The following is a 64,313-nucleotide window of genomic DNA, read 5'->3' on the forward strand; positions in this document are numbered from 1 at the left end:
TTTAAAATGTGCTTTTTAGACGCTAGAATATGGTTGAAGTACCTTATAAACGTGAAGTTTTTAAGCTCATGAAGTCATTTAACCTAACGATTTTCTTTGTCACACAGTGGCGTACCCTAAAATAATATATTTTAAACAAAATATAATAAGTATTTGTTAGCAATGTAAGTTCGTTAGCCATCCACTGAGCGGTTTTCTGGAAACAAACTATTCTGTCGCTCACCAGGAAAACTGTCCGTGCCCCGACGGTTCTTAAAAATGAACAAACAGTGCAGTGTTTCAAAATCGACTTTTTTGTGCCAAAATTAATTTTCAACAAAATATAATGAATGTGTATATATTATTGATCACTGTTTTTAGCTCAGTCCGAAAATATAACTTATATTCTGGTAACTGCCACCAGGGGGCCAAACGTTCCCCTTTGGGAATTTTGTGGAATTTCTTTAGTCAATGTGTGTAAAGGCTTCTGCTAAACGTAAATTTAAAATTCGGTGAAAATCGGTTGTACAGAAGTTCTGTAAAATGCGCTCAAAAGTTAAAATTTGATCAAAATATGGCATATTCAAACGGCCTTTTTCCAAAATGTTGCAAGTAGTTGCAGAAAAAATCATCATAATTTGGTAGAATAAGTTCCGCATTATAACTTGCAAAAAGTCTGAGTGTGAAGTTGCGCGAAGTTTTCAAGATATATACATTTTTATAACTCCGAAAAACATTTTTTGAAAACGCAATTTCGCCAGGTCTCTGTTCATCTTGTTTTCCTTCTTTCCACTACAAAATATTCTACGCCAGATCAACTTCTATTTCATCCTCCTGTTAGTAGGATGTTGCTGTGCGCATGCTCTCGCAGAAATTGATTTAGATTGTCTCACATGTCTTGTTCCTATGTAATTTCATACAATTTAAAATGTTAGATACAGTCGTTTCATGAAGGCAAAAAATAAATTAAATTAAACAAAACTAAATCATTTTAATTTTTGCTTTTCCTTTGTTTAGCAACTTTAGAACAGGAACCTACAATAAATTGAAAGTACCATTTGCCGATTATTATATAAAGAATCAATATAAATGAACAAACACACATTTATTATCTTGTATTGTGCATTTTGAACAATTTACGTTGAAATAAGTAATGAAATGAATACTTCATTTTTGAAAACAAAAAATACTCGTGTAACAACAAGTAAAATTAATAATAAATAAAATACACTTTCATTATTTGCACGAGTTAAGTTTTTAATTGATATAAGTAAAATTTAGTAAATATTATTTAAAAATGTTCCTCATTTTCCAAAATAAGACCAAGACCTTGCATATCCGCATGTAAATCAAATGAATCTTCCAAATCGATGTCGAACTCTTCACCAGCATTAGCGCATGGCGGTTGCAAAAATTCTACTTGATCACTTTCTTTCAACAAAAGAATAACAGCCAAAGGTAGTGGTTTGTTTTTATTTTTTCTCTTTCTTTCAACAAGCGAAAAATCTGAGATTACCGGGTCAGACGAATCTAGAGATCGGTTGAAGATGTCAAGTAGGTTATCTCTTCTGCTAGTTTTTCTAGCATGGAACTCTCTATACTGGCGATACATCTTGTTTTTTGATTCTGCAGCCTGTTCGCTGAGCAATCCCAATGGTAGAGTAGAAGACTTTATTATGTCTTTTCCATGAACCAGAAGCTTATGCACGCTTACAGGCATGTAGTACCAGCCGTAACTTTCAAGGTATGTGTAAAGTAAACCTCTACAATACTCTCCAAATTTATCTTCGTCTACTGGTAATTCGCATGATCTATTAGCCAGTGCTCCAATCCTAAAATGTCGGCAAATATTCGACGGTTCCTTTCGTTGAACGCTCTTCGTGCTGTGTTGCCATCATTGGAAGACCCACTTCCACCCGGTTTCGGAAAGTCAACCCTAAGTGCCAATTGGGACAACAGTTTCTCTTGAATTTCTCTTTTACGCTTCTGAAAGATTTGCTTTTTCTCGTCCCCGTCTACGCGCCAACATCTTAAACCGTCGCAGTTTCGATAGCCAAGGTGAAGGCAGAATTCTAGACATCTTATCCACGCGTGAAGTGGACTTATTCCGTATTTGAGGTTTTCAGGTTTAGGGGTGAACGTGTAGTTAGAAATGTTGTTGAATTGAGATGGGGTAGCTCCACAAATGGGACACGATTGTTGAGGTTTCGTTCCGGTGACGATGCTAATACCTTTCCATCAATGATAGTAAAGGCTAAATCATATTCGACCGATAACTTTTTATCTGTTTTAAAAAAAAATTCTAGTGGTGAAAGAGCCTTTATTTCTTCATCGACTCGGCGCTTTTCTTCTATAATTACATCCGCCGTCTCCTTGCAGAAACTAAGTCGTAAAGGTCGACAATATCGAACAGATTGGGGCGTTTGGTTATTCCATAAGACGTGACCATTTTCAGACTTAAACTGAAGTGGAATAACGGTGGTGGCGAACAATCCCTGGTCGTCGTTATTTGCGTTCTCATACGAAAACGACTGTTTGTACTGAGATTGCCCTGTACTCCCATCAAATCCCCAAGAAAGTGTAAGAGTGAATTTCTGCTAAACATATCGAAATACTGACTTAAAACTTCAGCTTGTAGGTGTACAATGCGCGTAACCGTATGGTTTAAAAGGAATTGCAATGAAATCACCGCTGATGTGTCGGATATTTGAACAGGTTCCATGGGTCTGGACTCTTTTTTTATTTCGAGCACTTCACGGTACGCTGGGTATAAATCGATACCATGGGATTTTGCACCTTCTCTCAAGCGGTTATAAGTCTTCACCGTTAAGCCCTCATCAATTATCAGAGCGAAAGCTTCTTGTGGGGTATATTTCCGAAACATATTAGGTTGTTTAATTTGACTAATAATTTTATGTGGTCGTGCAGGACTTTTTAGCACCTCTTTCAATAGAGTGGAAATGTCTTTTTCTCCATCTCGCTTAGCGGACAACTGTACAGCCTTCAAAACCTTTGTCAAAGGTTGATCAGACAAGGTATTTGATAATACTGAAATGTCCCTTTTTTGTGTGCGAGGACGCATCAGTGAAAAATCCTTAGTTAGCCTTCCAGTGGAACTAGTGCTTAGTTCGGTACAAATATCTTTGCTAACCGAGGTTTTTTCTAGTGTAATATTGGTGAACGTCTTACTTAACCAATCCGCATTCTTTGTCAGGAAATGGTTTTTGATGCGATGGCTGCTTTTGTACTTGTTTAGAAACTTTGTTTTTAAATTTTTTATTTTCTTAACTTGTAACTTTAATCCTGCTTCATCTAGTGTTAAATGTTCTGGATCCTTAATAAGTTCTAAACAAAGGCGTAATTCTTCTGCGAAATCATTTCCCTTCAGGAAAATCTCGACTAGATTCTTAACCACTTGTGATTCGCAAGTAGAAACACAAACCTCATTATTTCTTAATTCTGACATTCCAGCGTTCAATTTAATTTTAAAAATAATTTTTCAGAGCTTAGGAGGTGTTTAAAAACAAATTTATATTGGACAAACAAAAGAAAGTGGCGATTTCAAAAAAGTTAAATTCAATGGGTACATGGTGAACACAAAATTAACAGTTAAAACAAAACTAGTAACCACTGCACACATCACTTACTTGGTTTGCAATATATACACTGTTTAAAAGCACGATTTGCTTTAAGTATAGTTTCTACTAACTGTGAAACGCAAAGACTCGATTGTGTCAATAAGTTAAAAATAACAGACAGAAATAAACTAAAAAAAATTCCATTGTAATAATATTTTGTTGACATTAGATTTGTTCGTTTAATTTTTGCTTTCATGAAACTACTGTATCTCAAATTTTAAATTGTTGGAAATTACATGCGCAAGCGCACAGCAAAATCATACTAACAGGAGGATGAAATAGAAGTTGATCTGGCGTAGAATATTTTGTAGTGGAAAGAAGGAAAACAAGATGAACAGAGACCTGGCGAAATTGCGTTTTCAAAAAATGTTTTTCGGAGTTATAAAAATGTATATATCTTGAAAACTTCGCGCAACTTCGCACTCGGACTTTTTGCAAGTTATAATGCGGAACTTATTCTACCAAATTATGATGATTTTTTCTGCAACTACTTGCAACATTTTGGAAAAAGGCCGTTTGAATATGCCATATTTTGATCAAATTTTAACTTTTGAGCGCATTTTTCAGAACTTCTGTACAACCGATTTTCACCGAATTTTAAATTTACGTTTAGCAGAAGCCTTTACACACATTGACTAAAGAAATTCCACAAAAGTCCCAAAGGGGAACGTTTGGCCCCCTGGTGGCAGTTACCAGAATATAAGTTATATTTTCGGACTGAGCTAAAAACAGTGATCAATAATATATACACATTCATTATATTTTGTTGAAATTTAATTTTGGCACAAAAAGTCGATTTTGAAACACTGTGCAGTGTCGTTCAGGCCTATCTTTCTCAGCGCGCCTTTTGAGCTTGCTAAGACGATACTGAACCAATTACCCCGTCGCTGGGTGTAGAAAATCTGTCGGTTCTCTTTTCGAGCGAAGCGGGGATAAAACAGACGAAGAAAACTGTCTGTAATTCGCCAGTTATTATTTTACATTTTTGGTAGAGCTGGGTGCAATTTTAGTAATATTATTTAGTACAGGCATTCTAGCACAAAAAAGGGGTCAACCCGGAACAAATTAGAACGGTTACGAAAATTTCCATACTTACAGAATCAAATGCGCTCTTTACCGTGGTGTGGTCTCCCTTTTCGCCCATGTGGAGAGAATCCCTTTAAAGGGAATATCAAATGGGATGGCGGAGTAGTTAGCACTTTCGCCTCTCAGCAAAAGGAGCCGGTTTCGATCCCAGCTCATGGAACTAGGTGAAAATTCGGAACCACTTCTTCTGCGTAGAGTTTTCCCAAAGGTTAAATAGGTTTCCCATTCCATATATAAAAGTTGCTGAGGTTGACGGTAATATTAAGTGCAGGGAGGTTAACGGCAATAGAAAAAGCAAGGAGGTTCACGGTAATAGTAAGTGCAGGGAGCCGACGGCTAGCTCGTGTGACATAGGGGATAGAACCTCAGGTATTGGGTGTGAAACTAAAATACTTCTAATCTTGGCCGCTCTCTCCCAGGGCTTCATACCGCTAGTTTGTGAATTTATTCTGAAAGTCTTAAGCTTCTTTTCCACCAACGCGCGTAAGAGCGTGTTGTTAATTTTTTGTCACACGTAAAAACATTTGCACGTTTCAAAGTTGAGTGTCGCTTTTTGACGAGCGCTGCGCTGGTGGAAACCAAGCATTGGGCTTCTTTCATAAAGAACGCGGTCAGATTATAGGGTACGAGCTCCTAATTCCGGACGCTTCTAGTAAAAAGCTTATAGAAATAAATATTCAACATACACCTGGAAAATATAAGGCTTAACGTAAAGAAAAACTATAGTCTTAGTCGATAATTCAAAATAACGGTCAAAATTCCGCCGATCAGTTTAGTAAAATATTTTAGGCGGCTTAATCGTTGGCCATTTTCGGTGTGGAGATACGGGCCAGGAAGGCAGGCAAGGCTGCCAGATTTTGATAGACTGAAAACGGGCAACTCTTTCAAATGTTTTCGTTTTCAAAACGACAATTTCGCGGCGTAGCTATCGACTACGACTATTCTTAGAGAAGTAGACGAAAATTCCAACAACTCGCATGGAAATTGAATTTGTTAGAAGACGAACAATAAGGAGTCGTACATTCCTTCATAAAAATAAAAAAAAATAAATGGCATGGCACTACAGATGGTTTGGGGGATAAGCGTTAGTTAATATTTAATTCAATTTACAAATGAACTGGTATGCGGATAAGTAAGATTAGACAATTTACTATTAAAATAACATTTAAGTGGTATCATTAGTATAAATTTTCATCAATTAATGGAAGTACAAAAAACGGTATGCTGACCAGTAATTCGGGGCGCCCTCTAACACCGTGAAATAGTATCTTTTAATAAATTTTATGGTTTGTTGGATGAAAAGTTAGGGTAAAGACTAGGATTAGATACCCTTCTATGCTAACTTCTATTGTTTTAAGGAGTAATTTTAAAATTAAAGAATTGGGCGGTGTTTTATCCCCATAGAGGAACTTGTCCTGTAATCGATGTGCCCCGATTAATCTTACCTTGGTTTTTATTAAGTAATTGAGTTTATATACCGTTGTTGTTAGACTACTTAGCTAAATAAATTGTTAGTTTTCATTATAGATAGGTTAGTTTTGTCACTTCAAATCAAGGTGTAGTTTATGCTAGGGTAGAGATGTGTTACTTTAGTTAAGATTTGGATCATGAATTGAATTTTCATGTGAAAAAGGATTTATTAGTAAATTTTTATTAATAAGATGAGTTGAACCAGGCTCTAGAACATGCACATATCGCCCGTCACTCTAATTTTAATATTAGATAAGTCGTAACAAAGTAAGGGAACTTGCATCTAGAGGTTGGAGTAGAGCTTTAAAGCGATTTATTTACATTAAATAGTTCTTTGTATAACGGAGTGCTCTTATGAATATTTTTTAGTGTGAATATTAGGGGGAATTTGGTTGAATAAGCTAATTATTTTTTTTGCTTTATTACATTTTTTTGAAAAAGTTAGATAAGTGTGAACTGTGAAGGTGTTAAAAGATTTAGTTAAAAGTAGAATTTTTTGTACCTTTTGTCTCAGGGTAGGTTAAAATTTTAGATTATATTTTAGTTTCCCGAATTAGAATGAGTTAGGTACTTAAGTTTTAATTGTGACAAAATTAATGGAATAAGTATTTAGTAGTGAGATGCTATTCGAATTTTAGGTTATCTGGTTTCTTTAGAAATTAAAAAGGTAGGTGTTATTCAGATATAAAGAATAGCAAAAAGTTTGTTAGGGTTAAGCTTAGCATATGATTTTTATATTTTTTGTTAGGGGTAATTAGTGAGGCTTAATAGTGGCTTGTTGTTTAATAACATTTTTTTGTTAAGAATTGAAGGGTTATAAAGAGAAGATTTTAGTTTTAAAAAATTGTTCATAATGATTTAATTAGTAGAGATAAGAGCTGGTTATTTTTTGGTTAAGTTTTAGTTTAATTAGTTTGGATTTAAGTTTAATAGAAGAACTCGGCAATCATTTACCTTAACTGTTTATCAAAAACATTTCTTTAAGAATAGTTATTTAAAGTAAATTCTGCCCCCTGGTTGTACTAAAGGGCCGCAGTAGCCTGACTGTGTTAAGGTAGCATAATCATTTGGTTTTTAATTGAGATCTGGTATGAAGGGATAAATAGGGTGTGTCTATCTTTTTTAAATATTTTGAATTTAAATTTTTAGTAAAAATGCTAGAATTAGTCTATGGGACGATAAGACCCTATAAAGCTTAATTTTTTTAGTTTTAAAATTTTTTTCTAGTTTTACATCTAAGTAAATTATACTGGGGCGGTAGCTAATAAACTTAGTTTAGTTAAAATTAATGAAGATCCATTTTTGGTGAAATAAGACTAAGTTACTTTAGGGATAACAGGATAATATACTTTAGGAGCTCTAATCGAAGAGTATGTTTGTTACCTCGATGTTGAATTAATTAAACTTTAAGGTGAAGAAGCTTTACTAGTTAGTCTGTTCGACTATTAAAAAATTACATGATTTGAGTTCAAACCGGTTTAAGCCAGGTTGGTTTCTATCTATAATTTTTAAAAAGTTTCTTAGTACGAAAGGACCAGAATCTATGAATTATTTATATAATGCTAATTAGTAAAAATTTATTTGGTTAATATGGCAGATTAGTGCGTTGAATTTAAGCTTCATTTATAAGACAATGTCTTTTTTAACAATTTTGTTAATTTTAAGCTATACTTTGATATTAGTGTGTCTTCTCGTAAGTGTTGCTTTTTTTACTTTTTTGGAACGTAAGGTATTAGGTTATATTCAGGTTCGTAAAGGGCCTAATAAGGTGGGTTATATGGGTCTTTTACAGCCTTTTTCGGATGGCCTAAAGTTAATGACTAAAGAGCAGATTTGACCCTTATATAGTAATAAAATGATTTTTTACTTAAGACCGGTGCTAGGTTTATTTTTAGCCTTAGCTTATTGAGCTTTATGTAATTTAGGTGGTGCTGTTTTTTTTATCAGTATGGTTTAATTTATTTTTTAGTTTTATCGAGTTTAGGGGTCTATTCCCTTTTAGGGGCTGGTTGGAGCTCCAATTCTATTTATAGAATGTTGGGGTGTTATCGGGCTGTGGCTCAAACTATTTCTTACGAGGTAAGTTTGGCTTTAATTTTATTGAGTATTGTCCAGTTGGTGGGAAGTTTTAATTTGGGGGAGAGTTGGAGCTTTTCTTTAGTGAAGTTGGGACTCTTACTAGTTTTATTAGGAGTGTGGTTTTTATCTTGTCTTGCTGAGACTAACCGCAGTCCTTTGATTTTGCTGAGGGTGAGTTTGAATTAGTTTCAGGGTTTAATGTGGAGTATGGCTCTGGGGGTTTTGCTTTAATTTTTATTGCAGAATATGGCAATATTATTTTCATAAGTTTGTTTAGCTGTTACTTGTTTTTTAATATAGACTTTTTTTTAGCCTTGTTTGTGGTTATATTTTTCTTTTTGTGAGTGCGGGGTTCCTTTCCTCGTTACCGTTATGATAAGTTAATAATGTTAGCCTGGAGGGGTATTTTGCCTTTGGTTTTGGCGTATTTTGGGTTTTTATACGGGGTCTTAGTATAAGTTTTTAATTACTTTGTCAGATAGATTGAGTTAAATTTAGAATTTAAATAGGGCTTAGGTCAGGTAATAGTATTAATAAGAATGTTAATTATCCCTTTATCTCTTTTGCTTATGGGTGTTCTAAGATCTAGTTTTGAATTAAATAAATCATTAGGTTACCTATATTTTGCTTTCAAAGCAAATTGCTTTTATTTAGCTAAATGACTAGTTTAGTCTCTTATCTTGAATCATTATAGCTAGTCTTAATAAGAAGTAAGTGAAGTATCTAATTGTAAAAACTTGTCCTAAATTGAGGTAAGGTTCCTCGATGGGGGAGGCACCAATTCATGTTAATAGGATAATTAAGGTAAGAAAGCTTCAGAATATAATTTGATTTAACGGGTAGAATTGGAGCCCTTGAAAGTTTCTTTTATTTATGGGTAGTGTTAATAAGATTAAAGCTAGGACGCCTCCCAACTTGTTTGGGATTGAACGTAAAATAGCATATGCAAATAAGAAATATCACTCAGGTTGGATATGAGGTGATGTGACAAGAGGATTAGCTTGGTTAAAGTTTTCAGGGTCATTGAAGAAATTTGGGTTAATAAGGACAATTATTATAAAAATTGAAAGTGTGATTGTATACCCCAAAATATCTTTAATTGAAAAATAAGGGTGGAAAGGGATTTTATCTAAATTTCTATTTAACCCTAATGGGTTATTGGAGCCTTTTTGGTGGAGAAAAACAATATGGATAAAAATTAGTGCGGTTAGAATAAAGGGTAGTAAAAAATGTAAGGTGAAAAATCGTGTTAGTGTGGCGTTATCAATTGAAAATCCCCCTCAAATTCAGATTACTAGATTGGGCCCAATATAGGGAATTGCTGAGAATAGGTTTGTGATAACTGTTGCTCCCCAAAAAGATATCTGTCCTCATGGTCAGACATAACCAAGGAATGCTGTTGCTATTAGTAAAAGAAGAATTATAACTCCTGTTATTCATGTAGTTAAGTTTTTGTAAGAAGCATAGTAAATCCCTCGTGCAATATGGATATAAATACATACAAAAAATATTCTTGCACCGTTGGCGTGAGAAAAATGGAAAAGTCAGCCATAGTTAACATATCGTATAATATGGGAGATGGAGTTGAAAGCTATATTAGTATCAGGGGTGTAGTGTATTGCAAGGAAAATACCTGTGGTTACTTGAAGAGCTAAACAAAGGATAAGGAGTGATCCAAAATTTCATCAATAAGAAATGTTTGAAGGGGCTGGTAAATCGATTAATGCTGAATTTAAGATTTTTAGAATAGGCTGTGTTTTTCGTATAGGTGCTGTCTCTCAAATTAGTGAAGAATTTAGGATTATCAAAGCAGCCCTTTAAGTTTAAGGTACTTCTCTCTAACATTTTGTTTGGGGCTAATGATTCTTTAGAATGTTGAGCGAAGGGGGTCACTTGTTTGTGTTGTGATTTTTACGATGGTAATTAGAGTGATAAGAAGATAAGTTATGATAATTGTTATTCATGCAAGCTGTAATATTAGGGAGTTGATTTTAATAGTTGTGATTGTATTTAAAGGGAGATAATTATAGAATATTGAAACAGAGGGGGTTAGTAGGAGTGTTACTATTAATATATTTTTATTTTGAGTTGTTGAGATAGGTTCGTTTGGTGAAAGAGAGGCTATGTATAAAAATAAAATAATTAGCCCTCCCAATAGTACTAAGATGATAATGTAACTGATAAGACTTATTTTAGTTAAAAAAATGCCTTAATTGCTAAACTTACGGTAATAAGAATTAATGCCACAATTAGTGTAATAGGGTGGTTTGAAAATGTAATTAATAGTAGGGTAAAGGTGATAAGGAGGGTAATTAAAACCAGAAAATAGTTAATTTATAATATCAATTTTGGGGATTGAAGTAATTTTAGATTTTTCTGAGTTTAGCTAAAGGGTCAATTTCCTATTTTGGTTTACAATACCAGTGTTTTTAATAAACTACTAAAGCAGAATTATGGAAAATCTCAATTTTTTTGTCTACTTAGTTTTTTTTGGGGGTTTTATAAGCTTGGTCTTAAGCCGCTCCCACCTGTTATCCATAATTTTAAGATTAGAGTTTCTAATATTAAGTGGTTATCTCTTAGTTGTTAATAGAGTTGGTTACATATTGTTAGATAGTTTAGTCCTCTTTTTATATCTTTTTGTTGTTGTTTGTGAAGGTTGTTTGGGATTGGGTATTTTGATTAGCCTCGTAAAAGGGTTTGGGGGGGAGATATTTAGTATAATGAATTTGTTACAGTGTTAAGGGTTTTTTTATGTAGTTGGTTTTTGACCTTCTTTTTGGGTTTGTTAGAGTTTCCTATTATTGTAGCTTATCTTTTACTCTTAATGGTATGTATAGTCTCTGTGTATCCTTTGGGGGAATGGGGGTCTTTTAGAAGATTTTTTGGTTTAGATAGTTTAGGATATGTTCTCTTGTTTTTGACGGTTTCGATTATAGTAGTAAGTTTATTGAGCTCCTATTCTTTATTGTTGAGGGGTGGAAGTGGTGTGTTTCTTTCTTTAAGACTTGTCCTTATAAATTTCTTATTTTTAAGATTTAGTGTGAATAACTTAATGCTTTTCTATATTTTTTTTGAAGTGTCTTTGGTCCCTCTTTTAGTTATTATTGTTGGGCATGGGGCACAACCTGAGAGGGTTGGTGCTGGTCTTTATATGCTATTTTATACTATTTTTGGTTCTTTACCGTTATTGGTTGGGATTTTATTAATTGGGTTAAATGTGGGGAGTTTGGGCTATAGCTATTTGTATTATATTAATTGTGATTTTGATTTAATTATATTCCCTTTAATTTTCTTTGCTTTTTTGGTTAAGTTACCTGCGTATATGGTGCATTTGTGGCTTCCTAAAGCTCATGTGGAAGCACCTGTTTTTGGCTCTATAGTATTAGCTGGTGTAATATTGAAATTAGGGGCTTATGGTCTTATTCGATTTTTACCTTTTTTTGTGAATGCTCTTAAAAGTTGATTAGATTTAGTAGTAAGTTTTTCTGTTGTGGGTGGTGTTTTGGCCAGAGTTATTTGTTTATCACAGGGGGATTTAAAGTCACTTGTAGCATATTCTTCTGTTGGGCATATAATAATGTTTTTAGGTGGCGTTTTTAGCCTAAGAGTATATGGCTATAATGGGGGGTTATTATGATGATTGCCCATGGGTTTACATCTTCTGGATTATTTAGCTTAATTAATATGGTTTATGAGCGGTTACATTCACGTAGTCTCATACTAATTCGTGGGCTATTATTAGTTAACCCTTTTATGGGGTTATTTTGGTTTCTTTTAAGTGCAAGAAATATAGCTGCCCCTCCATTTTTGAATCTGGTGGGAGAGTTGATTTTATCTTTTGGGATTTTGGGTGTTGAAAGATTATACTCAGTTCCTTTAGGGATAATATTTTTTTTAGGGGCCGCATACTCCCTATATTTTTTTTCTTTGGTTCAACATGGCCTTTATTGTGTAGTTATAGATTCTTTAGCTGTCGTAATCTGCGAGAAAGTTTTATTATCTTAGCACATATTATTCCCCTTTTACTCTTTGTTTTGAAGTTAGATTTTTTTTAGCCTTAAATAGTTTAAGAAAAATATCAATTTGTGGTGTTGAAGATAATATGCAATTTTTAGGTAGTGAATATTTTTAAATTTTGATTTATGCTAATAAGAGTATGCTTTGTTGGGGTGTTGTTTTTTGGGTTAAATTTATTAGTAAGTGGCCAAAGTTTTGTTTTTGAGTATTCTCTTTATGAGGGGGGTGTTAGAATGAGTTTTATACTTTTGTTTGACTGACTAGGCTTATTTTTTCTTTCTGTAGTGTTGATTATTAGAAGATTTGTACTTTTTTATAGAAGAAGTTATATAAGAACTGACTAAAATTTTAGGCGATTTTCTTACTTGGTAGTCTTATTCGTTTTGAGTATGGGTTTATTTGTTTTAAGCCCTAATTTAGTATCTTTGTTACTAGGGTGGGATGGTCTTGGTTTAATTTCTTATTGTTTAGTACTTTTTTATCCTAATATTAAGGCTTATAACTCTGGTATAATCACTGTTTTAATGAATCGTGTTGGGGATGTGGGTATTTTATTAGGTATTTCTTTTTTGGCCTCAAACGGTAGATGAAATTTTATTTGGTTTCCTCTAGAGGATTTGGGTAGAAATTTAAATATAGTTGGGGCTTTAATTATTTTAGGAGCGATAACTAGGAGAGCACAGTTACCTTTTTCTTGTTGGCTGCCTGCTGCTATAGCTGCCCCTACCCCTGTTTCTGCCTTAGTGCACTCCTCTACTTTAGTGACTGCAGGTGTATTTTTACTTCTTCGTTCTGAGGGTCTTTTAGGTTTAGAGTTAAGGGGGGTTTTAATAGTGATTTCTTTATTAACTCTTATTATAGGCGGTATAGGTGCTTGTGTAGAAATAGATTTTAGGAAAGTCATTGCTTTATCTACTTTGAGTCAATTAGGGTTGATAGTGTTTACATTTTCTTTAGGCTTTTGAGAAATAGCCTATTTTCATCTTTTGACCCATGCTATTTTTAAGGCCTTATTATTTTTATGTGCTGGTTTTGTTATCCATAGTATATTTGGCTATCAGGATATTCGGTGTTTGGGGGGCCTAATAGAGAGTTCTCCTCTTGTAGGCCTTGGGCTCCTAGTAAGTTTTTTAAGATTGTGTGGGATTCCTTTTTCTTGCGGGTTTTACTCCAAAGATTTAATTATTGAGTTATATCTTATAGAGTCTAAAAATTTCTTTATTGCTTTTGGCTTTTTTTTTGGTGTTTTTATGACGATAATTTATAGATTTCGTTTAGTTTACTACTTATGTATAAGAGATTATCAGGGGGGATATTTACTAACTTACAAGGAGGATCGAACTATAAATTTTTCTATTGGAGGTATAAGACTTTTAGGGGTAATTTTTGGAGGGGTAGTTCAATGGCTTACTTTGGACTATGTTTCTGGTGTTTATTTATCTTTTTGGGGAAAAGTTTTTGAGAATAGAAGCAACCAGACCACGTCTACGAAATGTTGATGAATACTTAAAATTTTATATAACTGAAAAATTATTACAATTAAAAAAATAATTTTACTTTAAAAAAATGTGTGCGTTAGAAATTAATCTTTAAAGTTTGCAAAGTTATGAAACATGGGTAAAAACGTTCACTCAAAGTTAAAACTGGTTTAAACGAACAAAAGTGGCCAGTTTAAACCGGGAGTGGTCAAGTTGGTCAAAAATTATCATTTTGTAGTAAGAGTGGTCAAGATGGTCAAAATGGTCAGTTTGGGGTAGGCGTGGTCAAGAAGGTCCGAAATAGTCATTTACGTTGGGAGTGGTCAAAATGGTCAAAAATGGTCAGTTTACGGTAAAAGTGGTCAACACGGCCAAAAAATGGTCAGTTTGGGCTGGGAGTGGTCAAGATTAAAAAAATTGCAATTTAGACTAGGGGTGGTAAACATGGTACAAAACGATAAGTTGGTTAAGATGGTAAAAAAGGCCAGTTTGTGGATAATTTTTGATCATATGGACCACTCCTACCCCAAACTGAACGTTTTAGACCATTTTCACCACTACCATAGCAAACTGGCAATTTTTGACTATTTTCAAAACTACCATCGCAAACTGACACATTTTTGACCATGTTGACCACTACCATCGCAAATTCAGTTATTGACCATATTAAACACTACCATCGCAAGCTGGCCATTGTTGACCATGTCGACCCCGAGGGGTAAGACACTCTGCGAACTCGGTGTACACTGCCGTACCTTTGACGGTATTAAATGGAACTCGCGAACTCTTGAAAATCCGTACCTTTAACAGTGCTAAATGCAGGAACTTGGTGTACAGGTTGTATCTGAGACTGTCTAACCCCTCGGTCGACCCCTACCATCGCAAACTTACGCTTTTTGACCATTTTGACCAATCCCAACCCAAACTCTAGTAGCAAAAAATCACTGGCCCAACTGTGTTGGAAAATAAGTTGCCCTGGTACACTCTTTTTCCAAAGTCCTTGACCGTGGGCGATTTTGCAGTAAAAATCGATTATTTCAAAAACCGTTAATCGCACTGAAACTAAACTCGAGAATATCAATAAGGGTATAGTTGTCCATCATTTTGAGCTGTTTCCGTGACGTAATTTTCAGCACGTGCCAAAATACGCCCATTTTGCTAATATTGAACTTTCTAAAATATTGATTTTACAAGAAAATAAATGTGATTTTCAGAATCAGCAGGGTCGATTTATTTTAGAAAGTGTCACTGTATATGTCGTATCTTCATTATTTCACGAGAAATTCGCGCGTGAAACAATTTCAGATTTTAGGGATTGCCTACTTTGCTCACTATGAAACATTGCACCTAATATTAAAACATTCTACTATAGATTATTTAATTATGCCGCTAATTTTTTACTTGTGGTAACATGTTTTAGGCCACAGCGTTGAAACAAGCATATTCCTTAAAAATTTATTTTCTTATCAATAATGTGACGAATGTATAAAAACCAATGTAAAGTTCATAACAATAAAAAACAATAAAGCTTAAATAATAGTAATATTTTTACTATAAATGAACGCAAGTAATTGTGGAAAAAAAACGAATAATAAAGATGATACAGAATTTTACAGTCCGATTTTTTAATTAATGTTACGAGCGAAATAAAAGTTGGGAGGGGAGGAAGTTAAAACAAAGAAATTTTTTTTCCTATTTTTTTTTCGATGTTCTGTGGAGACGGTATCGCCATGTATCTACGATATAATACCAGAGACTTAAAAAAAGCCAAAAAAGGGCGCCCAAAATTTATGTGGTCGATCTCCAGTCGAGCATTCATTAAACCTTTAGCATACGAATGTATAGGGATTGTCACACTTTTGGTAATTATGTCACTTTTGTACAGAATAGTATACAACATGAGTAATGTCGGCTAACCGGGAAAGCAACCCAAAGGAATAAACCCACTGCGCAAGCGGACCAAATCTGTCGAACCAAAGCTTCTAATAGCGCGAGTAAGAGCGCGTCACATATGTCAGAACGTCAATTTTGCAATTGTCATATGACAATTGCAAAATTGACGTTCTGACTCGTATGTCGATACGATCTTGGTTCTGGATAAATAGTCATTTTGTTAAAGGGCCCCAACGGCGTTTGAATTTCATCAGTTTCATCCGCGAATTGCGGACGGAGGGAAACTTACGACACGTCGTCTGCTACGGGATTTTGTGGGTGCATTTTTCAAGCACCGGTTGGGCCCTTAAAATTCCGGTTGAAAAAATTTTCTTATTTTAAAATATTCGAAGTTCGCGCTATTTCTCAACAATCATTTTTCAAAAGCCAGTATCGTTGTCAAACAGAGCAACGCGGCTTCGGTGCTTAACTCTTTTCCTCCTGGTACCTCCTTCGAGAAGAGTCTTTTCGCTTAAAATTCCGTCACATTTTTATGATTCGTTTTTATTTCCTACAATTACTTGCTTTCGTCTATAATAAAAATATAACTATTGTTTAAGTTTTATTGTTGACGTTTTTTATTGTTATGAACTTTCCATTTGTTTCTATACATTCGTCACATTAATGATAACAAAATAATTTTTTAAGGAATATACGTGTTTCAACGTGAAAATATAACATGTTACCACAAATAAAAAAATAACGGCATTATTAAATAATCTATGGTATAATGTTTTAATATTCGGAGCAATTTTTCATAGTGAGCAAAGTAGGTAATCCCTAAAATCTGAAATTTCTTCACGCGCGAATTTCTCGTGAAATAATGAAGATACGACAAATACAGTGACACTTTCTAAATATAAATCGACCCCGCTGATTCTGAAAATCACATTTATTGTTTCCTAAAATCAATATTTTATAAAGTTCAATATTTGCAAAATGGGCGTATTTTGGCGCGTGCTAAAAATTACGTCACGGAAACAGCTCAACATGATGGACAACGATACCCTTATTGATTATCTCGAGTTTAGTTTCAGTGCGATTAACAGTTTTGGAAATATTGAGTTTTTACTGCAAAATCGCCCACGGCCAAAGACTTTTGAAAAAGAGTGTACAGTTGGGATACGAGTGATTTTATCGTCAAAATGTCCGACCGAGCCACCCGCAGGTAAATTATTCGGGTAAAAGCTTTAACCGCTTTATTGGAGTTCTAAATCCAATGTAGACAGCAAAGCTAAACTACACTAACAAACTAGTTACTAGACAAAAGTCCAAAGATAAAAATAGCAACGTATTTCTTAACTTAAATACCATATTGACAAATGACTAGTATATTTACAAATGAAACAATAGGGTGGAGGAACACCGAAGAGTGAAACTAATCAACGCGATACGCGGATATTTATACTAGGTTAAAAAATAGTAAATTAGGATAAGTGGAGCATTAAAAAGATATCTAATTAACATAAGTTACATTTTAATCGGATTAGGAAGTAACGATAAAGCCGATAACGTTTTTCATCTTCTACACGCTTACTTACTCATTCCATGATAAAATAAAACAAGTAAGAATTGAAAAAAAGCTAATCGGAAAATTTTTAATTATTACGACAAAAACATAATCAAATTAAACAAAAAAACTACTAAGTAAGAGGTTAGGCCTAAATCTAAATCATTATAAATAATCGCCATAAGAAATACTACAATTAGACAGTTTACTAATGTCTAATCACAGAAACAGTTGTCATGTACCCAGCTTTAGCCTCAAAATTCTTTTTTGATGTGTTATACAAAATTGGTTTGAAGAATAGTCAATATCAGCTGTGTAACGTTTTGTTCATTACATAGTAAAGTCGGACTCGCGAAGCTATATCAAAAATAGATAATACTAGCATGGGACACGTAACAATATGTTTTTCAATGGCAAAATCAGTTTCTTCGACGGTACCTAAGGGCAAAAATAATCACTTTTAATCAATGATCCATTACTTTACCTGAATGCCGAATAATTAAAACTCTTTATTGTTATCAATGTATCTATCTTATTTTAGATGTACGTCAATATCTGAATGTGTAAAATTAACACAATATCTCCACAAAATGAATAAATTAGATTTTTTATTTAACACATTGTAGAGCAAAACTAGCTAGATACGGGGCAAAATCGGAGAAATATTTTAGAATTGCAGAATTTTCCGAATTTTCTAAAAACTGAAAATCATTGATTTGGCCCGCAAATAATTAATTTAAGTTTCGTAATTAACACGGATGCAGAGCAAAATTAGAAAGATACGGAGCAAAATTGGAGCAATAATATGGTTTCTGTTTTAAGAAATTTTTTCTGCTTTTACATATCATTAAGTTAGCCCGCTAATAATTGCATTTACTTCATACTCAACGCTTAGTAAGCTGGGGAATTTTTTAAAATAATTTAGAGGCAAACCACAATAGAGCAAAATTTAAATCCTACGGAGCAAAATGGAGCAAAATTGGTGCAATATTTTAGAATTACTGATTTTTCAGAATTTTCTAAAATCTGAATATCATTCATTTGGCCCGAAAATACTTAATTTCAGTTTCGTAATTAACACGGATTCAGAGCAAAACTAGATAGATACGGAGCAAATTAGAGTAAAATCGAAGTAATTATATGTTGTTGTATTAAGAAAATTTAACTGGTTTTTTTATTTCATTAAGTTAGCCCCTTAATTAAATGTTTTTACTTCATTCTCCACGCTTGGTAAGCTAGGGAATTTCTGAAACCACTATAGAGCCAAATTTAAATCTTACGGAGCATAATGGAGCAAAATTAGAGCAATATTTTTGTTTGGATGTGCGTTTTCATTTTAGGTACGTATTATTATAATTAATTTGGCCCACACAGTTTCAAAACATTTTATACTCTCACCCGATATGGTGCAAAATTTTAATCTAATGGAGCAAAATGGCGCAAAATGAGAGCATTATTTTTGGAATGATGTACATTGATTTTTCATAAGTATTTAATTATAATTAGGTTAGCCCACAAAGTTTCAAAAACGTTTAGTTTTTTACCTAATGTGGTGCAAAATTTTAATTTATGGGAGCAAAATGGAGCAAAATGGGAGCAAATGTGTGGAGTTTTTATTGTAAATGTGAAATTTTAGGTTATCGTTAATTTAGCCCACCGCTTGAAAAATAAGTATCAAGGCTTAACCGAATTGGAGCAAATTCGGGTTTCGATGTAGCAAATTAGAGCAAAATTGGAGCAATATTTTGATATTATCCTATTTGGAAAATTTCCATTTCGGCGGGCTAGCATTAAGTTGGCCCTTAGAAATTAAAGTTAATTTTGTCAGTTAATTGATATGGAGCAATATTTAAAAACAATGGAGCAAATCGAAGCAATATTAGAGCATTTTTATGGGACACTTTTTTTTTCATTTATCTTTTACGCCCGGGCCAACTTAATCGAGCCCCCTTGGATGCTAGGATAGTGCTTCTTATTTTGGAAACCGCGCAAGTGTGAAATACGGTTGTCAAGAGAACGGAATGGTTGTTTTAGTGTTGAATAAGCGAATGCTGACAATTGCTTCCATTTAGTAATTATTTGATTTTTAATAGTGAAGTTATTTAAACCATAACCGATGAAATTATTGATTAAAGAATCGACGTGTTTACAAATGCAAATTTCTTCTTGACTTAAAACATTACAAAAATTGTTAAAAATGACAACTTCCGGCTTTTATACAGGCATGAGCTTATACTGTACAGTAATTAAACGAAAGATAGAATAGCCGTAATCCGTACCCACTCGAAAAATCACCGTTTTTTCGAATGATAACTTGATAAGATATAGTAAATGTTAAAGCTCATTGAGCTACTTCTAATTTTCCTAAATTTCTTATAAATTATGCTTTCAAACACTGAAACGAATTTAGAGGGTAAGACTGGAACATTAAAGAAATAATTTGTATAAGGACCACTTTATAATGAACTTTTCGTACTTAATGGTATTAGTTCTATCGCTTCACCGATAAAACCAACTTATTTAATACAAACAATTCCGCTCAACGAAGAATTTAGTTCATGACCGGTTTTTTGGAGTCCTTATCTCTGAAACGAAGATGTTAGGGATTCTTGTTCATCAGGCATTTTCTATCCAATAGACTCCATAGAAAATGCTTTTGAATTTTTGACAAACATATCCATAACACCCTGTATATACCGATTCTTTTTATTATATATTTAGCGTATTAAGAAGGAAATCTAGGGTTAGATATATCCCTGAAAAGCTACATATTAATTTTTTGATATTTTAAAATAGATTTAGATTGATTGGTATCCAATTGAAACCGGTGATTCTAAAGGAAACAGCAAAAAAATATAAAAATGATATATTTAATTTCCTTTTTTCAATGAAAATAAACATAAAAACTAATTTATTTTTCATATTTACCAGAGCTACAACTATAGCTTTACACTCAGACACCCAGACATTTCGGTGGGTGGGGATACGCATTCTTGGTTTTTTAATTGATATTTATTTTTCCTGAATAGTTAAAATTAGAGAAGATTGGCAAATATCAAATATTGAGACACTCATGTCTTTAGAGCCGACATACCTAAACAAGTACCAATGAATCGCAATAGAGTCCAGGCCCAGAGTGTTACATTTTAGTGTATATTTTGAACATGTATACTGAAATATAATTATTTAACGCTACGGGTCCAAAGGCTAAGCAGTTCCGAAAGGGTACCACAAAGAGTTTCAGTTTAAACAACAAATCGAAAGAAAAAATTATTTCTTGTGGTTTACAAACAAAAATTTTCGTGAAACGCACAGACTTAGATGATGTTTTTCTATTTGAAATAAGACTTTCCTGAATGTTGCCGTAGAGCTTAAAATTTCCCGCGTAATAGAAACGAAAATTAATGATTAAGTATTATTTACCCAGTATTTATTTTAAAAGAAGGGTTGTTTTTGACAATTGATGAATATAGCGCTCCGAGCTTTTTATACAGTGCCATATTATTCAAGTTGATCATGCCTAGGACCCCAAATAGATCAATTCCGAAAGTCAGCGAGATAAAACTATTTTGCCCTATATATTGTATAGATGAATACCCCTGACGTCAAAGCGTCGTCTGTTCCCAGTGGAGTGGAAGAGAAGGCGATCAAGCAGACGACGTATGACGAAGTAAAAGGTAAATTTCACCCACTAGCTTTGGAAATGACTTATTGCGCTTTACTTAAACACCTTATCGGTTATGTTTGAAAAACTTATTTATATCATTTATTATTTATTCATAAATTACTTAGGGCATAGTTTAATTATTTAGTTATGATATTTTCTTTAGTATAATAATGAAAATAAATGATTAAACTCTCAATTTACCTTAAGATTATTAAAAATATTTCTTGTGAATTTAACTTAAAAGATAAAACTTTTTAAACTTGATATTAAATTTGCAATGTGTCCCAGCTGACAATATCTCTTTAAGTTAAAAAACACTATTTCAACAGAATGAAATAAAGTTTTTATTCATATTTTTTTATTTCAGCGACTATAGTTTACAGGCTTACGTATAAAAAAACACAATTTTTGTTTTTTGAAAGCCATAATTTTAAAACCGCTGATATTCTTAAAAAGGGAATATTGAAAATAAATATAATATTTGATTTTTAAAAATATAACAATAGTTTCTTTAGGTAGATTTAGTTTCCGATTTTTCAAATACTTCGTCGTCTGCTGGAGTTTCCTCTGAACCCGACTCGTATTTAGATCCGGTACTTCGTCTTGTTTCTTCTTGAATTGTTGATTCTTCACCTTTCACTGAAACAAATGGTCATCATTTTTTTCATTCTGAACGGATGCACTTAAAACTGATATTTAACACCGCACAACGATCTTAGGCGTACGCGCAAATAAGGCTTGTACTGGGCCCGATCTGGAAATTATTCGTGTGTCTCAAATTTGAGGTAATTTGAGTGCAAAAAGTAATACGACTGGTCAGTCGATATTTTATTACAAGTGTATATTTTGAACTTTACTTTGAATTTGTGTAAGTTCAACTATTCAATTCCAGCCAGTCATGGCGACTAACTCGGGAAATGCGAAATCGTGGCGCCATCTCACGACTAATTGCTAAACTTTTAGTTAGCAAAGCTCTATGGATTCTAAAAAACCACGTGTGCTAAATGGTGATTAAGTAACGAATTTGGAGATGGAACTACTGTAATCACAAATATGGTATGTTATGACATAATAATCAGCTAGGCTAATACCCAAGGCACCACCTTAGGCCTAAGTCATCCAGCGACTTTGGGTGGAATCTAGTATATTTTAGTAAGATTAGCTTATTAGGGTAAAGAATTACGGTTGTAGAATTTTTAACAATTTCGTGTACACAATTATACAGTGAAACTCTGACCTAAATTACCTCTAGATAATTTTACATATCGACGCGCAGGAAAATTTATTTACCTATTTGCGTGAGTTTGTTGAAATGGGATCGAAAAAAAATTTAAACCGAAAAAGCCACACTTCTTAAAGTTTAAGTAAATTTTTGGAAGTGTAAACTGATTGGCCCTATATATAATCTAGATTATCTAGATTATCAATTAAAAATAGGAACCGCATAGTTTCCAATGTTTTTTAGGAATTACCATCACTGATCCTCAGACGGATTAAAATTGTACAGAGCTTCGGATTATATCATGTTTGAAAGTAGATGTAATAAGATCTTAATGGACTGCTTCGAAACGTCTGGTCAGATTACGTTTATCAATAACATCTAACATAATGAAATGGGTGATCTCACCGGTATAAGACTGCAAACGACCTTATGCTAATGATTTACTTACGGCATGTTGATCTAATCATTTGAGCATCGGCATCGTTTTTAAGAGACGATTTTTTACGCCGATGCCCGATAGACATGGCTTCCGAACCCCTTCGTTGGGAGTATTCTTCGTCCATGATTTCGGGTTTATCCTTAAAAACCACCGACGAATTTCTTTTTTTCCGCAAGTAAGTTTCAACTTGTACTCCGGAACATTCGACATTCTGGGCCGACGTCGTCGACGAGGTCTTCCTGGACACGCCACCTTCCGATTTGTACAAGTTGATGATAGCGTCCGCGTCCGGCCCATCTTTGTCACTGTCATCGTCTTTGATCTTTTTCGTCTCGAACAAGAACGTGTCGATGTGTTTCAAGGGAAAGATAAAAAAAAAGTACGCCAGAATAGATAAAAGAAGAGTCAGAAACAGAATGCCCAAGAATGTCAAAATCTGAAAAAAAGGATGAAACAAGTCATACGATTGATGTTTAAAGACAAAAAAAAAAACGTGGTGGGAAAAATGCTAAATTAAGTTTCTACTGAATTTCGGGCAGAAAGGGGAAAAATAAATACTTTGCAGAAATACTCTCAAACTGTTGATTTAATAAGCTTATATCGATTTCTTATTGATTAAATTGACACTATGATTAAATGTCTTTTAAAGACTCAGAAATTTACAATACATTGCGTTTGCGCTAACGTCGGAATTGGGTAAAATTTTAGTTGAAAATGCTTAGGCTAGTGTTTTGTGTGTATTACCTGTTGCAGGTCTGACCCCAACCCGGAATAGCAAATAAATTGATCATGTTTGTAATGCAAGCTTCTCTATCAATGATTATTTAGCTAAAACAATCTGCATGGAGGCCATACTGATGTACATACGTTCAATTCCAATTTCGGTGCAAAGCCTATTGTTAGAATTTCGCATAAAATTTGAATTAATATCTACAGCAACTGGCACCATAAGTGTTCCCAATAAATACTTTTTCAAAATCGATGGTAATTGGTAAACTAATCCTATGAAATTGGGTAAACAATTACGATTTTTTTTCAAACTGAGGTAGTGATTATAAACCTAATATTATCACCAGCGTCTAAGAAAGTTATATTCCAATTTTCTTTTATGTTCGCTGCCTTTCAATGTTTATGAACTTGTTGGTAATTATCCGTAACTGATATTGTGAGATTGAAGGGTAAGGAATGAACGTACGATCATAGGGTAAAACAAGCTAAGCTTCACTTTAAAGCCAGAAAACAGTTTTAAATGCTTCCAAATACGGTAATTTAAAGTCAGTCGTTTTCTTAATACGCATCTCCAGGAAAAAAATGAAACGTACCATTTCAGGATGTCCAAAGGTCAGCCTATCACGAGACCTTCCGGCGAAATAAAATAAGGGCACAGGGTGCAATAGGTAAATGTAAGTGGACAGTTGATCGAGTTTAACGAAAAACCTCCACGAAAGAATGTCGTTTACGACGCCTGTTAGTATAAAAGTAATCGTTAAAATGTATTATAGAAGCTTGTTTGTTAGCTGGTTAAAGACACTCTATGCAAAAATCACTTGATTTTAGGCCATACGAAAACGTTTCTATTAACTTCAAACGTATTGCCCTAAATAATCGAACTATGATTATCAGGGGTCGAAGCTGAAACTACCATTAGTTTGAATTTATTTTATTTATGAAACTGATATGGCTATTATAAATCATAAGGTACAATCAAAATTAAATATTTACTTTTGGTATAATTAATCTTCCCCAATTATTTGATTATGCGGAAATATTTAGGCTTTATTTTGAACCTATTTTACCCTAACAAAGCAAAACTTACCACCGAAACCAGTGGTGCAAATGACGCAGATCCAAGAGACACTTATTGCCCAGCCAATCCTATGCGCGGAGGAATACATGGCTGACAAGGTCGTGTAAAGATCTCCGAAATATGGAAATCTGTGTAGCCCATAAATAACGGCACTAAAGGTAAAAAAACACAAAAGCCAGCCAAAGAACAACACAACCTATAAAAAAAATACTCATAAGGATGGAATCTTAGGGCGCTTCGAATAACATTTAAAGTGTCTTTATAAATATCAAAATATCTACACGTAGTGTACGGCCAACTGATCAGGTCATAATTCTCAAATATCTGAAGATGATCATTTATCTTTTATATTCCACCCCGCAAAAATTTGTTTGCCAATTGCATCTGATACATTATCCCAAATAACCTACCTGAACCGATCTGCTATTAAATCTGACCAGATACAGCTAGGTGAACAGTTATCTGACTTCCAAGCCGTCTCCTCTCCCTTTGAGATTAAAATCTGAGAAGCTCTTTCAGCTACCCTGTTAGAGTTGGCCGTGCTTCGTGACTACGCTCTGGCTCATAATTCTTAGAACTGCACTTGGGAAGACCTACCTTGTGAAAGTTTATCTTCTGACGTTTCAAGATTATGTAACCTGCCAGTAATCCTACGCAGAAGGGTCCAATGTGTGTGTACGTTCGCAAGTGGTCTTTGTTCATTATTTTCTCGTAAAGACTGTAAATGGAAAAATCATCGGTGTATTCTAAATTGTAATGTAATTTCTTAATGACCACATATATATTAATAATCATCGAGGAATCGGCCATTATTTGAAAGACGTGATATTTTGAATTCAATTTATCTCGTCTTATGCAATAGGAGAGTAAACTGAAACCGCGATTTGGAACCATTCTATTCAATAACATGTAAAATTGAAAATTATATATATCCAGGGTGTTCTATATGAATATAGCCTGAAGACCTTTATTTTTATATCGTCTAATTAACTCAATAAATATTATTATTTTTGATTTTCAAAATACACAAAAACTTCGATTCTATAATACTAAAATGATACGCATAAATATTATCTAGAAAATACTTGACTGATATTTTTATCTACCAACGCGGCATAAAACGTTACATGTGGAAAATAAATTATAAATATAAAAGGTCAACCTGTTCAGGAACATTGCAATTAAAATTAATATTAATTTGAACTTGCCAGTTTAAATAAGGTTTTACTTTTTATATGACTCTGCTTTTCTTTTTAGCCTGACTCATTTGCCACAAAATTTACAGAACCATTCGAAGAGTGACCGAAATCAAAAAAATATTCACGTAATGCTTTCTAAAACTTATTTTTTCGCCTTCGTAGAGACGGGGAAGCAGTAGGTGCCACTGAGAACAGGTCATTTGCCATTTATATCGCAATTTAAACCACGAACTGGTTCACACTATAGGAAGCATCTAGAAAGACGGGGCTCTGCGTCTCTTTTAACGACGCGTATCCATTTGAAGTGTTTACACTATTAAAATACGTTCATAACTATATACAAAATAAAAAGAAAATGAATTACTCGATATCCAAGGCGGCAAGACTGAGGGTTGGTGGGAAATTATTTTGTAAATTTACGTAAGCGGTTCCAGAAGCCGTTCCGAGTATGATGACTATATTTATAAATATTCCAAAGCCTGGATTCCTTTAAATGTAAAAAAGAAACGTTTCAACTATTTTCATGGTAAAATTATAATAATATGAATATGCGTGTTATAAACTGCGAAGTAAGCTTTTTTAAAAGCTTTTCAGAAAGATTACTATATTCATTACGTCTGAGTCATCTGGTGGCAGGTGCAAGTACGTTTAAGCCTAAGCTCTATAATTAACAATTGGAGTGAAGGATCAGGTGAAGACGAAAGCACTTGTAGAAAATACAATCAATTAATCATCGTACTTCATTATTTAAATTCAAAGCAACATCACAAAATACTGTTGAGCTTGACCACTCAAAAACACAGCTCGATAGGGCATTTCGAACAAAGACACTAAAATGAAACGCTGGTAATTTCAACACCCGCCGTTAATCTTTGATCGAAAAAAATTTATTGTATTGCACAAAAGTGAATTAAATGGTTTTTTAATTTTTGATCATGTACATGGCTGTTCATAAACAATTTAAATGTTTATTCTAAAATGTGACCAAATTACAAAAATGCTAATTGTTTCAATTATTTTTCTTTCAAACATAATTTTTATTTGATATTAAGCTAGGTTTTGAAAAGCCCTTAATTGAAAGACGAAAAACGCGAGCTCGGGTTGATGTGTGCCGGAGGTGCGTTACACCGAGCTTTTTATACACAATCCCCAAGAGATTTGTGTGTGCTTATTTTACCTGGTACGGGGCCTATCTCCTTAACCCTGAGGATTGAAATATGTTACGTCAAATTACCCTACAACCCGCTTACGCGTTATTCTGATATTTGAATTGAGTACCAATTATTGAAGAATAAGAAACACGTGCCATCTTTTCTTCAAATATTTGGTCAGTGAGCTTGTAAACCTTAACGGAGTATAAGGGAAAATGATACATCAGTCTGTACGAGATATTAGGTCGGCGCTGTTTTTGGAATAATTTGGATTTTAGGGGCCCCATAATTTGGCAACTGACTGTCCCCCGGGCCGTAACCGATAGAAAAGAAAATGATACACAGGCCCGACAAGAGAAAGGGGTTCATATTACTGGAGGCCGTGTAGCCTCGGGGTCCGATTTGGAAGAAATTAGATATACTTTTCCTCTGAAATGTATAGCTATATCCAATAAATCTAAGTAATTGGCTACAACCTGTGCATAACGTACTAAACATTTTAGAAATCAAACCACTTTTACACAGTATAAACACATTTATTAATTAATTTGTTTATACTGTGTAAAAGTGGTTTGATTTCTAAAAAGTTTAGTATATCCAATAGTCACCGCTCTATTGGGATCCGAAATGAATATATTTCCAGCGCCCGGGTCCACTCTCGGCAGCCCTGATGATACATCGATTGATAGAGGAAATTGTACTCTTGCTGTCACTGTTCCTCTAACGGTTAAGGCGAAGGAAGTAAAATTATACATCAATAGATAGGGGACATCAAGCCCTTTAAGGCGCTATGCCAAGTTGGGAACTTGGAGTCCGACCACATGTTGGGTATTCAACCTGTTACTTATTTAAAAAATATTCTTAATTCTTTGCGGCATTGTATCTAAATTTCCCTGATCTCGTTTTTCGTTTTCAAATATCTTTAGTAACACGTGGACCAAATTCCATATTTTTTCTTTGTAATAGAAAAATACTTACTTATAGAGCATGGAAACCAGAAATATACTAAAAAAACTGTATTGTACAAGCAGTGATATGACCCAGGTGTGAAGCATGCACTGCGAAAAACGAAAATTTTAAATTAATTAACCACCCACGCTTTATTGAATTTTATGTTAATATTACTTAATATAATTAAAAATAATAATTGCAAAAAGAGATGTTTTTTTAATTTAGTAAATTGTGAATCTTAAATAAAATGAAACATACGTTTTCCCTAAAATTCCAAAAGTTTTGAATAAATAATAAGCTTCTCCACCAGGTGGTCCTACAGGCTCCGACGTGGCTGGACACTAATTCGTTCCACTGGGGTCCATCGCCGATAGATATCAGCATGACGAAAAACCATATCGTAAAGAGAACTGTAGGAAGATATCTACGATTGCGCCGGTTAGTTTTAAATTCTCTTATTTCTTCACGGAATAAAGACGTCTATGAAATCGACAACCTTTATTAACTCACCGTAAAAAGGTTCTTATGAACGATTTCCACAGTTTGAGTTCTCCACCTTCGAAAATGAAACGTTTTCCGGCCTCGTACGAAATCATAATTCCACTAAAAATTGAAATATACAAAAATTCATAGTTTGTGACATCAATAGTAATTTTTTTATATTTGAATAATAAAAATTAGTCACAAAAATTTAGGATAAGAAATATCAATTTTATTGGTTATTATCCATTATCAAAAATTATCGGAATTTAACTTATTTTTGAATATTAAATCATTTAATACCCGCGAATAATTTCCATAAATAAACATTTATCCGAAAATTGGCGATACATTTATCTGTGGCGCCGAGCTCTATGTAAAAGCCTGTTTAAGCTTAACACTATAAACCATATTTAACCAAATAATTGGAATTAATTTCCTTACTTCTTTAATTATTTATGTTAATCAAAATTCATCTAAATGATAATTAAACGTGTTACGTTTTTGTGGCAAAAATTAAATTTAATTACAAATCGGGGCGTTTCAAAATAAAATAAACATTTACCTTATACAGAACAAAGTATCCAGGGCTGGAGAAGGATTCGAGAGTATTCCCAACATGATATCATTCTGGTACATTGAAGAGCTCACATAATGCTCTAAATTATATAATATAAATCAATTATGCCTGGGAACAGATAATAAAAACTTTAAATTATTTGTTAAATGTAAAATATCTATTTAAACGCCTTACCAGAGGCTTTTACTTATATATAGAGGGGAATGGGATTAATATATAAACTCTTAGGATAGGACTAGTCAAACCCGAGTTCAGTCAATTACAACGTGACTTTATTAGTGCTTTAGAAATGATTTACAGAACCATATTAATAATAATAATAATAATAATCAGCTAGGCTAATACCCAAGGCACCCCTTAGGCCTAAGTCATCAAGCGACTTTTAAAGCCATTAACTTAGGTGGCCGGGTTACAATACGTATTATTGTGGTGGTAAGCCCTTCATGGCACGCGAGCCAACAGCTTCCTACACTTACTATTACCGTTAACCTTAACAAGTTTTTATGGAAGGGGAAACCGAAGAGCTCGGGAGAAACCCCTTAAACCAGCAGGGAGAGAACTTGCAAACTCTACGCGGATGGAGTTGTTCCGAGTTTTCACCCACTGCCACAAAATGGGAAAGAACCCGACTCCTCTTGTTGCGAGGCGAAAGTGATAACGACTTTGCCACCCCACTTATGTCTCCAAAACACAACCAATCCTATGTAGTCATAAATTTTATATAGTATTATTTCCACGGTGAAATTGTATGTTGAAAGTTTAATATACATGACGGATACAAGGTGGTTTAAAATATGCAGTTATATTTTTTAAATTGGCCTTTCTATAAATTCATCTACGCTTGCCGAACTTGTTTTTATGTTGCTCCTACGTCACGATGTCCTGGCTTTATTAGAAAAGTTTTGACACGCGCGGTTTGCACGCGCACGTGAAAATCCGAGGTTTCTCGCGCCTTAAGCGCGCGCTCTTAATATTACCGAAGTTAAAGCAGTGACGTAGTAGCTAAGTTAAAACAAGAAGGCCACGTTAATTTATAGAAACATCTATTCAGTCGTAGCGAACTTTCGAGCCGTGGCTCCTCATCAGGCTGCTTACACTATTTTAAATTTAAATTAAACTATCTTATAAACCACGTTATGAATATTTAACTTTCATCAATATAATGTAGTGTAACGCAAAAACCAAAAAAATAATTTAATATTTAGAATTAAAAATAATTTTCCTTTAGTGAATAATAATCCAAGCTTAAATTATGGTCTAAAATGATTCATATTGGGTATTTCGACCAATCAATTTAAAGGAACCCCCAAGAAACAAATTAAAAATTTAAAACAAAGAGCAATTACAGTGTTAAGAAAATATTAACATCCACCCTAGAAACTGCAGAGAGTATACGGTGTGGTCAAAAGGGACTTTATGCATAGTTTCTAAATTCAGCATTCGATTTGGACCGTAACGGTTTTATGTATAAATCTGAATATCAGAATTGCACGAATCAACCCTTATTATCTATGTAAATTTAAATCTTGGATGTCGTAAGTAAAAACCAATTTTCTTTATTCACGGGGAAAATCGTCTTTTGAATGAAGCGGTTTATTGGACACGGACTTGTTCTTAAGAATTTATATATATTTTAATATAGAATCATATATTTCATATTATATTTAACTTTTCATTATATGTAAATTTCAGTAAGGAAACTAATATTGCATATTCTTAAATCATCGATTCGTAAAAAGACTTAAGGGCCTTTTTTGTATTAGGTAGTTAACACATAAAATTCATCTTTTTTTCTCTCTTTATCTCGTATCAGAGAATGACAATTGAAAAATTCCTAGACCATAAAATAGGTAAGAAAAACTTTAGACCATTACATCAGTTATTAAAGCATCCTTAACATAATTTACAACTTTACTCAACTAATAAGAAAACGTTTCTATTATAATAAGTGAGGAAACCCGGTATTAAACAGTGATCGTTTTAATATGACCAAGAACATATCAAAGCAACTGAGAGTTCCAACCAACATGGCATTGCGATGCGTTGGCGTGATCTCACCTTACTTAATTCTCTGGTTCGTCCTACCAAACGGTTCATGGTGCCCTCTGCCTAAAATTTTAAAGGCCCTTTTAGAAAATTAAATATAGAAAAAGTACAAATTGTTTTCGAATAATACTATATACTAAAAGTATAAAAAATGAAAATACTCTTAATAAAAATATAAAAAATAAAAATTAATCTTAATAAATTCAACAAAATTCATATTGCTGTTTGTAAATTAATTTTTTTTAACCCAAAGATGGCGACTATGAAATATTGCACAATTAATCTCAGCATACAAAATTCGAAAAAAAAATGCCTCATTTAACTTTGAGATAAAAAAAATTGGTTATCGATTGCTTAAATCCCTTCTTTATATGATTTAAAGTTTTGTTTAAATTTTATTTAACCCCTTGAACCCTCCTGCTAGCCGCGTTACGGAATTTGAAAACTATAAAATGGCGATTTGTATACCTTTAGACCCGTAACATGGTTGAAGATAAGAAACGTTATCGGCTTTTTCCCGTTTCGTATTTTTTAACAGGTTAAAATGTTAAATGTAAATAAGATATTCTTTTTTAATTATTGCTAATCTTGTTTACTATTTTTTAACCTAATATATATATATCCGCTCAACAGCGTTTATTGTCGCATTATATTATGTCATTCCATCTTGTACAGTATTCACTCTTATTATGTTTTAATTAATAAACGTTTGTTAATTTAATTAATGTATTACGACTCGTTGCTAGTTTCGTCAGTTTAGTGTAGTGTAGGCTTTGCTGTTATCATTGGTGATTAAAAACTCCAATATGTTATGGGCCCAGCACGCTCCCACTAAGCCACTCTGCTGATAAACAAGTCTACTGCTTCCTGAATCCGGTATCCTGGTCCCAGTTACCATCACAGTAATCCGTATCCTGGTAAACAGTTCCCCAAAGCCACCATGGATAGTCTACTTCGCCAAGACGTTGAAAAGCTGTCTGGTCCGGAGAACTGAAGGAGTTGGAAACGACAAATAGTCGACATCCTCACCGACGAGACGTTTACGAGATATTGACTGGTGAAGGGGTTGAACCCGTGGGGCCGTTATTATCAGCAACAGCAGAAGAGAAGTCTGAATACACCTTAAACAAGAAAAAATACCGAGTGGCATTCAGTACAGTCCGGGGTATCATCTGGTCAGCCTTGTCCAAGAAGGTCCAAAACATGATTACCAATTGCGAGACACCAAAGGAGATGTGGGACAACTACTTGAAATTTTCGAACAGAAGTCGTCCAACCGTCTGCGTAAGCTTCTGGTGCAACTTATGCGAACTACGAAGTCACCAGACGTCGACATGGCCACCCACATTGCCCAGATGTGTTCTCTCTGGACAGACATCTTGTCAACGGCACAGACAGAGAAGAACGCTACATTCGACGACTTCATCCTCATTGCCTGCATCTTCGAGTCTCTACCTCAGGATGAGTATCGAGAATTCGGTATGCTCTGGAACACGCTGCCAACCGAAAAACAGACGGTCGCAGAGTTGGAACATTTATTGATTGGCCGTGCAACTCGAGAAGGTGACTCTTTCAGAGATTCCTCTGGTCTGATGGCGAAACGCAATGCCGCAAGTCATCGCGGTCACTCATCAAACGAGACGAAAGGCATGAGACGTAAGAACAAGAATCTGGAGTACAAGGTCACAGGAAATTCTTGCGGTCTCTATGAAGTTGTCGGAGGCAAAAGGAACCTTTGTGTACCTGGCAAGGTCGAGAATCTGTATCGTCTGGATATCAAAGTCGTGCAGCCATCATGCTCCGCTCACATCGCAGCAGATCCGAGAAATGACCGGAAAGCAGATCTCCAAGTCTGGCATGAACGCATGGGTCATCAGGATAAACGGCATGTAGCAGCGACGTTACGGAGACTCGGATACGAACTTCTAAACCAGACGTCTGACAAGCTCTGTGAAGGGTGCATCTACGGCAAGATGACTAGGCACAGTTTCGGCACTCGTTTGGAGAAGGCTACGAAACCAGGTGAAAGGATCCATTAACATCTCCGGGGACCATCACCGACACCGTCCATGAAGGGGAAGAAATTCTACCTCCTATTCAAAGACGAGTATTCCAGTGTTAGAGCCGTATTTTTCTTAACGAAGAAATCCGAAGTCGTCAACTGTTTCAAAGAATTCCTTGCCTTTTGCCGAACCCGCAATCACGCAGTACATGAGCTGGTAGGGGACCATGGAACTGAATGTGTCAATGACGAGTTCCGCCAATGGACGTCTCAAGAAGGGTTACATCACCGCAAGTCCATGTCATACACGCCCGAACAGAACGGGGTCGCTGAACGAGAAAATCGTACGATCATGGAGTCTGTAAGGGCCATGTTGCATTCCAGATCGGAACTCTGGGCTGAAGCGGTGAACACGGCCGTCTATATCCTGAACCGAACAGCACCTAAATGCATTGCTGGGAAGACGCCTTTTGAATTGTGGACAGGGAAGACAAACCCATCGATCCAGCATCTGCGAGTCTTTGGCACTGAGTGCTTTGTCCACATACCAAAAGAGAAGCGAAAGAAGCTGTCTCGGAAGGCGTATAACGGTTTCCTGGTTGGCTATGAAGACAATGCAGACGGATATCGAGTTTATGTTCCAGAGCTGGACGATTTACTAAGATCTCGAGATGTCAAATTCAATCCCGAGACGTGCGTTCCTGATTCCTGGATTCCTGTCTCTGGGGAGTCCTCCCGCCCGGGCAAGCAATTGACCGACGATTTCGTTTGCGAAAACCGGCCTACCAGAGCCACCAACTCATCAAAAGACGGACCAACCAGAGCCACTTATGTACCGTCGGGCATGCCAACCAGAGCTGCCGACTACTCAAACGACGAGACAACCAAATCCGTTGAAGCGTCGGAAGACGTGGCTACCGGACGCAATGAGGCAACAGTCTCTGACGAAATGTTAGACAACCGCTCTGAGAAGAGTGGTCCGGTACTCAGAGATCGTTGAACACTCAAGAGAGTTCAGCTATGCCATACCTGTCATCCAGGAAATAAAGCTTTCCTGATCTGTGATACTTTACCACAGACTGCAAGAGAAGCACATTCAAGCAGCGAATCCATAGAATGGCAGAAGGCAATGTCAGATGAGCTTTCAGCAATGAAGAAACACGATGTCTACGAGATGGTCGGAAAATCGTCGGAAATCGTTGGATTTTTCATACGAAGAATGATGAAGATGGTACTGTCATCAAATATATAAAGCCCAGCTCGTAGGAAAAAGCTACACGCAACGAGAAGGTATCGACTACGACGAGACTTTCGCACCAGTTGCTCGCTTTGAGACGTTACGAATGTTTCTCAGTCTGGTCGCCAAGAAAAATCTTTCTCTCAGACAATTTGACGTAAAGACCGCATTCCTTCATGGAAAACTTTTCGAAGAAATCTACCTGCGCCAACCCGAAGGTTTTGACGACGGTAGCGGACGAGTCTGGAAGTTACGGAAAAGTCTGTACGGTCTCAAGCAATCTCCACTATGCTGGAACGAGCGAATCGACAAGTTTCTACGTAACCATGGCTTCAAAAGCGCTGATGGAGATCGATGCCTATATATCCTGTCAACCAACGACGCTTTCTTGGTCCTTATCCTCTACGTTGATGATGGTCTAATCTCTGGAAGTACAATCGAAGCGGTAGACGAGTTCCTCCTAAAATTCAGTGACGAATTCGAAATCCTCACAGGAAGAGCGTCAACCTACCTTGGCCTGAAAATCGATACGTTGAAAGACGGATCCATATTTCAACACCAGAGCGCCTATGTCGAAAAAGTCTTAAAGAGGTTCAACATGCACGACTGCAAACCCGTAAAAACTCCCACCGGCAGTTCAGACACGACCGATCAGAGTCAAGAGAATTTCGAGTCAACAACCATGTATGCCTCAGCCATTGGAAGCCTCAGATACGCAGCCACAGGAACACGACCTGACATAGAATACGCTGTAAATCGAGCATCTCAAGCCATGGCCAATCCCACAGTCGCTGACTGGAACTGGGTTAAAAGAATCTTTCGATATCTCAGAGGAACCACAACACTTGGTCTCCTATTCGAGGCAGGCGACTCCATGACGACCAACCCTTACAGCGACGCTGACTATGCTGGCTGCGAAAAGACGGAGACGTTCAACTTCTGGAGTACTATGCCTAATTGGTACAACTCCAGTCATTTGGGCGAGCAGAAAGCAACAATCCGTTGCCCTATCAACCACAGAGGCCGAGCTGGTAGCTGCCACCGAAGCAGTGAAGGATGTCGTCTGGATTAAACGGGTTAAATCATTCCTGGGTGTCGTAGACGATAATGTCCCGACACTACGAGTCGACAACGCAGGAGCCATCAAACTCATAAGAAATCCAGAGTTTCATCACCGAACGAAACACATAAGTATTCGTCAATACTACGTTCGTGAACTGGTTGAAGAGGGCATTATCAACGTCATGTATGTCCCAAGAGAAGAACAACTAGTGCACATATTCACCAAGTCTCTGTCCGCAGAAGTCTTCATGCGTCTTCGTCAAAAACTCAACCTACGTTACCATGAAAAAGTCTTCATCGAGGGCGAGTGTTGAAGATAAGAAACGTTATCGGCTTTTTCCCGTTTCGTATTTTTTAACAGGTTAAAATGTTAAATGTAAATAAGATATTCTTTTTTAATTATTGCTAATCTTGTTTACTATTTTTTAACCTAATATATATATATCCGCTCAACAGCGTTTATTGTCGCATTTTATTCTGTCATTCCATCTTGTACAGTATTCACTCTTAATATGTTTTAATTAATAAACGTTTGTTATTTTAATTAATGTATTATGACTCGTTGCTAGTTTCGTCTGTTTAGTGTAGTGTAGGCTTTGCTGTTGTCATTGGTGATTAAAAACTCCAATAAACATACATACTACCTATAAGTCCTAAGTAATTACGGTTGAAGATAATAAAAGGCCATCTGGGTGAGGCAGTCGAGTTATATATTGGTAGCGTCTGGGGTGTGGTACCTCAGACAAATAGAGTTTTTGTCAAAGATGGTAGATTGATTTCAATTTACTTCATTGCATTTCGGGGTTTTATTGAGGGATTTAATTAATGTGACTTTATTGTATTATACCGTATAAAAAATAACAGTTTATAGATTGATTTTTTCCCCCTCAATGGTTTGGTCAGTTGGGAAAATAATGTCAGTAACTCCAGTTAGCAAAATAAATGTTTTGACGACCTTTATTTAAGAACCATTATCTTTTCGAGAACAAATCGAAAAAATCCGATATCAAAAATTAGATAAAGTTAACAAAATCAAGGACCCCCTCCCGACGAATGCAAACCATTTCGATGGTACGCCCTTGAGTCTATACACCTGGGAACATTGTAAAAAAATAACGATATGATATCCAATTATTAAGGTTTACCATGGTTTCGATAGAACACATTTTTAAAAATAACTTTAATTCATGACTGACTTAGGGTAATATATGAAAACCGGCTTACTTTTTGTATAAGTTAATAATTCAAATACTTACTCAATCTATAGAAAAAGCCAATATACGGGAAAAAGTAGCAATTCGATAAAACAATCCACAAAACAGTGAGAACCCTGATGCCTTTCATGCAAGAAAAAACGTCTTCCTTTTTCCGCGTGACATTACAAAGTATTGCTGCACTGGCCCTGACAGAAAATGATCGCCAGAAACGAATACAGTAATCTTAAAATGGACATAAGTATAAAACATGTAAGACGATCAAATGAAGATATATATTTATGGACAGTTACCATTTTGAAGTTGCGCTCTGGTTCCGAAATGTTTTTTTCTTCCAACCACCGCATCAACGATAGTTCCCACTGCGACCATTGAGAACAACACTCCAAAGATGGTGCTATAGAAATTTAATTTCCATTTAAGTGTAATTTTATAATATGATGGCCTAAAGAGTTGACCGAGCACTACCTGACTAAGGCTAGGTATTTTAATAAAATTTTATTATGTGTAAACATAACTAGGTTTTTAAACCCGCTACTTTTATACTGTTAATTAATTTTTATCAAATAAAAAATATCTGTAAAATTTATAATCAAATCAGAAAGATTTAATTTGATATAAAAAAAGATCTACAAGTAACAAGAAAGAAAAATAAAAATGTAAAATATTTCTTTAGGGTGACTTACAAAAAGCCAATGTGATCCGAGCCTATATACTTTGTAAATTGTGTTTCGCAGTTAATAACGTCCACGGCTATTTCAAGTCTCCTAAAAACTAAATCAAAATGAAATTAATAAATTTAAATCACCTGAACAAAGAATACATTATATAAAATAATTTTATTTTGAATAAACTTATTTATTTACAAGATAAAACAATAACACAGCTCACGCTGAATTTATAATATAGCGATAATCTAAGACCATATTTATGAAATTTTCTAGGATAATTATTTAAAAAAGCTATACTTACTCACATCTAGTCCCCTTTTTAAGTCATCCTTCGTGCACACAGAGGGAATACAAATTCCATTTCGAGTAGTCAAAGAATTTTTCCGCGCATTCACGTTAAATAGCTTCTTAAATATCTAAGATAAAAAGTAAACGCACCATGACGAAATGAAATTGAAGACCGACCAACGCAATACCACGTAAATCACGATATTAGGACTTAAAGAGGTAGCCAGAATATAAATTATGTTTATTCGTAAAAACGAGTCTATCGCCTACACCAAATGGGGAAGGGTCACCCGACCCATCTATGACGTATACCATAACATTGATTTTCGGTTATAAATGCCGTACATTACGGCACAGATCCTTCCGTGAAAGAGATGCTAAAGCCCATTATTTCGTAATAGGGGTTGTTTTAAAATGTTTACAATTTAAATCGATTTAAATATGTCAACATGGTTGTGTTTAATTTTCTACACGTGGTTTCAACTTCACTGCATCGTTCAAAGCAGCGTAATTTTAGTAGGGAAACTTTTAAGTACCTGCAACTGAAACACTAACCGCCTAATCGGCCCACAATAGAGTTCTTTACGGGGAGGGTAGAAACTCCTTTAGGATTTCTACTTACGAAACTCTTAATCAAATTCTGAATACTTGAGTGAAAGATTGAAAACATATTTCTAACCTCAAAATACAATTCAATCTTTGTGTTAAAGAGTTCAGTATTAAATGGTTAAAATTGGGCCTTAAGTTGGGAAATTATTTTGTCTGCTTATTGTTACGTGTCACATAAAAAGATTGAGCTGTAATAATGTTGAGCTTTAAAATCATTGGAAATAATTTTCATTTGCTTGAAAAATCGTTTTCATTGAAATATTTGAAATTGAACAATTCCTCAAAATGTTTGGATTATGTACTTGATGTATAGAAACGAAAGTCGAATATTGAAATGATGCAAAAATGATTTTCTATGGTAGTTTTGCTTACCGTATTAGTTTTACTGAGCGCCTCGTTAAGAGTAAAGTTCCAGTTGGAATCCTGGCGGTAGCCTTCGAATCGAAAGAGCGGAGGCGGGGAAAACTGCACCGTGCAATACTGGCCAGTGAACAGCTCTTGACTTTGCCCTTGCAAGTTATCTCTTTTCGCATCGACCGTGATGCACTGGTCGTAATCGCCGAAGTCGGAAGTTGTCCCATCGAATAAACCACTTTGGATTTGGGCTGATGCACCCACGACTGAATTCAAAATACAATGTATTTCAAATTTATATTAAAGCCTAAACAACAATATTCTTTACAGTGGTTCTTAGTTTAAAAAATGTTTCGATTGTAAAGTTTTTAAGATACAAATCATTTATCTAAACACTCAAGAACTGCTAAATATTTATCATATTTAAGATAACCAATTTCCCGTTCAGTTTCTCAACACTTTCTTTGTAAGTTTGGAATATGATATTGGTTGTTTAGATTTCAGATATGTTAATATATTATAATGCTTGGGTTTACAACGTAGAGTAATAGCATTTGTGTCATGATAATAATAATACAGTTAAATGCACTTAGTTACGGATCACAGAAGTGCTAAGGTATAAAAAGGTCAGAAACCAAACGAGCGCGTTACGCGATTGTTTGAATATAATTAGAGGTCGGCGTTTGGATAAAAATTAATTGTTTAGTTGGTTTTTTATCCATATCCTAAAATAGGCGAAAATAATCAGTTATTTTTGCTTTTTTTACGTATTAAATCGATTTTATCCATGGATAATATTTATAAATAAACGGTTAACCACATATTTTATGATTAATCGAAATTATGGCGGTTAATTTAATACAGGGAATAAAATATGATTTTTAAACATACAGGCAATGTGTTGTACAACGTTTATATCAAAATTGTTGTTGCCCACCCTAAAATACCAAGATTCAGATAAGCTCAATATTTTTTCAGATTTAGTAATATTTGAAAGCGCAAATGTTATTCAAGATTTCAGAAACGTGAGAATTTCTTCAGACACCTGAAGTTGTGAATAAAGTTTTAAAATATGCCCTCTTTTAAACATATTAAAAAAGTACGTTAACTATTAGTAGTGAAGTATTAAGAATAGAACATTTTTACGTAATGTTGTTTAATTTTTTTACAAACATTAACCATCGTAACTGTAATACATGAAATATTTTCTCTTTAGAATTTCTCGAAATGTTCACCCAAAGTAAAATAATCATAAAGAGTTGCGGCTGGGCCTTTTCAAGTAAGGAATATTAACATATATTTATTAGAGTTGAAAACAAAGTAAGGATATCATTTATAGTAAATATTCATCGATTAAACTTATTCCGTAAATGTGTCTCCTACTAAGGTCTTAGTAAGGTTATTTCATAATTTATTAAAAAAAATGTCAACTCAGTAAAAATCTACGATATACAGGAAGATTTTTCCCGGCACATAGAAATCAAATTGAGCAGAAAATATGTACTTACGATTAATGGCCCAATCTTCTAGCTGCCTTATTCCAATTATGACTTTATAAATAGCTTGGGTGCATTTGCTGCTTAATTTCGCTTCGTTACTAACTCGCAACGCCACGGGTACAAATTCCTTTAATCCCAATTCCAAAAACAATTTATATTTTTCAGTTAATTCTTCGAGTGTGGCGGACGGCCGAGGCGGTTTCGCATTTTGGAAGAATCCGTCGACGGCAAAGGCCAAAGGCCCACCAGAACCCACTTCATTTACGTGTCGCCGAGGCGACGCTGAATTTTCCAAACAAAACACAATATTTGTGATTACCAGGAAAACAACCGCGCGTAATCCATTTTGGGAAACCATTTTTCAAGCTCATTAAGAGCCTTCACTCCTTTTTTGCGATTCTATCACAATTGGCATAATAGCGCTATAGAATATTGAATACAATTTTGTCCTGACGAAAGAGCAGAAAAGACATACCCTGGAGAAAAGTAAACTGCCTTGAGGAAAATATTGAGATAAAATTTTTTTGACTTTACGTTCTTAATATTATGTAACCTAAATCCCAGCCGTAATAACTTACACGATTCCTATACAGAAGTGAAAGTGGTTTCGAAAATTCATTTATTAGGTTACGCGTGTTTTTTCTCTCTTATTTTTCGTGCTGCTGCCGATTAAAGTTGCCGGAAGGCTGCCAGAAAGTAGACGACACCGGTTTTCTTCCCTCGTTTACGAATTCATGCTCACAATTCGCCTCCGAGTGTTTTTACGTAAGTATTAGGTCATTTCCTCACGCGACCTTGGACTGAAGATAAAACGAAAGAAAAAGTGATTTTTGCAGGAAAAAAGAAAATAACGGATCAAACATTAGAAGTATGAGTTTCTTTCGGCCTTCAATAAATTCTGTTAAATTCACCCCTCGCCCCACAGAAACATTAAAATGCACATCATCTTCGAAAAGGTTCTCAAATATCGAGAATTAATTTTGAAAAATTGTTTGAAAACGAAATTTATCGCTTTAAGCTTTCTTAACCTCAGATTAATAGTAATTTCTTAAAGATTAAAGGAATATACTTTATATGTTTAGGAATTTATTTTATATGTTTATGAATATATTTTATATGTTTATGAATATATTTTATATGTTTAGGAGTATATATTATATGTTAAGAAATATATATTATATGTTAAGAAATATATTTTATATGTTTAGGAATATATTTTATAAGTTAAGAAATATTATTTTAGTTAAGAAATATATTTTATATTTTAAAAGTATATTTTATATTTTAAAAGTATATTTTATATTTTAAAAGTATATTTTATATTTTAAAAGTATATTTTATATTTTAAAAGTATATTTTATATTTTAAAAGTATATTTTATATTTTAAAAGTATATTTTATATTTTAAAAGTATATTTTATATTTTAAAAGTATATTTTATATTTTAAAAGTATATTTTATATTTTAAAAGTATATTTTATATTTTAAAAGTATATTTTATATTTTAAAAGTATATTTTATATTTTAAAAGTATATTTTATATTTTAAAAGTATATTTTATATTTTAAAAGTATATTTTATATTTTAAAAGTATATTTTATATTTTAAAAGTATATTTTATATTTTAAAAGTATATTTTATATTTTAAAAGTATATTTTATATTTTAAAAGTATATTTTATATTTTAAAAGTATATTTTATATTTTAAAAGTATATTTTATATTTTAAAAGTATATTTTATATTTTAAAAGTATATTTTATATTTTAAAAGTATATTTTATATTTTAAAAGTATATTTTATATTTTAAAAGTATATTTTATATTTTAAAAGTATATTTTATATTTTAAAAGTATATTTTATATTTTAAAAGTATATTTTATATTTTAAAAGTATATTTTATATTTTAAAAGTATATTTTATATTTTAAAAGTATATTTTATATTTTAAAAGTATATTTTATATTTTAAAAGTATATTTTATATTTTAAAAGTATATTTTATATTTTAAAAGTATATTTTATATTTTAAAAGTATATTTTATATTTTAAAAGTATATTTTATATTTTAAAAGTATATTTTATATTTTAAAAGTATATTTTATATTTTAAAAGTATATTTTATATTTTAAAAGTATATTTTATATTTTAAAAGTATATTTTATATTTGTAGGATATTGATTTAACGTTATTAATATTATGTTTATTTATATTTTGATAATATAGCAATAGTTTTTGAGAATAAAGATATCTTATATATACATAAAAATGTAAAATACGTAAAAAAAAATTAAAAATATGTAAAATATATGAAAAATATAACTATCTAGAATTTACCGAAATGTTAGGTGACGTAAAACTTAAACTGCACCATTAATAGTTATTTTTAAAGGGGAGATAGCCTCAAAGAATTCTTATCAATTTGAAGAAGAATTCACCAACTAGCTCCAGACATATCTAAAGCCATATAATGAAGCAGCCAACATTGGAAGTGTAGGTGTTCCACACTAAAAACCTGCGGTTGTATTCAGTTTAATGAGCTTATACGCATCAATCAAATTATAGGATATCTTTAGGACATTTAAAACGTACTATTTGTTCAGGTGTTATTGATAATTTAGGGGATCTTATTGAGACAATCCACTTTGTCACGAAAGATCCGGTCTAGGGCTGTAGTTTTAATCACTCTTTATGTATGAAAAAATCTTATTTTACTATAACATCCTACCCAAAGAAACTACCCTTCCAAAAATACACTCTAAAAAAAGAGCATCCCTATACTGTGCAAATATGAAGGCTTGCATTCAAAATTGAAAAAAAAGCGTTAAAAATCGCTTGCTCTCCAACTGCTTTTTTTAATCCATTCAAACCCGACCAAAGCATTCAAATTCGAACAAAAAACAAGTTTGGCCATCGAGAGGTGAAAATACACAATGCACGCGCATGCAAAGACAATTGCCCGGTTCTAAGGTCATAAAGGGCGCTGGCCGGGAGTAGTGGCTCACTCCTATAATCCCAGGCGTCCGGGAGGCAGAGTTTGTGGATGGCCGTGTGAGGACAACCACTAATCCCCCAACGGGTGGTTGTCATACTTCCGCCACGGGTGTCCCAACCCTATCCCCAAGTATCCCCCCGTTGGCGTGGCCGTAACACATATCTCGCACCTGTTTAATTAAATGGACGAGCGGACTGTATTGTCCCACCCGTTACAATGGCTCATAACGAACAAAAAATAAATAAATAAAAAAATAAAGGGCGCTGTGTGGTTCGATTGCCAATCGTAGGTCTAAGCGTAGTCATAATAAGCGTATTTATGTCAGGTCAACCTGTAGATAGACGTGAGTGGAAATGGACGTTAAGTTTTCGGCCGGACCGTGAAATATTGGGAAGAAAGTAATGATAATTGGTTTTTGAAAAGTACAGTTGAACGCTAATATACCGGATGGATAATATCTCAACAAGCCAATATTTAATTCGAATATCATATGTTTAATAATAATAATAATCAGCTAGACACCACCTTAGGCCTAAGTCATCAAGTGCGTTTTTATAGTGATTTAGTGAAACGGTTTTAGTGTAGTATTTGTCCACCTCAAAATATAAGAAAATGAGATGCAGTAGATTTGATGAGGAAATCATATTATTTTTGAAACTTGACTAAAGAGATAAAATATTATGTTATAGCAGTATAATTTTATTTCTAAATCTAACGGGACCAGAGTGGAAAAAAATGGGTTTTTGGGTGGGGTAAAAACTTAATAAATTTGTGTACGAAAATAGAGACTTTAAGAATCTAAAGGAATATATTCCTTTAGATTCTTAAGAAAAAAAAGGGAATTTTTTTTAGAAATTCTTAAGGAAAAATCATGGGAATCCTTGGTAAATTTGGCACCTTTTTCCCAAGATCGTTCTTAAGAGTTTCTTTGGAACAATTCCTTTAGGATTTCTTTGCACCAAATCCTTAAGGAGTTCTTAAGAACAAATTCGTAAGAATTTCTTAGAAAAATGTTTCTTAAGAATTTAAGGTCAAATTTTCTTTAGAATGTGAAGAATAATTTTTCTTTAGATTTTAATGAATAACTTCTTAAGATTTCCAAAGAGTATTTCCTTTAGAGATAACTTGAACAGAAGCCTTTTATTTTATTTTAATTTGCTTATACTTAGTTTTTCCATTTACATTCATTTTTCTTGTACATTTTCTACCTTTTCTACTTCATTGTCAGAGATTCTAACACAAAATCGGTTTCCCCCATTTGGGGCTTATCAACACTCTGAAGGAATTCCATCTTAGCGAGGAAGAAGCAGCCGATATCAGTTAAATAATATAAATCCAGGGTGCCCTATATGTGAGCAGTTCATTGCAATTTATAGTGAGGTTATTCACCTATTATTGCATGGCGGTCGCTATACAGCCGACAACAATTATGCTAGAGCTTCCGTTTGAAAATCCAACCTTAAAAATTATATTAAATGTCAAAATTTCTTTCAGAGAATAAGGTGAACCATCTACTTTTGGAATCTCTGGCTGAAATTTTGACTTTTGATATAGTTCTTAACGTTAGATTTTCAATCGGAAACCCGAGCATAAACGTTGTCTGTTGTATAGCGACTATAAATCTCAATGGATTGCTGACATTTAGGGAGCCCTGGATGTATATTAGTTTAATGATATCGGCAGCTTCTTCCGAGTAGAGGCGGAGTTCCTACACAGTGTTGATTAGCCTCAATTTGTGGTAACGGTCTGCGGTTCGAATGTCCGACTGAAATTTTAACTCTGAATATATTTCTTAACGTTAGAGCTTCAAATAGAGGCTCGAGCCTAAAAGCTGTCTCCTGTAAAGCGACCGTCATGCTATAGAAGGTGAATAACATTGCTTTAAAATTCAATGCACCGCTCGCGTGTGTAATGGTTAGCAACAGTGGGAAATTGAGAATGGTGGAATAAGTACCTTCACGACTGAATATATATCAAATTTCTGATGGAGTAATCCAGTTCTTTGGGTCAAAAGTATATATTTGGCTCTTTTAATTGGGCTCTTTTTCAATCAACCCTTTTAATTGGGTATTATAAACTACCAAGATATTTGAGTTAAATTAAAAATTTAACCTTAAAATTTGGGCTATTTTGAATATAACTCATTTTTTGGGTTAATATTTTATTACCAAAAATTTTGGGTAATTTTAGATTGACCCACATTTGGGTAATACTTTTTGCCCAATTTAGGTATTTTATGGTTTGCCCAACTTCTTGGATAGGTGCAATAGTGACCATAGTTTTAGGTAAAATTTTACCCATTTTGGGTACCATTTGACCCAACCTTTTTAAGAGTTGGGGTTTTTTGAGGGAAAACTACAGAAAATATTCGTAGGAAAATATACTGTTGCGATTTCTTAAGAAAAACATCAAAGAATATTTCCAAAGAAATATACCTTACAAATTTCCAAGGGATAACTTCGGAAAATATTCGTAAGGAAATATACCTTACGAATTTCCAAGGAAAACGTCGGAAAATATTCGTAAGGAAATATACCTGAATAATTTCTTAGGAAAAACCTCCGAAAATTTTCGTCATTAAATATACCTTACGAATTTCCAAGGGAAAACTTCGGTAAATATTCTTAAGGAAATATACCCTACGAATTTCCAAGGGAAAACGTCGGAAAATATTCGTAAGAAAATATACCTTACGAATTTCCAAGGGATAACTTCGGAAAATATTCGTAAGAAAATATACCCTACGAATTTCCAAGGAAAACGTCGGAAAATATTCGTAAGGAAATATATCCTACGAATTTCCAAGGGAAAACGTCGGAAAATATTCGTAAGAAAATATACCTTACGAATTTCCAAGGAAACGCTGTAGGGAAAAATCTTAATAGATTATCCTTTATAATAGTTAAAGAGTTTCTTAAGGCATCAATGGTAAAATGTCCGTTAAGGATTTACTCCCAACAACACCTTACAATTCCCAAGAATTTTCCGAACAATCCCTTAGAATGTTTTTGTAAGGGTATGCTGTTCCGAATAGACAAAACTAAATGTTTATTAAATTATTAACGTAAGAAAAACCTTTCAACCATCAAGAAATACGACTTTATATCTAAAATAACCGTGTTGAACTTCCGATCCCTGAGAAAAAGTAATATTAAGTGTTATATTAAACGATTTTAGAAAAGGAAAGAGCTTGTAACTTTTTTTCTGGGGCTATTATGGTACTGTTAGGTCTACTGACTCACCTTTCCAGATCCTGCCTCGAAAACGTTTCCATTCTCCTACTACTACTATCTACTATTGACAGCCTATAGTTTCTAAGATATGAGATCGGGCTTATAATTAAATACATGGTGTGCCAAACCATAGATAGAGTTTATAATTAAAGTTAACTCTAAATAATAAAACAATTAAAGCTGATAACAATTTAAAAACATGCTAAATAACGCCCTGTAAAACTTAACACTAATAATGGAACTATAACTAACACGCACACTACTAATGAAACTTAAAATTACATGCCCACTATTACACTACGAATTAAGTTTAAACTAAAAACCTCAACAATAAAATAATAGTTCTATTTAACCGCTATTTCAGCTATCTTCCAGAATATATGACGCTTGGTGGCATAAAGTGTACATCTCACGAAGTCGGTGGCGGCCAGTGGAGTGACGATGATGCTGTTGTCTTAGCTCTATATAAGTTCGATGTCTATGGACGACTATAGACTATGTTACGTTTTTAATTTAAAAATTGCCAAGGCGGTTTTTTTTAACTGTTCGTTGTTACCAGATAAAAAACTTTCCTTATTTTCCTTATTCTCGGATTTCCAATTTATTTTTCTTCTAATGGTCACATGACCTGTTGGTGACGTTTTCCAAAGAAGGAGCTTAACCGCACCAATGGTTCATTCGTGCTCACGCACGCATAAAACTACGCATTGATAGTTTTTACAACACTAGACAGATAAGGCACTTTCTATTTTTATTGGCGCTTTCGAAATTGGCGGCGTTGTTTTAAAACTCCTGTCATTTGTAAAACATTAAGACATATAATAAATCAAACTAGATGCGGACAATTAGGAACTCAGGCTCGGTGGCACTATAATCTACAGAATGTCACCCTGGCACCAATTCAAAGATTTAATAATTGGCCACCGCTAGCGCCCATCGTGAGATCCAACATAACCTAGGTATAATTGCTTGAAGACTTTTAAAATAACGAAAATAGCGTTGGTCCAGCAATTTGCTTCTTTGGTATGGCTTGTTAATTGTTTTCTGACAGCGTCCGAGCGAACTGCAGAGATTGAAAAGATAAAGAAAAAGGGGACTACAGAACTATTGATTTCATTTAAAAATGGTTCTCAAGTTTACGAGTTCTACTTTTTCCAATATACTGAACGGTTGGTCTTAACAAAGAAATGTTACATTCCTAGTTTTGGATTTTAATTAAAGGCAGTTCCTTTTTAACGTTACAAGCTCAAGAAATCATTTACCAAAGCTTAGGCATAATTATCTCTGGGCATTTTGTGATAGAAATCTTCAATCGCATAATCAAATTAAATAGTGTATTAAAATAGGCCACAATTACTAGAAAATACTACCTAATCCTAAAATGTAAAAAAAATACGATGGTAATAATCACATACTATATCTCATCAAATTTGACCAACACGTCTTCCCTCTACTTGGTTAAACATATATTTCCTTTTCCCTTGCCACCAATATACTACTTATTAACAAGACGTACGACGGTCGGAATACACACAATTCTTCTTATGTGTTAAGTTTGTTTGAGCTATTCACAGCAATCTGCAACGCCGGTATCACAACCAATATATATCCACGGTCACACATAATTGTATTTACACTTATTTGTTACGTCTAGTCATACTTTGAAAGCATCGAAGATTCCTTCGATCAGTGTCAATCTTATTTTTTACTTCTGATCACACTTGTTTGTTACTACTAGTCAGCCGTTGAGTGTCACACTTTTTTTTCTGGTTATACGACAAAGACTAGTTCGATTAGTTTCATATTTATTTGTTACTTCTGATCACACTTATTTGTTACTTCTGATCACACTTATTTGTTACTTCTGATCACACTTATTTGTTACTTCTGATCACACTTATTTGTTACTTCTGATCACACTTATTTGTTACTTCTGATCACACTTATTTGTTACTTCTGATCACACTTATTTGTTACTTCTGATCACACTTATTTGTTACGTTGAGTGTCAGACTTATTACTTCTGGTCATTCGCCGAAGACTAGGTCGATCAGTGTCATACTTAATTGTTACTTCTGGTCATACGTTGAAAGCGCGGCGCACTCTGAACGGCCTTGAAAAACACTAAAGGGAAACGGGCGCGTAGACCTCAATAAACACCCGGATTTACAATGTTGGAAAATGCGGGGGTCCGTATACGCTTCCCTAAAAACCTTACTTAGATTGAAAATTAAGTAACGCTTTTGCAACTCTAGGTTATATGTAAGCCACAGCTTTACAAAAATATAACGTTGATGAAAATCGAACTTTAATTAAGGAACTGTATGTAGATTTTTAGGCGAAAATATAAAACCATGAAAATTGGGGTCCCGTAAATTACCCTGAAAACTATACTTAAATTTAATATTACTGATATAACCAAAGTTGTAGGTCCGCTGAATCCTAACCTATCCAATAATATTTTTTAACGTTATCGGACTTAATTTTAAATAAAATTTCTACCACATTAAGCGAAACCACCGAAAATAGTAAATTGGGCTAATGCCCAACTTCTAGGGCTCCGATTTGAAAACTTTATGAAAGGCTATCAATGGCGATGTATGTACATTCGAACGAGATATCATTGACTCTTCTAGCCCTAACCGTTGAAGAGATATGCGTGACACTGCGGCATCGGCGACATCGCCGACACTGTACGTGAGACTAATACACACAAATCCTTAGCATTGTGTGTAAAAAGGCTTCCAATATAATCTCCTAAAAATAGAACTATGCCCAGAAGATATTATAAAATTAGTGTAACACCAATTTGGATCTCGATTCTGTTTATTTATCGATTTGAAAATGCAAATCCAATTTGTAAAATGAATCTTTAAACCTTATGCTTAAAAATGTAATTTTATAACCTAATGTAACATTCAATAATAGCTAGGTGAATACCAAGGTCATCTAGTTACTTTTAACGGCTTTAAATCATTAACTTAAGTTTAAAAACTCGGAACTCTAATTTTAATGAAGTGCAAGTTATGATGTATGAAAACTCAGGAATAGTGGGAGCGCATGGTTATAAAAAATCGCCTGATATGTTCGGAATTGTTTTACAGCTTTGAAAATTGATACACGTACTTCGAACTATTGTATTAGATACTAGAAACATATTTCTAAAAATCGTAATTATTCAGATTTTATTTAACTTAACTTGGTATTAACATGGCGTAAGAATTTCATTCGGCATCCTTTTAAATATTACACAGTATCACAGCAATACTTGTGTAAAACTACAGATAAACGGTTATAACTCGGGTGGTAAAGGAGGTAAAGTTGTGATTTATTTTGAGAATTATACTTAGTATAATAATACGTAAAACTGGACATAGAGCTGCTTCCAATTTTGTCAAAAAATGTATAAAAATGATTTTGGTTTTATTACTGACGAATGGGGCTAGACTTTAAGCTTGGATAACAAATTTCCCGCTTTTTAGTAAACTCTACAAAAATACAGCCTGTAAATGAGCCAACTCCAATCCTAAAGCCCCATTTTCATGCTCGCTGGTAGCGGATAAAAATCGTCAAAATTCGCTCCCCGAACCATTTCTGGAGTCACCCGGCGACATGCTTCGATGATTCTTTGTCGTAAATCTTCAACGCTCGTCACAGGTGTTTGGTATACGTAGTAGTTTACGAATCCCCAAAGAAAAAAGTCGAGTGGTGTTAGATCAGGGGATCTTGCAGGCCAACGAACAGGACCAGTTCTTCCGATCCATCTTCCAGGAAACTCGTCGTTTAGATATGCAACTACGTCACGATATTGGTGAGGTGGCGCCCCATCTTGCTGGAACCAGATGCGTCTGTACTCGGCCAGAGGAATGTCGTCCAACACGTTGGATATTTCATTTTGAAGGAACTCCAAGTAGTTTTGACCGTTCAGACTATTGGCAGGAAGAACGGGCCAATAATTCTGTCACCTAACAGACCAGCCCACACATTTAAGCGAAACTGCACTTGGTGGCGGTGAGGAAATCCCCAGTGTGGATTCTCGTAGTCCCACATATGTTGGTTTTGACGGTTGAAAGGCCCATCTCTTCCGAATGAACATTCGTCGGACATAAGTAGTTGATCGTGAAAAACCTGGTGTGCGTCAGCCATGAGGCTCGATAAGGATGAAAATGGTGTCTTTTGAGTGTTCTCCAAACGAAGTTTCGATCCAACCCTAAGTCAAAGCTGGCAGTCCTGACGCTCGCTCGAGGATAGGCGACGAAGTAGGCAAGTATGGTATTTTCCATGTCGATGTCCTGGAGACCACGACCACGAAACCTCGGATTGATATTACCCCAGTTGTCGAAGTCGCGGACCACTCAAAGAACCGTCGTATGCAATTGGGAAATCTTCGTCTAAATAACTGACTTACTAGAGTAGCATTACGACGACCTTCTCCGTAAAATAATTCTAGCATATGAGCGCGCTGATCTCGAGTGTAAAGAGGCATACTGGACAACAATCGGCCAAGCTGAGATAATGTTTTAACTTTGAAATGTAAACGCTTTAAATACTACTCGGACAATGGATATTTCACGTTAAAAAACAACAAAAGAAAAATAAGCGTAATTTTTTGTCTACAAATCTTTCTTTGATGATCTTACTCGTAACCACGTCGAAATGGAAGACGCGGTCTTTGTCTTCTTTGTCTAATTAGGTGTTGAACGTAATAATTTTCTTTAACAATAACTTTTTGCAGATCTGATTATTAACTACATAGCTGAAAGCATAAGTTCCCTAAAATAAATGTACATGTGTGTTGTGATTATGTACGATTGTTTACGTTAAAGGCTATTGCTTGCTAGTACACCTTGTTTTTCCCCCGACCTCCAAGCTCAGTGAAAAATAGTTCTTTTTCACCGAACCAAAATTATTTTTACACTTTCGACTATGCTCTACAACTTTTCTTTTGAAACATTTTGCGTGACACCTACTGGTGAAAAAATAAATTTTCCAAAACGGCACAAAATCGTTCGATTTTTCTGAAATTTAGTTACCAAAGCCTGCCATACCTAACAAATAAACCCTGTAAATTTCAGAACCCTAGCATAAATACATTTTGAGAAAAATGGCCTGATCGAGCAAATTGAGAAACCCTGTATAGTGATATAACACTATCATCTCGCCAAATGGCACCTAATTACTCTAACGTAAGAGATCGATAACAATGCCCGAAATTGGACTGAGGTAGTCTTAAGCTATTGTCAACTTTCTCATTAAAATCGTTCTTTTAAACTACGTGCACCCTGGTTATTTTTCACACTGTAGACATTGTTATATTATGAAATTATTATTTTGTAATTCAGCTGAAATATGCTATCACGCTACTTCAACCAAATTTTAGAAAGCACTAACATGTTAAAAGTAATGGAAGTAGTTTAAAAGTAAAAAAGGAATTTATTTATTTATTTTAGGTGTATTGTAATTTCTTGTTGAAGAAATTTTCCTATTAGCAGTTACCTAATTACAAGCTGCTGTAGATCGGACAAAGAGATGAAAAAATTAAATTTGTCATGTGGAGTTGGCGCTTCATCCTCTTTTCTCGTCGCGTGCGGCGGAGACACGAGGCAGTTTGCGACGCCAGTTTTGTCCCACCCTTAAAGTCCCCCCCACCTGAAAACAGTACACCGACGTATGCGCGTGACCATTCTGTACGACGTTTTGCGAACCTTGGCTAAATTGATGTTTAATATTTTTTAATACTTTGATATATTTTATTTAATTCCTTAGAGTCACGTCCTCTTTTCAAAATTCGCGTCAACCAATGTAAACGAGAAGAGTATCAGCGACACCAAAGGCGTCTCTGCTGAGACATCCAAGTGTCGCGGTTCGATTCACTCCGTTGACGATGGATGCCCTACTGCTCCATTATTCTAAACTAATCGGCTGTCACATACCTATTTATGCAGGAAGAAAATGTCGGCCTCCGGATTATTATATTTTAAATAAGAGGAAGGTTTTTTGTTTATAAATAATAAGAATCCGGACAAAAATATTGTAGTATTTGGTGTTATTATTTTCAAATAAATTTTAATTCACGGCGATATTCTAAAATAAGAATGAACTTTGAAAAGATAAAGGAACACGCGTTTCAATTTTCCTCTGTTCGAATTTTTATTTTATTTTGAAAATAAACGCTTAACCGTACAAAAAATGGTTTTCCCATGCAACCTACTTTAAATTTTTATATAATTTAAAATAACATGAATTAAGCCAAATAGGATGCATTTTATAGGTTTCATCTCGGTTTCTAAATGCATTTCAGAGTCTTTCGTAGGATCTAAATTTTTTACTTTTTCATTTTCCTTAAATCTTAACTTACACAATTCTAATTCATTGAGCTTCGGCAAATATAAAACGGCATCTAAAGTATATATTTATGAGGGGCGTGGTTTTCTCCCTCGTACCCACATATCTCTTAATCTCAATGCATTTTTACCTCACGTACATAAGAATAGTTAATGGATGGTATCAGCTTCGGATTAAGTGATCCTTAGCCCATGGATAATTAATAAACGCAACATTTAATGCATATAAACCTTACTTTTTAAACAATTGTTATAGATTAAATAATTTTAAAGTTAAAATATCGTTTTCCAATTAACTATAAAGATCGTTGTTTAATCGTTTCAAGTTTTATATAAGCTTAAACCTAAGCCAAATATGATTGTATATGCAAGGATTTTTTAAATAAAAAACCATCCTAATACTTTTATATTTTTATTTTTAACTGGCTATTTTCACACATATACTTGTACCGTAACTGGTGATTAATAATAATAGTAGTAATAATTATTTATTGATAATATATATTAGTACATAAGAGTTAATTAAATACATAAATATAATCATGACCTTTGCGTGTTACAGTTTCATAACAAACCCTTTAGGTAAACAATTAATTAATACAATTAACAAAAGTTAGTTTAAATCTATAAAATCATACCAATAATTATATCCATAAGCAGTCAACCATCTACATATTCTTTTTCTATAAATGAATATTATGCTCATATTTAAAAAAATTAAAAAATAATACCGTAGACATAATACGAAGAGAGCTGGGCACTTTTCTTCAATAACGATAAATAGTCATTAGATCATAATTATATTTTAAAATAAATAATTTCACAAAACTTTTATGAAATACAATGGGATAAAAATGACTAGAAATACCGCGAATTACTTATCAATTCACTAATTGCATTGCCTTTTAAACAAGAACGAGTGGAAAAATTAAGTTTTTAAGTTACATTTAAAAAAGCAGGACTTTCTGTCATGGCGGTACAAGGTATTATTTTGAACTTAAATAAAATCTTGTACCGCCGTAAAAGGATATTTAAGAAATTAAATAAAGCGTTCTTTTTTGCTCTTTCGTGTTTAATTTATAAGTATTCCGACCATTGGTGATTTCCTTTATTGCATTTTCTTTGCCTTGGAACTTGACATTCTATTCGTAGCCATAGCTCATCAGCCAATTATCTCTAGATTCTTGGTGATCTTCTTCCCTAATTTATAAAAATATTTTTTTATTTTGATTTATGTCTAATGTCAAAAACAACTTAATAATTGGGCAAAATTTGTTACGATATTTTAATTGTGGAGATTTCTTAGTTTCAACGGAATATGTGTTATACACAATATGCGAAACACAGTGAGGGGGAGGAGTTTGTACAAGCGTTACTAATTTTCACACGGAACCAAATTATCAGCTATTTTAGGTAGACTAGCAATTTTATTATTGATTTTCTCATTTAGTTGAGATAATGATTCTTGAACTAAAACAAGATTGGTTTTTTCTTTTGAAGGATATTTTATAATTTGAAGGTTTATGGGGCTATTGCGTATTTTTACGTTATTTTGAGGGTGAGCTTTCCGAAAAATCGGAACTATGTTTTGCAGAAAACATTTTACAATTTGTTATACAGAAAGCTATATAGGATGTAAATGATATTCGAAATGTAAAATTCTACTTTGGATAAAACAAATATTTTCTTCAATAGCATAAGTATAACCGTACCTTCAATTGAAAAATTGGTTTTAATTTCTTCAATTCTATTTGCCCTTTTTACTAAAATTTGAGAGACATTTTTGTTTTAATAATTGGGCTTAATTTCCGTATGCTTCAATTCGCACTCACGAACTGATCTTTATCATGGCAATAAATATAACAAGTTCACCTTTTCATTTTAAGAGCCATATTTTAGAGTGTATGTACTTAACTTCTGTACCCTACATATTTTGAGAAAGAACTTTTTTTCTTTAAAGGGAATATAACCTCAAATGTGCTCTTTACGGAAGATCTTAAGAAACCACTAAGCAGCGTCGGAAATGTGAAATCCATTGGAGAAAGCGGGCCATATTGGAACCATTAGGGACAACAGAAATATAAAAGGCGATATTCCTTTTAAATAAAATGACGGTCTTATTTTCTCTAATTGTTATGATTTGTTACGTTTCATTCGTAATGACTATTGCCAGGTGAGAACTTTGACCTTCCACAGCTGTGGTTCATAATGAAATAAATTTCATCTAGCAGAGCCCAATTGATATCAGCCTTTTAATGTTGACTTTTTTCTCCACAAATTTAATGAATGATAGTCGACTCTAGTCAAATGTTTATCTTAACTGGTTTGGATTTCTTACTACTTAGTTAGATTAAAGGGATGAAGGAACTACTTACTCTTCATCGCTTTCATCGTTTTCTTCGAGTCCTCGAGCGATGCTTTCACCAATAAATTCCATCAGATCAACTCCCTCCTCGCTTCGAAGGCTTTGGACAAATCTCCGAGGAATTCGTTGAAGCTTTGCCATTTTTGTCATTTGTTTCATCAGTCTTATTTTTGCAGCTTTAAACTTTGCCGCACTGAAATGCTCTCGATGAACAGCCATAAACTAGAAAATATGAAACACAATAAAATATATTCTTTTATTGTTATTAAATACAGAGTTTAAATTTAAATATGAAAAGGTTTAATATATTTTATTAATGCAATTCCTATAGTTATATGCGTTTAGAGGCTATGAAAGAATAACTGATTTTGTAAGATTGTAAATTAATTTGCTCTTAATTTTTAAGTTATTAGTGACATTGCCGATAAAATAGCAATTGGTCTTTCTTTAAAGGAACTTGGATTTCTTATTTGAATGTTTCTTTAACGACACTGTATCTTACTTTTACAAGTCTAAGGTCCCAGTGTAGAGACGTTTTTAAGAATCGCAAAATAGCGATTCCTCGCTAAATTAACAGAAAATCGGTGTTCAGAGACATCTCGATAGCAAAAATAACAGGAAAGCGTTCTGTATATTTAATGTATTATTAAAATATTAAAATATTAATGTATTATTGTAAATATTCTGTATATTTATGTTTAAACCGGTGGCCATTGAAACCCTTGGCTCCTTCGGCCGCGAGGGTTTGGCGCTGATCCACGCCAAAGGCCGTAGGATTCGTTCCGTCACTGGTGAACCGCGCTCCGTTTTATACTTGATCCAGCGCATCGCGGTCGCCGTTCAACGCGGTAATGCCGCTTCGGTGTTGCACACCTTCCCGCCGGGTGCTTCCCTGGAAGACTATTTGGTCCACCTCTAGTTTTTTTTTCCTTTTTTTGTAAATATCAATTAAACAAGAAATAAAACCTTAGTAAACGCTTATTACCTACTTTAATAAGATAGATAATGCAACACGATAGGTCCGAATCTTTTAAATTATTAAAATTTGAGTTTCTAGCTCATTATCGCTTTCCGAAAAATGTTTTTGTCAAATTATTTTCAGAGCCAAAGCCTAACCACAATCACGATTTACGAAACACTAAGATAAGCCAGCCACTCTTAGCAATTTTACAGGCAAGAATAAATTATACTAGGGAATCGTATTATTATTATTATTGGTATGGAACCTATTCGTAATTTCGTCAGAAAACGCGAAATTTTGTTCTTATGGTGGTTACTAAACATTTCCAACTTACCGCCACTTGTGCCATCAATGAACTTTCATGTCCCTGGCCATGGAACTCGGCAAAATGTGATTTTTAATGTTACCAAAATGTTAACGCCGTTGTTGCGAATGCAAAAAAACGTATACCGATACCGCAAATAAAATTGATCTCTTCTCGTGTAAATACTCCAATATTATGAATATAAAACAACTATAAATTTAAACTTTGATGTAATTTTATTTTTGTAGAACTGCAATATTGTAGTGTACTGCCTTGTAGGTGCTACTCGCACTGTTGTTGTCCACTCTAAATAAAGATTTCATTTCATTTCATTATTATTATTATTATTATTATTATTATTATTATTATTATTAATAATATTATTATTATTACTTTTAAAATAATGGATTTAACTATAAAAATTCTAAAACCTAATAATAAAATTAGAGTAAGAAAATTATTAATTAGAAGAGCCAGGCTTTCATAGTCAAAATGCACGTGATAGCTTTTTGCGTCAAAAATCGAGCTCTCCCATTGGTCCGTGGCTTTGGTTAAAAATTAGTAAAAATAACAGCGTCGCCGATTAACAGGAATCGCTAAAACGTCTCTGCACCGCGATTTCGTTTGCGAGGATCGCCAAATAAACAGCTCGCTAAATTGCGATCGTGTTATAATGAACAGGAATCGCAAAACGTCTCTGCACCAGCCCCTAAGAGCGCGTGAAATTGTCGCGAGTAATTTGTGATTTTCTAGTTCGCGTGCAATTCACGTGTGCTACGATTATACTAATACAGCTCTGTCTCGTGACGTACGAGAAACGTTTTATCTTCATAGTTTTTGTTTAATTTATATTATAGAAACATCTATTATCAACAAAGTAACACAGTATAATGTTTATGTTAGTGTATATACGTTGCATTTTATCAAAAACCTGCATTAATTCTTTTGTATCGAATTGACTACGAAAAGTTCATTAATCTGCAACATAAATATCCCAAATTAATTTTCAAATTTATTTATTTAAAGGTGTATTTGGGTATTTTTCTTATATATCAAAACCACTTAATTTCATCGAGATAAAGTGATAATAATAACTAGTTCATCTTAAAAATGATAGTTTCCCGATCGTTTGGCAATCAAATGCTGTCGAATTCATTACAGCCTTCACACAGTGCTATTGATACCTTGCTTTGTTTTAATGAACAACAGCCACACTTCTGATTAAAAGGTGCTGCCTCTTTAATTTGTGAAATTGGAATAAAAATAATAGTTATGTTTATTGTTAATTATTTAAATTGGAAATGTTAATTTAGCCATTTATACGTTCGTAATTCAATTTTCATATTTATAACAGGTACTTGAACTATATTTTTGCCTGCTTTTAATTTTTTTTATTCTATTTCTGATTATTCTGTTATTTTTCCGTCTCTTATTTTCGTAAATATTTCCAGTTACAGTTTTTTTTGTAGTGTTGCTGTTCCACAAGCCCACTATTCTTGCACCATCTTTAAAATTAGGGTAGTCCTTATTTTATTTATTTCTTAAATATTGAAGTCTGGCCCTCTAAATTAATTGCAATGTATATAAACAAAGTTCTTGAGAAATTTGGGTTAAATTGAGTAAAATTTAGAGGTAGCTCAATGAGCTTGAAAATTCCATATATTTTAGCATTAGAAGAAAAAATGATTTTTTATTCTTATAAATATTTTTCGAAAAAGTTAGGGGTTGTGGCTACTTTATGTAAAACTGAAAAATTCCAAGTAGTTTAATAAATAACAAGATTAACTAGTTTCAATCTGCCTTGTGTAATTTAGTATTATGCCTCTTTATCCTATATCACTACATATTTAAAGCCAGTCTATTGGACCCATTATCATACGTAAAAAAAGCAGTTTGAAATAAGTGATATATTTTATTACTTGGAAAGTATTAGTTTTAGAGAAAGTAGCCTTAACCCATAGCTTTCTCGCCAAATATTAATAAGAATAAAAAATAATTTTTTCTTCTAATGCTAAAATATATGGAATTTTCAAGCTCAATGAGCTACCTCTAAATTTTGCTCAATTTAACCCAAATTTCTCAAAAACTTTGTTTATATATATTGCAATTAATTCAGAAGGCCAGACCGAGGGGCTGATCACTCCACGTAATCGGTGTACAGAGCCGTACCTTTGACTGTACTAATGGGATTACGCGTAATCTTTGAAGTCCCTGCCTTTGGCAGTGCTAATCTAAGCGTAATCCGGTGTACAGACTTTCTAAGAGTGGTTAGCCCCTCGGGCCAGACTTCAATATTTAAGAAATAAATAAAATAAGGACCACCCTATTATTTATAGTTCAAATAAATTATTTGCTTTGTTCATTTTAGTAATGGAATGGTTTGGTTCTAGCGTGCGTTTGCGAAATTGGATATACATGGACGTATAATTTATCGTCGGGTGACGTCGAGAAAAGCGTGGGAACATTTGCACATTTCAACTATTATAGTTTACTAATCGATGCAGTGGCGGGAGAAAATGAAATTCTAATAGAGTGAGAAATTCCTCTTTCCGTTCCTACCATAACATTTTTGCATGTCCCGAAGTTGATAACTGAAAAATTGCCTTTTCGAAGCTGTAGTGTAAACTAACCTCTCCTATGTCACGGATTTAAAAAGTTAAATATCATTTTTAAACGCTTTATATTAATGTAAAAAATAAGTAAATTAAATAACTTTATTCTTAAATTTTGGGTAGAAAAAATTGCAATTGTGTATTCTTGTTCTTTGTCAACTATACGGAATGTAAAGTATCAAGTAATGAATTTTCATATTCACAATTCTTATCGTCGTCGGAAACAGAATGCGGAGGATACTTCAATTGTGGAAAAATTAAGGAACCCTACGTTTAAGCGCAATTAAAAGCTTTTCTGAAAGCGCAGTTCCGTAAAACAACGGTCGTTACTACTAATTCACCGATTGAAAGTAAGCTATATGTCAATTACGTTGTATTAAAAATTGTTGAACCCGATAGACCTTTTTTCCTCGTAGCTTACCCTAAGGAGGTTGAAGGCGGCAAATATAAGGAGAGGGTTGTACACGTTAGGTCTAAAAAATCCTAAGTTTCCCAGATGAAGTGGAGGCAGTGCAACGAATTTTATCCCAAAGGGTCGACCGACATTGTACGTCACAGCGTCGACTCTTAATGGAGACCAGTTTCTATCGAGAAAAATGAATATGGCGAGTGTAGCGCAAACTGTCGGTACTAGTCTCATTTCCGACGCTGCATCTGCTTCAATTTCTCAGCATCTGGGAGTGAAAATAAATAATTCTATTATTGAATAAATAATTTTTCAAGACCTGATTTTTAACAATATGAAAAAAATTAGATTTCTATTAACTTGCAATGCAGATGGTTTTGCCTCTTTGTGTAGAGGTCAAACTAGAGTTGGTAGATTTTTATAAAAAGTTAACCCGAAAAAAGAATAGAACCCATGCGCTAGCAATCTTTCAAAAATTATTCTTTTTATAGTCAAACCAGATTCTAAGATCTATAAACTATATATAAAGGCACTTCGGCAATCATTCGGACCAATTTTAACACAAAAATAATGCAGGCCCAAAAATAATTGTTATCCATAAGCAAGACATAAAAGAGTAAATAAAACTACTAAAGCGATGAAAATTTTACATTTTCTTTGAGGGACTCGAAAGAATCTGTTCGATGATCGTGGGCTTTATCTATCTTTAAGCAGAATTTAGATATTTAACTATAATTGCGTGAGTTCATGATTTTGGGTCTAATTTTGTAAACGAGCCATTTAATACAGTTGAATAACGATATGACATTGATTGTTTGGATATTCCTTTTAAAATATTGTATTGTTTTGAAATCTAATCTATTCACGTTGGCAACCAAAGACATTTAGAAAATATTGAACTAATTTAATGAAAACCGCCTACTAACATACAGGGCCTTTTCAAGCCCTTCGAAGGCCCTGGGCACCTAGACCTTCTTAGATATACTATATGTAGAGTCATTCAAGCGATTGTTCTCAAGCAAATTTTAGCATTTGGACAGGCTAACAAGCAAAAAATACTACACTTGTGTAGACTGAATCTCTCAAAAAGAAGGATACACGACAGCATAGCAGAAAATGAGTTTGGACAATTCATTATAACAGTGGGGATTATCCAATAGGCTCATTAGGCGCGCGCCTAGGGTCACGTGGTCTTTGGGTGCCTCAAAAATTCAAAAGCAATAAAAAGGCCAAGAACCACTTTAAATTAAAGTGCCTTATGATGCTAAATTAGGCCTAGGGCCTCAAAGGAACATAATACGCAACTAACGGTTTAAGGGAATACTTGAGTATTTAAGATTAGCTGGCATTGTATTGTTTGCTGTCATTATCTGGATAGAAATGCATTTTCTCTTCATATATCTGGCTGTACCAGAAACCCGGAATAGCATATCCATTACGTCTTAACTGTTAGAGTTCCAACTTTTGGATCTCTATTGATTCGTTTTATAATAGATTGAATATTTTATTAATATTTAAATTTCTTTAAAAGTGAAATGATTTTAGACCTCTCAATATAATCGGGTCATTAAATATGATGGCGTTATATAAAACTATATTATTCTTCTCTTTATAAGCGATTTCAATTCGGATCGGTGTTTATTTACCTCATGTAAAGTGTAGCCGATGCCAGCGACGTATTTTGCATTACTCTTCAAAGGGCTAGTAAGATAGGTCAATCGCTAGGAAAAACAATACCCGATTCAACTTTGTACGATCGGATGACCAGACGTTGGTAATTGGACTATTTTAGTCGTTTATACCCAATTTCATTTATAACTCTACAAACATTTCTGAGATTAAGGGCAATTGGATAAAAATCTTATTTTTGATTACGCCAATTGGTATGGGGTTTTAAAACCAATTCGCTGATCCTTACAATTCAAGTTCACACTATGGGCATATTTAAATTTAAGGCTGGTTTTCACTAGGACAGAAACGGGACGACGGTGACGGCGGACGCAAAAATATTGTATAGGCCTTACGGGAATTTTTTGCGTCGAAGCTAACCATCGTGGCTAGTGAAAACTAGCCCTTAGTAATAATTATCTCTAAATATTCCATTTCAGATATAGAAATACTCATGATTTGTTAATTTTTCGTTTTCTTCGAAGGTCTAAGGTTGAAATACGATCTGTATTGCGAAACCGGACTTTTTGTTTAATAACAAAGCGTTAGCGAAGCTATTTACTATATAACGGTTACCTAAGTAACTGTAGGGTTTGGTTTATTCATTTTAAAAAACTGTTTTGTATTTCATTAACTGGGTGATTGAAATAATGTTTCTTTACGAAAAGTTATTTGACTTTATGGTAAAGTTATTCTTAGGTTGTCAAAGCTTAGTGCACTAATGATGTTGAGAGACCGGGTGATTGTGAAATTGTTCGACAGAATGATTGAAATTTTGTTCCATTATATACAGGTGAATGATATATTGTTCCTAATGGACCGGTGACTTGGGTGTAATGGATTTTCCATTGTGGTAAAGTTGTTCTTTGGTTAATAATGCTTAGTGCACTAATGATGTTAAAGGATAGGATGGTTGTGGTATCGTTTGTTGGTTGAGCCAGCGGTACTATTATTAAAAAAATAGTCTGAGCTCGTTATAGTGCACTTATTCAGTTAATAAACCGAGTAAAGTCGCTTGATGACTTAGGGCTAAGGTGGTGCCTTGGGTATTAGCCTAGCTGATTATTATTTATTCAGTATTTGAAATATTGACAGGGTGGTTAAGTTACGTTGTATTTTTCTACACGGTAAAAACTTACATGTTGGAACGCGTGTTAACGGGTGATTTTTCAATGAAGCTTATAAGTTAGAATTCGCGAGTTAATAGCCTTAGTATCTCAAAAATTATTTTCATAGTTCCCAAATTCATTTGACCGAATAAAATATTGCGTATTGTACCCGAAATAATTAATTATTTTCCAAAAAGGAGTCTAGCAAAGATGGAATTTGACTTACCAAATCCTTCAACGATGAACATGAAGAAGATAGTTTCACAGCACTCGAAGACAAAACCTTTTCGGCTTGAAGCACATCCTTTAACTCCGTTAAATTTCGCACCACCTTAATATATTTTCGAGACCATTCGAAACTACAGATTGGTTCGTCCGCTACTACGAACTTTCATAAAATGAACATTAACTTTCAAGTTCAAGCAGCTTTTATCAAGTACTTTGCCTAAATTCCAATGTTAGATATTAGAAATAAATTATACGAATAACCAGGTACTCCAATTACGCGTTATTTTCGAAAAATATATAAATTAATCATAACTGCAGTGACGGTTCGGCGGTTGAAAAAATTCCGACGCCGATACATTTAAAATGAGGACCAAAAGTATTATCCAATTCTGATCGCTGACGACCAAGAAATGCTTTGCTAGTAGCGTAATAATATACAGTTAGCCCACCCTATTTTTTATGGTGTTTCGACCTCAATAGAAGCGTAATTTCTGTTTCAACCAGATATTCATCACTTCGGCACCCAAAATAATAATGATAAGTTTCTAACGAAGCGTAAACTCAATTAAGTTCGAGAAAATAACGGCCGCAATTTTCCTTTTTTTAAGTGTATCTGATCTGGCAAAAACGCTTTCCGCGTGCAGCCTGTATATTTATACACTTTAAAGACGCGCTCGGGAAAATAATTAGAAAAAGGAACGCGACTGCTTCCCATCTCTTCGTCGGCGAGAAAGTTCTATTGCCATTCGACACAAACAGGAACCTGTTCTACTCATACATTAGCCTTAATATTCTTTTCACCTTTCTTAACCTTTGTACTGGTTAAGACTTTTTATTAATTTTTCTTTAATGAACTGATCGAGAGTTTGATAATGGATCTATAAATAGAAACATTCTTAGAAACGTTTTGGTTTACAAAAATTTCAATTCCATGTTCTGAATTTAACGCATTGATTATGCAGATTGTAAAAGCCTTCTTACTAAGCGATGTAACACTAAAATTTAAACCAAAACCTTCTGATAATTATGAGAGCTAAACAAAATTATGCTTTTAATTAAGTAGCAACATAAGTGTTTATTACAAAATATTTTGGTAAGAAAGAAGTATACCCATTGGCCTTAAAAGTGAAATCAGCTCCTTGGCAGTTTGAAAATGCACCCAACCGAGGAGCATACACCGAATCACGGCTCAAACGTTAACGCTTGAAATACTCTGACAGAGGATGTAAAGATATTGCCGAGTAGAGGTATTAATCAGTTAATGACTTGGTGTGCGTCTCTTCTTTCCAAGAACTTATATAATTTAAGAGCCTAGATGCAAAAAACGTATTATTTTATCATTATATTGATCGTCAATGAAAATATTTATCACGGTTTTTTTTCAAAGGACTTGCATGGGAAACGTAGTGGACTGTTTAAAACGTTTATGTTTTAATTGACTAATATTAGCATTTAAAAAAAGTATTTTATTCAACATTATGTACAAATATTTATAACGCGAAAAGGCAAGTTGGATAATATTCTTGTAGCATATGTTTGTGTTAATTCTATTCATTCATTAACTTATTATTTTTATTGGTCAGAATCTTCTCAACTACGTCTCCAAAAAAAATTAATTGTAAAAATTGGCGATTTTTATTTTTACCGAAATTAATTTAATGCTCAAGATTTTTTTATCATTAAGGAGGTTTCAAAACTGAGAGACAGTCATGCAGATTGTAATAAATAGTTATTGGGGTGCTAAAGGCATTCAATAATTAAGTCACTGTAAATAACCAGAATAAAACCAACACAATGTACCTATTGGTACGAGTTATTTGTAAGTTTTTTAATTTCTTCAAATTTGTTTACGGTTTAGCTATTTTATCCCTTTTAATTATAGACTAATCTACTTATTCACGTATTTTATCATCCTTTGCACAGTCCATAGGTGGTTTCTTCTAATTTAACTTTTCGTATATACTATTCTCCACCACATGCCGCCTTTTCGGCTTTCCGTTGCTATGCAACGCGTTTCGAAAATTTTTAATGTTTAGTCTTAGTTTCTCTTTTCGATATAACAGTCGCCAGTCAGATTTCCCGCACGGCACTGATGAGTTCCAAATAGAACGAAACCTGTCTACCGTAAGAATGTTTGGCTATTTCATTTTATTTCGTTTTATGTAGTTTTTTACTCGAAGATCTATTTGATCCGAGATTCGCGTCTTTTTGTTAGCTCGATGACCTATTGGTACGAGTTAGTTGTAAGTTTTTTAATTTCTTAAAATTTGTTTAAGGTTTAGCTATTTTATCCCTTTTAATTATGAACTAATCTACTTATTCGCGTATTTTATCATAACAATGTTCGCCCAGTTCGGGGCTCCTCCTCTCTTTTGTACTTTACCTTTTAGGGTTATTTTTTAAAGTACCGCTCCGATTCTCA

General features: G+C 33.9%; 1 protein-coding gene across 1 annotated transcript; it reads right to left on the reverse strand.

Moving 5' to 3' along the window:
* Positions 1 to 21,231: 21,231 nt before the first annotated feature.
* On the reverse strand, positions 21,232 to 40,043 carry LOC149940397 (nose resistant to fluoxetine protein 6-like). Its single transcript, XM_090177919.1, has 16 exons — positions 39,680 to 40,043; positions 38,190 to 38,437; positions 37,222 to 37,336; positions 36,936 to 37,023; positions 36,543 to 36,646; positions 36,292 to 36,474; positions 28,674 to 28,767; positions 28,139 to 28,231; positions 27,887 to 28,052; positions 27,656 to 27,735; positions 25,891 to 26,013; positions 24,925 to 25,045; positions 24,337 to 24,523; positions 23,843 to 23,985; positions 22,530 to 22,956; positions 21,232 to 21,498 (listed from the first exon to the last, which is right to left on the reverse strand). The coding sequence occupies exons 1-16, from the start codon at positions 40,026 to 40,028 to the stop codon at positions 21,371 to 21,373; spliced, it is 2,649 nt and encodes an 882-aa protein (XP_090034045.1). The 5' UTR covers positions 40,029 to 40,043; the 3' UTR covers positions 21,232 to 21,370.
* Positions 40,044 to 64,313: the final 24,270 nt, after the last annotated feature.

This window comes from Leiobunum rupestre, chromosome 6, assembly GCF_980474605.1.
Source record: "Leiobunum rupestre chromosome 6, qqLeiRupe1.1.hap1, whole genome shotgun sequence".
In the NCBI taxonomy this organism is placed as follows: Eukaryota; Metazoa; Arthropoda; class Arachnida; order Opiliones; family Sclerosomatidae; genus Leiobunum; species Leiobunum rupestre.

What these genes read in the sequence shown, in the direction of transcription:
- LOC149940397 (XM_090177919.1), bottom strand. Translation starts at nt 40,028, where the DNA reads ATGGTTTCCCAAAATGGATTACGCGCGGTTGTTTTCCTGGTAATCACA. An exon ending in CTGGTTTCCATGCTCTATAA is followed by an intron (nt 26,014 to 27,655) that starts GTAAGTATTTTT and finishes TTACATTTAAAG; the next exon opens with GAATCCAGGCTTTGGAATAT. An exon ending in TTGCACCACTGGTTTCGGTG is followed by an intron (nt 23,986 to 24,336) that starts GTAAGTTTTGCT and finishes TTATACTAACAG; the next exon opens with GCGTCGTAAACGACATTCTT.